This window comes from Salvia splendens, chromosome 7 (genome assembly GCF_004379255.2).
Source record: "Salvia splendens isolate huo1 chromosome 7, SspV2, whole genome shotgun sequence".
NCBI classification, from domain to species: domain Eukaryota; kingdom Viridiplantae; phylum Streptophyta; class Magnoliopsida; order Lamiales; family Lamiaceae; genus Salvia; species Salvia splendens.
The window spans coordinates 8,408,682-8,480,143 of NC_056038.1; the positions used below are offsets into that span (position 1 = coordinate 8,408,682).

The window sequence follows — 71,462 nt, forward strand, 5'->3', positions numbered from 1 at the left end:
ATTGATTTTAAAAAATACTGCAAATTAAAGAACTATACATTAGAAGGGCCGTTGAAAAAAATCAGTTAAAATATATGGAAAACTAAAATAAGATAATTAGCGAAAAGCTTAAAAATGCGTACCAATAATTTATTTTTAAAATATATGGATTTGGATTAATAAGAAAATTACTATAATGCCATTTGCTATGAAACAGATTCGAATACAATGTTTCCCCAATCCATAATACTAATGGGCCTAATGTTATTTTTTGAAAGCCCAGTAAGAATTGCTTTGATTTTTTTGTTGGGTATTTCTATACACTTGTTCTGCTAAAATAGAAAATAAACCATAGTAGTATACATTATGGATTTGTTTTTGGGGTCATGGTATTCTCAATTTTAGAGACTCCAAATTTGTAATCTCAAAACATCTTTAACTAAAAATCTTAGAAAGTTTGAGACAAATGGACTATGGAAGTAAAAGATACTATCACATAAAATTAGGCCTAAACTCTGGGTAATATTTCATTAGTTTTTTCTCTATCTTTGCCTCTCAGAATACTCTATGCAACATATGACCAAATAAACAGTTATGGAACTCGTGATCATAATTGGAATTAGAAGATTGAACATTTTAGATGGTCTCACTCACAAAAGAATATAGATGTAATAAAAAGTGAGATGACAGCTAGTACTATGTTAATTGCACTGAAATAAACATCATTGAGTTCATGTTAATTCATATCTTCAACCAAATACCCCTAAGAAGAAGAGTTCTAATAAAGAAAATACAGAGGTCATCCATCACCTCACAACAATACTCATCAACTCTACCCTTCTTATTTCTGAGGCTTCTTCCATAGCACACCAAACTTCCTCAGCACATTCACATTCTTCTTCTTGAACATTTCATTATCAAGATCATCCGCGTTGGACGAGGGGATGTTCCTCATCTTGTTGTCCATTGACCCCGTCCTCTCCACTGCGTGCCCGTTGTTCCCAACCGCTAGCATGGACGCAGCCACCTCCGCTGCCTTCCTCCACTGATCCGACTGCACCTTCAGCTTCCGCAGCTCTGCCTCCATCTCCGCGTTGGCTGCTTGCGCTGCCTCCAGCTGCTCAGCAACGCGAGCTGCCTTCCTGTTGCTCCTGTCCACCTCCTCCGTCATGGACCCCACCTTCACCAGCGCCTCCCTCTCTGCTACTCTCGCTGCCTCTAGCTCTGACATAGCCTCGCTCCTCGTGCTATTGTAAGCCTCCATTTCTTTCCTCAATGCTCTGTTTTCCTCTGATATGTTATGGTATTGTGCTTTAATAGTCTCATTTTCTGCTCTCAGCTCGTGCTCCCTGTGGCCGGATAACGCGTTCTCCAACTGCATTATGAGGGCGTCGTTCTCCTCAAAGATGCTCTGCAGCTCAGTCTCCTTATCCATGAGGTTTGACCTCAGCTCCTCGATTTCATAGCTGCATTTTCGAAGCTCTGCCTCCAACTGAGCCTCTCTCTGCCCTGATGTGGACTTGATCTGTTCCACAATCTCACAAGCGTGCTTTACTTGCTCTGCGCTCTGAGCTTGATCCTCGTTCCGCCTCATCTCAGCAACAGCTAGAGCAGATCTCAACTGCTCCACTTCAAGCTTCGCAGAGGCGAATTCTGCTTCAATTGATGATACCTTTGCCTTCTCGTCTTCAACTTCACCATTGAGTTTCCCAACAAGCTCTTCTAGAAGCTCTACACGAGCCTTCGACTGTTCCAGCTCACTGGCTGCAGCCTCGTAGACTCCCGTGGCTTTACAACCATCCGACCTGAGCGTCTCCACCATCTTCTTGACTGTTCCATCTTCTTGACTTAGACTCTTATGTTGGTTTTTTCCAATTTAGGTAAGAATGCATTTGAGGGAAACTAGTGTTTCAAACTGAACTTGTTGACTGGAGGAACAATAAAATTAACTCAGGCTTCTACTACGCTCATTCAGATAGCACGCAGCCTACTCCAATCTATCCGAGCAGCCAAGTCTAGGATACGTTATGTGGGGGGAAGGCTACGATACAACCAGTGCTTGGATCCAGAAAGGAACCTGCAGGTCCATTTCTTGGATCGAGATCTCTTCCCATACCGGGGTCTATGGGAGGAGGAGGACACGAAGAAGGCCTAGCCTGCGATAAACGGGAGAGAGAGGAAGCTCGAAAGGCAGGTGTTGTCTGGCCTGTGGGAGTATGAATGACATCAACACTAGAATGTGTTTGCAAAGTTATTTCTAAGCATCATTAGAGCTCATTCCTATGTTAACACTTAGTTCTTGACCTTGGACTTTTAGGATAAAGCTAAAAAGCTTAGGAAAGAAACTAAGAAAAACATACACAGTAAGTTTTAGAGCATTAGATACCTAACCCCACACACACCAAGAGAAAGCAGGAGGCGAGAGAGGAGACGGCGTCTCATTCACAGAGTGTGGAAGGATATACTATCTCATGAGGCAGACCATTGAGATATGTTCATACTCTGGCTGCTGGTTGCTTCCACCTTCCCTTTTTTTGTTACAGTCACAAGTCACAAGAGGTATGCATATTCTGGTGGGAGAAGCAGATTTCGTGCTAAAACTGTCGTTCATCTTCCTTAGTTGCAGGCATTTCTAGTTCAAGATGCTTATTGTTTGGGAAATGTGAAGGGAGTGTATATATATCTAATCAAAGTCCTAGAGAGAAGCTATCTCTGTTTGATGAGGTGAAAGATCGTATAAAGAGAAGGCAGACAAATCAAAAGGAGGAGAGTCGGTTGACGAATCGTTGCAGAAAATGAAACACAGAAACCATGACGAATTCGACTATTCAGCTTCCTCTGACTTGGCTAGCTTAGAGTGGAAGAAAATGAAGATCCCTGATTTCTCTATGAGTAAACAACATACATATTATACATAGTTGAAAATTTCAGTGCACATTTTAACAAAGCAATAGAGCAGTAAGTAGTGGGATAAACAACAGCATATAAAACAGTAACAAACATCCCATAAGCAGCAGATCCAAACAAACATAGCAACAAACAATCCATAAGAAGATCCAAACAAACATAGCAAATATTCAAAAGGGTGGCAATGTTATTGTGATCCAAACCACCAATCTAGTACCTGTTTCTTCTTCATCTACTCCTCCTTGCCGTCCTTCTCATCATCGCTTTCGTCGTGATCGCCGAGATAGGTGTCTTCGTCGTAATCATTCTCCTCCAAGTAGAACTCAATCATTTTCTTTCTTCCCTTCATGAGGAGTTGTTGTTGTTCCAGAGTAAGGTGCTTCTTCATCTCAGCCTTGGTTAAAAATTTTATCCAATATAATTGGTCATGAGCTTCTTTGCGTCTGCTCTTCATCCAGTAGGCCTTCTTTTCATCCTTACCCCGACGCCTGATCACCTCGTCGAGAAGGGCCAGAGGGAACTTACTGAGACTCATCGGACAAGGCTCAAAGCTTCGGCAAGGAAGCCCCTCCTCGATGTAGTTTCCGCAAGCTCGGCAGGTTCTACCCGAAACAACCTTGTGACATTTCCTCCAATGTTCTTGCACGGCTTCATGGCTTCTCATCCCATTTCCCTTGCACCATCTCTGCCCCCTGTTGCATTTGTAGAGATGGATTCTTGCTTTTTCATTTTTGGCTGACATTCTGGCATACATTCTCACAGCCCCAAGCTTAGAGAGCTTAGAGAGAAAGAAAGTGTTGGATTTGAATCAGTCGTTGGTCAAGAATAATGCTCCAAGTCTGTTGGAGTCTGTTGGAGTCAAGAAGTTGTTTGAGATTTTTATGCTATGTTTCCTTATTTTCCTGTTTCAGTTGTACAGACGACTTTGTCTTCCTTGTTAGGCTATTTAAAGCCATTTCCTACTGCTATTAAACTCATCGAAGCTTATTCAGCTTTTGTTAAGTATTGTTTGATCTCAGAACCAACAAATCTGGCATCAGAGCCAGCAATATAAAGTGAGAGAAAGTGTGCAAACACAGCGAGTGAAATGGGAGAATCGAGCAATTTTGCACAACCGAGCATACCAAAATTCGATGGGGATTACGATCATTGGAGTCTTCTCATGGAGAATCTTCTCAGATCAAAGGAGTACTTCGATGTGGTGAAAGATGGAGTTGAAGAACCTGTCAATGAAGAAGTGCTGACCGAAGCACAGAAGAAGACTCTTGCTGATGCAAGATTAAAAGATCTGAAGGCTAAGAATTATTTGTTCAGTGCTATTGACAAATCAATTCTTAAGACAATTACCTTGAAAGAAACCTCAAAGCAGCTGTGGGATTCAATGAAGACTAAGTATCAAGGAAATGCACGAGTAAAGCGTGCACAATTGCAGACATTGAGGAGAACGTTTGAATTGCTAGAGATGAAGAATGGAGAATCCATCTCCGATTACTTCACAAGGGTGATGATGGTGGCCAATGATATGAGAAATAACGGTGATGATATGCAAGATGTCAAGATTGTGGAAAAAATCTTGCGTACCTTAACCGAAAACTTCAATTACATAGTGTGTTCAATTGAAGAATCCAAAGATATTGACAGCCTATCAGTCGATACGTTGCAGAGCTCATTACTAGTACATGAGCAGAAAATGAGAAAGCCGAGCAATGTAGCAGAGGAGCAGGTGCTCAAAGTCTCTCATGAAGATCGAAGAGGCAGAGGAAGAGGGTTTAGCCAAGGAAGAGGAAGAGGAAGAGGAAGGTTTAACAAAGCAACAGTGGAATGCTTCCGATGTCACAGGCTCGGACATTTTCAATATGAATGTCCGATGGAGGGTAAGGCGAATTATGCGGAGATAGATGAAGAAGAAGGTGATGTACTTTTGATGGCGTACACACCAATCCAAGAAGAGAAGGAAGAGGCATGGTTTCTTGATTCAGGTTGTTCCAATCACATGAGCGGAGACAAATCCTGGTTTTCTAAGCTTGATGAAGATTTTCGATGCTCAGTGAAGCTGGGAAACAACTCTCGTCTATCAGTGATTGGGAAAGGTGATGTGAATCTATGCGTTAATGGAAGATCTCTTATAATTTCAGATGTATATCTGATACCGGAATTAACAAGCAATCTGGTGAGTTTGGGACAATTTGTGCAAAAGGGATGCGAGATTCTGATGCATCATGGAGTATGCAAACTCTATCATCCGGATTTGGGACTTATTATGCAGTCAAGGATGACCACAAATAGGTTGTTTAAGATTATGGCGACTAAATATAGCATGGTTGCTACAGAGGAATGCTTGAAAACCACAACGATGGATGATCTACAACTCTGGCATCGAAGGTATGGGCATCTAAACTACAAGGGGTTAAGAAAGTTGAAATACCAGAACATGGTGAGAGGGATACCACACCTTAACACAGAAGGAGCCGAAAAATGTGTCAGCTGCTTGGTAGGCAAGCAACACCGTGAAAGCATTCCAAAGAAGAGCTTGTGGCGTTCATCACGGAGATTGCAACTGGTACACTCAGACATTTGTGGCCCTATTTCTCCAACATCAAACAGTGACAAGAGATACATCCTCACCTTCATCGACGACTTTAGCAGAAAGGTTTGGATATACTTCTTGTCACTAAAATCTGAGGCTTTTGTTTTCTTCACTAGATTCAAAAACCAGGTGGAGAAAGAGATTGGAGAAACGTTGGCATGTTTGAGAACGGATAGAGGTGGTGAATTCACATCGAATGAATTCAATGATTTCTGTGAAGAAGCCGGGGTAAGCAGACAACTCACTACCGCTTTTACTCCACAACAAAACGGAATTGCTGAGCGCAAGAACCGTACAATAATGAACATGGTTCGATGCATTTTGAATGACAAAGGAGTTCCTAGGATATTCTGGGCGGAAGCAGCAAAATGGGCTGTGCATGTATTGAACCGAAGTCCAACCTCGGTGATACAAGAGAAAACACCTGAAGAAATATGGAGTGGAATGAAGCCTACAGTCGACTATTTCAGGGTATTTGGGTGCATAGCACATGTTCATGTTCCAGACCAAAGGAGAACGAAGCTTGACGATAAAAGCACCATATGTGTGCTAATCGGAATGAGCAACGAATCAAAGAGTTATCGTTTATACAATCCGACAACAGAGAAGGTCATAACAAGTAGGGATGTAATTTTCGAAGAAGAGAAAGGATGGGATTGGGGACAGAAAATAAAAGAATCAGAGGCTGAGCAATTGGTCTGGGAGGATAGAGAATCAGAAGTCGAGGAAAACATGGAAGAAGCGGTTCAGGAACGTGAAACAGAACAGAACGAGGAAGGTGTTCAAGATACAGTACCGATTCCTATTCAAACTCCTACGGCTCAGAGAATCAGAAGAAAACCCGCGTATTTGCTGGATTACGAGACCAGAGGGGAAGAAGAAGATGAAGAAATTGCTGGTCTCGTATTGTTTGTCTCAAACAACGATCCTGTAACCTTTGATAAAGCCAGTAAAGAAGAAAAATGGGTAAAAGCCATGAAAACAGAGCTGGAGTCAATAGAAAGGAATGGCACTTGGTTTCTCACAGAGCTTCCAAGTGGAGCAAAGAAGATTGGAGTTAAATGGATTTATAAGACGAAGCTTAACGAGAAAGGAGAGGTTGACAAATACAAAGCTCGGTTAGTAGTCAAGGGTTATGCGCAGGAAGAAGGGGTGGATTACAGCGAAGTCTTTGCTCCTGTGGCACGTTGGGATACTATTCGTATGATCCTAGCAGTGGCAGCTCAGAAAAACTGGTGTGTTTATCAGTTAGACGTAAAGAGTGCCTTCCTTTACGGCGAACTAACGGAAGATGTTTTCGTGGATCAACCAGAAGGATGCATAAAGGAAGGAGAAGAGCACAAGGTATACAAATTGGTGAAGGCACTATACGGCTTAAAACAAGCTCCAAGAGCTTGGTACAGTAAGATTGAAGCCTATTTTGTCAAAGAGGGCTTTCAGAGATGCGAGTACGAGTACACACTTTTTGTTAAGACTGAAGAAGGTGGCAGGTTTCTTATTGTCAGTCTTTACGTAGATGACTTAATCTTCACAGGAAATGATGAAGCGATGCTTAAGGAGTTCAAATCATCCATGAAAAAAGAATTTGAGATGACCGACTTGGGAAAAATGAAGTACTTCTTAGGTGTTGAGGTAACACAAGATGAAGATGGGATCTTTATTCATCAAAAGAAATATGCTGGGGAGATTCTAGAGAGGTTCAAATTGCAGAATGGAAATGAAGTCAAGAATCCTATCGTGCCGGGAGTGAAGTTATCAAAGGAGGGAGATGGAAATAGAGTTGATTGTACGCTGTACAAACAACTCATTGGAAGCTTGATGTACATCACAACGACAAGACCTGATTTGATGTTCGCAGTTTGTTTGCTGAGTAGATACATAGCGGATCCCAGAAATGAACATATGCAAGCTGCAAAACGAGTGCTACGATATATCAAGGGTACTCTAGGATTTGGTGTGTTTTACAAAAGAGGAATGACGGAGGAGTTGACAGTTTACACAGATAGTGATTACGCCGGTGACGTTGACAATAGGCGTAGCACAAGCGGCTATGCATTCTTGCTGAGTGGAGGAGCTGTTGCGTGGGCCTCAAAGAAGCAACCGGTAGTTACTCTATCTACTACGGAAGCTGAGTTCATTGCTGCAGCATACTGCGCTTGTCAGTGTGTGTGGATGAGGAGGATTTTGGAAGAATTTGGGTTAATGCAGTCAGGTTGCACGACAATTCTATGTGATAACAATTCAACAATTAAGTTATCAAGAAATCCAGTTCTTCATGGTCGTAGCAAACATATCGATGTCAGGTTTCATTTTCTGAGAGATCTCACTAAGAATGAAGTTGTGAAATTGGTTCATTGTGGAACTAATGATCAGATTGCAGACATATTGACTAAGCCATTGAAGCTGGAAGCTTTTGTTCGTTTAAGAGAGAAACTTGGAGTTTGCGAGAGAGTAAACTGAAGCTAACGCTTTCAGTTTAGGGGAGGCAATGTTGGATTTGAATCAGTCGTTGGTCAAGAATAATGCTCCAAGTCTGTTGGAGTCTGTTGGAGTCAAGAAGTTGTTTGAGATTTTTATGCTATGTTTCCTTATTTTCCTGTTTCAGTTGTACAGACGACTTTGTCTTCCTTGTTAGGCTATTTAAAGCCATTTCCTACTGCTATTAAACTCATCGAAGCTTATTCAGCTTTTGTTAAGTATTGTTTGATCTCAGAACCAACAGAAAGCCATTGGAAATGAGACAAAGTGCAAATGATGAAACAAATTGAAACAAAGTGAAACATTTTCGTACTATAACCAATCCAAAAACAATGCAAATTAATGAAAATTTGGGTTGAATTTGAAAATATATCAAAATGTGGACAGGGGGTTGAATTTGATAAACTCTGGTTCATTTCGAAAAAGCACGACGGCTATTGAATTAGGATTCTGAATCCAAGTACAAATTGCAGAGCAGAAAAAGTAAAAGAAACTGCTCTTCGTTCCCCTGCAATTGCAAACGCCTAACCACAACAAAATCGCAAAGAACCACAACAAAATCGCAAATCAGAATTGCTAATCTCAACCTTAACCAAAGATAAGAGAGATATATATGAAGAAACAAAATGGATTTGAGAGAAATAACAAAATGGATTTGAGAGAGAAAGAGTTTGAATGGATTTCAGAGAAAAGAAAAGAAAACAAAGTGGAGTGAGAGAGATGCTTCGACAGGGGTGGGTATAGATATAGATATATCAGGAATGTTAGATTCAGGGAGCACTTTTTGTACACTAGGCCTATTTTTGGTAATGGGCTTAATTTGTTAGTGCACTAATATAACTGAGCCCTACTTGTGGCAAGAGCCTGAATTTGTGAATTCATTCATATTATAAAACCATAGTGCTATATTAGTATATAGTACTCCATATCTCCTCAGCATTAATTAATCAATTAACGTTGAGATATTATTTACAGAGCTGCACAACATAATTACATTACATGTGGAGTATATTCTAGTACAATATGTATTAATTCCACCTATATTCTTCTAGTCTTTGCACTATCCATTACATGCTCCTTCATTAATTTTTTTTGTCCATCTAATATACAAAGTTAAATGGAGTAGTAAATTTTTAAATGAGTTAAAATATGGTGGATGGATGTAGTAGTATTTTTTTTTCTTTTTTTTTGCGTTTTGACTACAACAAATTTCATATGTTGACTATACTATACTATACTATACTTCTTCACATTTCTTCCTTGTTTAATTAATTTACGCTATCTAGTGTGTGACATTTACGTAGTACTAGTATTATCATCTTGTTGCTCTCATAATTTATTAGCATATGCATATATTTAGGTGAGATGTAAATTGCACTTTTTTTGTCATTTTTTTACTTTTTATTTAGGAGTTAAACCTGCCCATTAACTATATATGCACTAAATATGTCATTTAGACCATACATGAAATGATATTAAATAATCAATTGGGTAGTTTCTTTGGGATTTGCAGTTTTTGGTTTTTCCTTTCTTTTTCCTTTTTCTTGCGTTTTTCATTTGTTTTTCTTTTATCAAATGGAAATAAAGTGATTAAGACTATCTCAACCAAAATCGCTGATCAATTTAAGCAATTTCCACTAATAAATGAGTAAATCACCAACTAATAACAGTACTCCAATTAAAGTCCATTTTTTTTTCTTATATAATATTCTTATGACTTATTAATGCTAATTCATAATATCTAAGCTCAAAATGAGAGTGATTTCGTAAAAAATAAAGTTATAGGCTCGATTGTTGGTGGAGTTTATGTTTTAAAATTTAAATTTTCTCAGGGCACAAGCTCAAAATGAGAGTGGTTTTGCAAAAAATAAAAATAAAAATATTATAGCTAGACTCGATTATTGGTGGATTATTTAGTTTGAGTTTATTGATAGGAAGAAATTGAAATGGGCTGCTGCCACTCTATGGAGTGGACCGGAAAGTCACCATTGATTAATCTATGCACACTTGTATTTTGACTAGAAAAATTCAATAAAAACATCTCCCAAATTAGTAAATAATGAATTTAAAACCCCAACAAAGCATTTTTTTTTATAAAATGAAAAAAAATGGTCTTAAACTTTTTTTTTATATGTTCATTTCAACTTGAGGGTAATGGTAGAAACAAAGAGAAGTTTTATGAGATGATAAGAGCAAAGAAGAAAGTTCTACTATAAGTACTACTCCATATTGCTAGATTTCAACTTTCAAGACAAGAAAATTATCCCACCACTTTAGTGGGATAGAATTAGCGTGAAATACTAGTTCCATATTCTTTTGTGGGTTAGCCACGTTTCTTCATAGAAAACAATAGATAAAAATCTTATGTCCTATACTAGAGTTCAGATGCTTGATTTCACTTACATTTATTTTGCTTTTTGTATTTTTAAATTTGCGAAGCAATTCCTTTCATGCCTACCCACATGACATGGCTTATTATTTTTTCTTTTTTTTCCTCCATTGTTTAACATATGACTTTTGAGATTATGTCATTAAAGTTTAGTCACCAATTACATGCGGTGAACAATATGTTATTAGTACTCCTATTAAGGTATCAAAATGGCGATCCTACTGTCCTAACCCAAATACTCTATATATGGTCATATGTGGGCAAAGTTATTCTAGACATCAGTACAAATTAGATTAAAATCAAGAAAATTTTGATGAAAGTGGGAAATGATCTCATCTTTAAAATATTAGTAATAATGATTAAATATATTTAACAGTTAAAGATAATATAATTGAAATTGACTAAGTTATTAAACTATCAAAATAACCAAAAAAATAGGTATATTCATTTAAGAGTGACGGAGCATATGCCATGTTAGTATTTCCACCCCTACACTCACCGTCATAGCAATACCCCTACAACTTCCAAAATATCCTATAAAATTATTACTATGTCCTTTCAAACTCTTCTTCCTTAAAAAAGAATACAAAAGCACATGTGCTTGATTATGTTATTAAATACTACTAGTACTTTTTCGAAAATAATATACACAAGACTTTAAGAAATTGTTTGACTTTATATAGTAAACTGGGTATCAAAGTTGAAACTTACTTTTATATATTGGTTTTATACTAATAAAATGTGAGTGGAATGAGTTAGTGAAGTGTATGATCCATTTACCACATAGTAAAAGTGAAATGAGACACTTATTGACGGACAAATGAAAAAAAATGGGACATTTAATAGCGGACGCATGAAGTATTTAGGTAATTTGGGGATCTAATTTCTTTGATCTATTTGCAGTTTTTGGCTATCCTAGTGAATTGTCATAGATGCTTGGAGAAACAAATACATGAATAAGAAGATGAAGAAGAAGATTAAATTTAACTATTTGAAACAAGAAGAATGCAGAACACGGTTTCAACACTAACTCTGTAAGAAAGGGTTGCTTTTTGTAAAACTATGTTATTTTTAGTCCTAATTCTGAAAGTGGGGCGGCGTCGTTTAATATGCCAAACGTTTATTTCAAGTAGTAATGCTTTTTCCGGCTTCCACGCTATGAACAATTTGACCCAAATCTGAATCCATCAACGTTATGGAATATAATTGACCATTCTAACATACTCCAGTAACTAGTACTAGTACATATTATTTTTATTTTCTCACATAGATAATACTTTCAAGGAGTAAAATATTGCGCCCCTCACTCCCTATCATTAACTGTTTAATAGTAGTATCTTACAATATTCCATTATACACACTATGACACTAAATCCAAAGTCTATGAAATTTTGAAATTAAGATGCATTACTCGGAAGGACTAGCTACAACTTCAATAAGCTTCTTCCTCTTTTAGGAAGGAGTACTATATAGTATATAATTATGCTTTTTATAACTTTGCGACCCTTGCTACACAATTTAATCGCAAATTTTCTCTGGGACGCAGCACGCCACCATGATCATCACTTGATTTTTGTTCGTATCATACACTCGCACGATCTCTAACTTATATAGTGCCAAAAATGAATATTTGTGTTAGAAATATGATACGGTATTATTTAGTTAGTATAATTAGGGATTTGATATCTTTTTCCATATATCTTAGTTGTCTTGCTCATTAAGTTAGTATTAGTATTATAAATATGACTATTATTATTCTCTTCAATCAATCAATGAATATATGAATTTACGTCTCATATTAATGAATGTACTATTTTATCTTGACAGAACCAATATTTTTCCAACAATTTTGTTTAGCTGCAGTTCAAATCAACATTAAGTTCAGTAGCCAATCATTTTTCGTCATACACTAGAGTTATATAATGAGTACATTGTTTAGATTTTTTATTGGGCTAGTAATTCACGCTAATAATTAGTACGTCCATTGGGGACTCAGTTAATTTATACTACTACTACTACTACTTACTACTACAAATAATTAATAAGATCACTAGCTGTATTTCCTCATTCTTTAGCGCGCATTTCCTAATCATAACAAAAATTATCAGCACACTTTCGTATTGAGTGCGACATTGTTAGTATCATACTATCAATCGACCAATAAATAGTGCTTCTGTTTTATTGTGTTCATTGTTGTTTTTCATTATTAATAGTAGTTTTGTATAAAGTGCAGTGGCGGAACTACATAGGGCCAGGGGGGCTTGGCCGGTGCCAGACCCCGACCCCCGCCTATACAGCAGCCCTCCGACCGGTCTCCGCCCCAGAGCAGCCCTGCACTCAGCCAGTCACACCCCCTATTTTCCGTAATTGGATCCGTCACAAAATCCGACAAGAAACCCTTCGAAGATTTTCCAATCCTCTGAGACTCCCTAGAATCCACTTTTCCAACAATGTATGAAATCTCCAGCAATAAAAATTAGTTGAATTTCCTAAAACGGTATATCAACAGCTCGTCTGAACCCAGCACGCTGCGTCGTTCTTCTGAATTGAAAATTGAATTAGGATTAGGGAAGGAGAAGACAACTTTGGGCTTATTAGTTTTGGGCCAAATGATTTATTTTTGGGCTGTTTTTACTTTTGCCCTTTTGCCTTTTGGGATATAATAAACTTCCAGTAATTCATTATTTGAAAGAATTGTAAAAATAATTTACTATCTTATTTGCAGCAATAGTGTAGTGCAGTACGTGATTTTTGATATACTTTGTTTGCCTCAATGCATATTAATTTAATTGGTCTTTAGATTTGAACCACTTGATAGTTTTTTAATTAAATTAAAACTGATGTATTGTGCTAGTACTGCAGTAGTTAATGAATTTATTAGCATCCCAATTAATATATACTACTATTTAAAACTAATAAATCTTGTTGTAGTTAGTGAATTTATTAGTATCTGAATTAATATATACTATCTAACGCTAATTAATCTTGTTGTTATTAATTATAGTTATGCATCAGAATTTTTCCAAAATACAAAGGAACGATTCAACTACAAGTGCTCCAGATGATAGTAGTATTTCAATTCCGGATCCGATTATAAATCAAGAAAGAATTAATGTTACAAGCGTCGAATCTATTGCGGAAAACATAAATAGTGACCCGGCAAGACGGAAACAGACATTACAAAACATGGCGACTCGTCGAAAACAGTTATCGTCTAGTGTGTTGTAAAAGTTGAACAGACATTATATGTAAAATTAAATATTTTATTATGGAGTTTTTTTTATATAAAAATTAGCACCGGCTTACTCAATTTTCTGGTTCCGCCACTGATAGAGTGTTTATTTTTGTTTATACATTGATTTGATTGCGTTTTTGTTATGGGTTATGTTCTAAATTGTGCATGTACTGCCATTCCTCGCCAATTTTTTACTCTGAATATTTCTTTTGTATTAAAAAAACTGAAAAGAAATGTTTTTCATAGACTTGTTTTCCATGCAAAGAAGATCATATATGGTAAAACTCAACATTCTCCACTTTAAATGAGAATTCTTCTTGTCACGAGAATGTGAAAACCATTATCAATCATTGAATGGTGAAATTTTTTATATGACCATCTCTTTAATGCATTAGGTCAAACCTTAGCAAAATATTTACACGTGTACATTCTTGGCGGATCTAGAATTCGTATTATATTAATGAGTAAAAACACATTAATTAGGCTCACAATTCGGGTCGAGTCCATTTCCGATTTTGAACGATATGATGTGTGTGTGTTCGTATGTGGAACGATATGATGTGTGTGTGTTCGTATGTGTGAACGATTTGGCCAATTAATTAAATTGTCATGCAATATAGTGTTATTTATTGAGAATAAGGTATTCATTTATTTACATACTACAAAAATTTGATAAGTGGGCTGTGGACGCAGGCGTAAATTATTTGATTTATGATTTATTTATTTTATCCATTGCGATTGCGATTTTTCTTTTATATATTGCATTAAACTTATAATCTAGTCAAACGGAAGCATTAACTAACTGTACATAAAAATAATATTAATGTTTTAAAGAAAAATGAAAAAAAAAAACTCAACTCAAGCTCTCAATATAGAATACAGTCTACAGAAAGCATAAGAGATAAATGATGTAACTTGGCACATTCATGGTTGGCCTTGCCCAAGCGAAAAAGTGGAACGGGCGGAGTTGAAGTCGAAGTATGTCTTCCTGTGCTATCTGAGTCCAAATAATTCAAAATCATCACTCGCGAGGGTAGCGTCATCAGGCATAGGTAGGATTCAGTTCCAAAGCCTCCTTGTAGATCATGTCCTTCATCTGCTCCTCTGTCAGCATTTGGTGCTCCAAATCGAAGGCAAATGGTGTGGAGCAAACCGGTTCATCGGCTATATCATGTAGTTTTGCAAGGTATGGATGTTCCAAGGCTTCTTCCACTGATATAAGATATGATCACATTTTAGTTCTTCATCAACTGAAACAAGGTCTAATGTGGGAATTGAACCACATAGGTCTAATGTGGGATACGAACAACATAGAGGAAATTATTACCTGTGATTCTGTTTGTTGGATTTATTGTCAGCATCTTGTTAACAAGATCAATAGCCAGAGGATTGACATGTGGGAAAACCTTAGCTAAGTCCTGACGGGAGTGGCATGGAAGCTGTCGGATGTACCTTCTTGCATCCTCGTTTCTTGTGAAATTGAGGTCAGAATCAGTAGGTGTGCCTAGAAGCTGCAAAACGGATCATCAAAACAGAGACGTTTAGTGCTAATGAAGCATTAAGAGTAATGGCAAGCAATGAAATCTATGCAGCAATCCCACAAAAAAGGCAATCTTTGAAACAGATAAATTTAGTTCTAGACAAATGAAACAATTTAGGGTAAAAAAACTAGGAAACTAAGCTAGCCCTTTTTAGGCATGGATCAAAATTTGAAATATTAGCTTCAAAACAGAGAAATTTAGTTCTGAGAGGCAAATCAAGCAATTCAAGATTAAGAATTTAGAAAACAAAGCCAAGTTTTGATCAAGAATGAAATTTCATTCACTTTTTGAATGATATGCTGCAATATGGATTTTGTGTAGCAACCGCACAAAAATAAGTAGCTCCAAAAATAACAGGCAACTTAAAATCTAGGAAACAAACACAAAAAGTAGCCCTTTTGCAGCATACATGAAGCTATAATTGGAAAATCCTGATTCTTTTAAGATTGGTAATGTATGTACCTTAATCAACAAGTGCATTTGATGCACATGATCTTTCCCAGCAAACAGCGGCTTTTTGTTGACAAGCTCCATGAAGATGCAACCAACTGACCAAACATCAATTGCAGCAGTGTACTCAGAGGAATTGAGCAACAGCTCGGGCGCCCTGTACCATCGCGTCACAACATACTCTGTCATAAAGTCGTTCTCAGTGCTAGTCCGCGCCAGCCCAAAGTCGCATATCTTGAGGTCACAGTTGGCATTGAGCAACAGATTGCTAGGCTTCAAATCTCTATGTATGACACCAGCAGAATGTATGTATTTCAGGCCTCTCAGAAGCTGATACAAGAAGTACTGCAAATGCAACCATTACCAAGCAAGAGTATTAGCATTAGGCAAAAATTGAATCAATCGAAGATGAGCAAAATTGTTACCTGACAGTGCTCCTCCGATAACCCCTGATTCGATCGGATTATTTGGTGAAGATCGGTATCCATGACCTCCATTGCTATATAAACATCGCTGAATTCCCTCCTTATTGGAGGAGGAATCACATCAGTTATAGCAATAACCTGTCGACATCCCTCAATCAATTTAGAAATTCACAAATTTATAGTCAATAATAAACTCTGCTTTCAGTTGAAAGTAGCAAAAGACACGGAGGGGATCGAATCATCGAAATACGAACATTTTCGTGATCCAAGTGACGAAGAAGCTTGATCTCTCTGAGAGTCCTCTTAGCATCCATATAGTTGTCGAAGGCATTCGCGATCTTCTTCACCGCCACCATCTCGTTCGTCTCCGAGTTCCTCACCGAGCTAATTAATTCACAGGAGAAGAAGAACAAAACTGATTAATTGACCGACGACAGAACTTAAACTACGTCGTATTTGTGTGTGGTGAAATTGTTACCAGACTATGCCGTAAGCTCCGCGGCCAATCGGCATGATCGGAGGGCGATACTTGGCGGTGACCTCGAAAGTGTTGCCGAAGATGTCGTACTGGATAAACTGCCCGCCATGCGTCGCCACCGCCGGAAAATCGGGGTACTGGCCGCCGGCGCCTCCCATGTCAGCCATATGCGATTACGCGGTGGTTGTGAGATGGAATACTACGAGAATCGTGGAAGATGAAGACACGTATGAATATTGGAGATGGATTGCATGTATATATATAATTGATATTTCCAGGAAGAAGAAGAAGGAGTTGAAGTTAAACAGAAGTCAGTGGATAAGTAGAAAGCGAGTAATGGCAATGGTAAGCCGTCAGTGATCGGACGCCTGTTATTTAGTCTTGGCTTTCAGATCTAACGCTCCAGATTTACTGTGGTGTTTCGTCAACGATTTGGGTTGGGTCCATTATTGAAGTACGCGGAACCGGAACTGTATTGCTTTTTGGTTTTTATTTTATAATATTCCTTATAATTTTTGGAATTTGATGATGGGTTGGAATTTGATACGTACTACTGCTATGTGAAAGTGAATTAAAACTGAGTTTCCACGTTTTTCAGAGGTTGGAACATGGAAATATCTTAGAAAAATCATGGAGTGTGAGCAAATCTAGTGCTTTTTCATTGTTGAGTCGTGGGATTTTAATTGGTGCTTGCACACGTGTTTATTTTCATCGTACATCAGTTTCGTATATCCTACATGAACTTATAAGAATCATTCCATTTGTTTTGCATAAATTTTAATTTCTTTGTGAATTGTGATGGTTGTAGAGAAAGCGAACTAAAAGATTACAAAAGATAAAAATGATTTAAAAAACAAGGTGGTTACAAAATGTTATTTATAAATGAATAGTTTGCATATGATGATTGGTATACTCAATTTTTTATTTGATACAAATGATTTTGTTATATTTCATTACTATTGACTATTGTCATGCAATAATGGAGCACTTCATTAATAAAACCTCGTTCAGCAAGTCAAAAAAATAAAATTTAGCTCGAAAGAACTAAATTCAGACACAAATCTAGTGTGTGTGTGTGTGTGTATACTACTGCTAACGGCTAAAATAAACTACTCTAAAAACTACTATATTAATTTGTTGCGAAATATGTGTGAATTAGTTAGGAAATCGTATGAATTCCAAAATCGAAAATTGTAACATTTGGATTATAACTCATGATAATGAAATCATTCAACAAAATGGCGAATAGACTGTATATCTCTTGATTGACTAATAATTCTTTCTAGTTTATGTTGTGCTTGAGGCAATTCAATTTAAATATATACTCTGATACGAGTATTAGGATTAGTATTAATTAGTTTAGATATATTAGGATTTGCATATCTTTTCTTTATATTTGTTTCTTGTTCCCTAAGCTAGTATTCTAGTATTATAAATAGGGCTAGGGTGTTATCACTTTATTCATTCAATCAATATATGAAATTATCATTCTTTTGGCTCAATTGAGTAGCAAACAAGAAACATCTCCTAAGGTTGCCGACGAGGCTGATCTCGCGCTCAACCGCCCCTTTTTGCCGTCCAAGTCACGACCCAACGTTGGGCGCTCGACAACGACGACATCTCGTTTCTTGATTTTGTGTGGAAATCGACGTTAAGGAGGACGGTCCTTAACAACTGGTGCTTTCATTGAGAGCTCAGCATCCTCCGTCTGCGTTCATCCATATCCCCAAATAAATCACCACCATTTCTACCGCAACCACGATTCAGTCCGTCAACATGTCATACGACTACGCCGGCTATCGCCGTCGTCAATACGACTTCCCTCAGGCCACACAGCCATTCCGTCCCTACCAGCAGGCCCAACCTCGCCGTGTAACCAGTTGGGACCCTCCGAGCAGCCGGGTGAAAGTACTCCGCCCGCCGTCGTGGCCTGATCCAGAATTACCCTACGTATCACACCACTTGGATCCACCTGATCATCGCCCACGACCGAGATACCAGGCCATCGGGTGCCGCGATCGCACGCAAGACGCTTGGCCCCGACACCGCGGTGGCTACGTCGAGGGGGGTGGCCGCCTATCTAATCGCGGAGATCATCACACCCAATTAGGGTTTGATCGCTACCCGACAACCGCAACGCAGCGGCACCGCCCAACGTGCTGGGACCCACCAGCGCAACAGCAAGACCACGGCTACCCGACCGTTGACCGGGCCCGACGCTCGGAGACGTGCTGGGACCGACCTCGCCCTCGGGAGGAGGTAAGAGCGCGAGTCCAGCCCGCCTCCCACCAGCCCCGCTACTTCACCGAAAAGCCAACGCGGGACCTGTACATTCAGCCCGCACGTGTGACCAGTCAAACTCCGGAGCAGCCACGCCTACCGCTAATACGGGTCTCCCAGGCGGAGAAGTCAGAACGGTCCAGGTTGGGTCTATGCTGGCACTGTCCCGAGAAATGGGTGATGGGACATGTGTGTAAACAACGCATTCTCTGTTATGCGGATGATGGGGAGGAGTTTGAGGAGAACATTCAAGATGAGAATTTTGCCGAAGAGAAAACTAATAGTACTCCCACGATAGGATTCGGTGATGATGTTCCCAATGACATTACCGATGTTCACAATGATGGCGCTCCTCTTGATGTTCCAAACAACGAGTCCCCTGGAGAGTTCGTCACGAACAAAGGGATTGTCATGAACGACAACAAGTCACTGCAAGTGCTCGTTGGGGTATATGATGAGAAGATTGGTGAAAAGGAGGAGACATTGCTAGAAGATAAAGAGGAGGATGGTTCTATTGGTGATTACACTGTTTTCCACGAAAGTGCTTGTGTCTATAAGGATTTGAATGTTGGTGATGTTACAAGTCTGAATCAACGATCAACATCGCTCGACGCCGATCCAAGGTTGATTCCTTTGCGAAATAACACGCCGTGTTTGAGCATTCATGACTGTGTGGCAGAACTTTCCATTTTAGCGTTGAATTTGGACGACCACATTAGTCTACCTTTGTTGATTTTTTATGGAGGTGAAGAAGGGAGACGTTCAGCTGTTCGATGTGTGTTTGATCCAGGAGGAGTTGCCACGCCGAAGCTTCTGATTTCAACTCTCCTTTTTGCTTCGTGGTTCCCACCTTGAGGACAAGGTGAATTTTAACCGTGGGGGAGTTGATACGAGTATTAGGATTAGTATTAATTAGTTTAGATATATTAGGATTTGCATATCTTTTCTTATATTTGTTTCTTGTTCCCTAAGCTAGTATTCTAGTATTATAAATAGGGCTAGGGTGTTATCACTTTATTCATTCAATCAATATATGAAATTATCATTCTTTTGGCTCAATTGAGTAGCAAACAAGAAACATCTCCTAAGGTTGCCGACGAGGCTGATCTCGCGCTCAACCGCCCCTTTTTGCCGTCCAAGTCACGACCCAACGCTGGGCGCTCGACAACGACGACATCTCGTTTCTTGATTTTGTGTGGAAATCGACGTTAAGGATTTAGGTCCTTAACATACTCCTATAAAGCAAATTAAAAAATTTAATGTCTGAACTGTTAAATACTCCATGTATATGGATTTGGATCCTCTACGGTGCACAGCACTGCTGTGCACCTAATAAAATAATTTTTTAATAATAAAAAAAAAATATTTTTTTAATGTGTTGTGAGGTGCACAGCAGTGCTGTGCACCGTAGAGGATCCAAATCCCCATGTATATATAGTACCATCCCGAGTTGAATTTCCTATATCAAGATTCTGTGGCATAGAAAGTATTTCGCGTGAAGACTTTGAATGATTCTTGCTAAATGATGGTTGTTTAAAATAGGGTTGTCATTGATCTTCTAATTTTTAAAACTGAAGTAACATTTTTATATTTGTTTCAATTATTCCACAGTAATTACAATTAAAACTATTAATTGTTCCACAATAGTTAAACATGTAGTAGTATAAAAAATGATGCTATACTATATTTGATTTATAAATTTAGTGGTGGTGGTTGCGTTTTCAACACAGCTGTGAGCCTGTGAGCAGTTAAGCTGGGTGGGTCAATATGAGCAACTTAGCATGTCAAGGTTGACTTCATGGAACAACTATTTCCTGTAGATATATCATATAATTTGATTTACAAATGCAGCAATCATTAAACATTAAAATATAGTACGTAATAATAATCTTTTAATACCTCACCGGATTGTATCCCGTCAGTTTATTTAATTTATTTGATCAGTTGAATAGTTCAATCGAGATACCTTTCGAATATAATATACTGTAATTTAAAACTATATAAATAGTCCCCCCAAATAAGCATCAACCTAATCATAGATTATTTGACGTCTATGATCCAAATATCTCCTACAAAATCCAAATCATAAAATGGAGTAGTAATTTAAAACTGGATCGATTCGTAACTCCAAGTATCACATTTCTGCAATATTCACGAATTTGAATCCAAATTAGTCATAAAATTTAAGATGAAATGTTTTTAACTTTTAATTTGAATTCTAGCTAGTTACGTGTGTTTGGGTCTTTGATTACCTTCATGGATATGGATGCTACATAGTCAAGCCCCCCCTCTCTTGCTTATTTCAATGGTCATTAAGAAATGGAGTATTTATGAGGAATGATCAGTTGTCAACCATTGAAATAATAATGTCAAAATTGTTATAATAATAATTGAACTTAAACTCTGAAAATCCCATGACCCAGTCTAAGTCTTAGATGTTGTCAAAGACTAGGATCGGATTATGTTTCACGCAGTTCCAGTCAAATTTATATATATGAGAGTACTTGTATACTTACTTTGGTTACCATTTAGAATGATTTTTCCTCTATGTTCATTATTTACCACTCCCTTGTCAAGGCCCAAATGCAAAACTAAACTATTAGGGCCGGTTTGTTAGAGTTGTCCACAATAGGTGAGCCGCGGCGGCCGTCGAGTCCTCGGCGGCGCCGCGGCTCCCTATTGGGGTGGACAAGGGCAACCAGGGCGGGGTGGGGTGGACGTCCAAGAGCTGAGTACTCGGCGAGGACGGGGCGGTGTGGTATGGGCCGCGGCGCTGACCACGGCGGTCTATTGCACGCCGGAGAAAGCCGCGGTGGTGACCGACGCTCGATTTTTTATTTTTTTTAAAAAAAAATTTAAAAAAATTATCTATAAAATATTTATTCCCAAATCATTTTTTTCATTACATTCCATTCTATTAATTTTTGTCCAATTAATTTTGTTCCAATTCAATTAAAATATACCAACAATTAATAAAATAATGTGATTTGTGACTGTGGACACGTCCACTATTAGGCTGGACAAGTTTTTGTGGCTGGTGGAAGAGTTTTTTGTGGTTGTACTTTGGGCGTTGTGGACACTCTTAGGGTCCATAGGACGAAGATAAGTTAAGTACTTAGGGCCCCACGTAATGTTAGTAACGGTAGGTTGTTACACGCTAATCATGATGACAAAATTGACTGTGCTTTGACTCTAGCATGATCCGATTGCAGTTGACTCTGCCTATATATAGGATAGTCACTCAATACATTTCAATGTATACTAATTTACGCACAACATACCCATTCTCTCTACATTATTCCTTATCGATCCCTATGTATTCGCCTCCTCCAGTTCGTCCTAGCCCCTTTTGTCATCGGTGCTGCTACAAACGAGTTGATTCGTCTTTGGAGACAACACGTCTAATTCGTGAGCACTAATATGACGTATCTCGTCTTGGGGGTTAAAGGGCACATCGACTTGGTTTTGCATTACGGTTCCAAAGTTTTTGTTTATGTAATTCAAATGGTCTACTTAAACAACATTGCTTTGAACTAGGTTTTAATCTAATACTAGTATCAACCCTGTGCGTTGCACGACTTGAATTGTCTTCAAACAAAATAAAAAATGACAATTAAGTAAATAAAATGATAAAAGATAAATTATATAGAGTTTGCAAATATAAATAAAATTATATAGAGTTTATAGATCACAATGTAAACCAATTACATTAATTACGAAGTAAATTTGATTTTGTTATTAATAGTTTCTAATAATGTTGGAAAATCAAAATAGCTTTCTGTATTGTCTTATAGATTATTTTTAATAACGTAAACAATTAAATATAATATATATGTTTGAAATGATTACACAACCATCAATCTCTTTAATTGCTAGTCAATTAACATTCAATAATTCTATTAACTAAAAAATCGTTGAGCAATAGCAACCAAGAAAATTGAAAAATAAATAAATACTTGATTAGAATGCAACCAAGAAATTAAAAATTCAAAAAAAATGAAATCCAAAATCGCCTATGCTCATGCACCTTTGCCTCATCGTCCACTGACTGGCCTCCATCTCCATCTATCTTCAATAGCATTCATTTTCCCCGCTCATTGTCTCCAACACTTTTATCGTCCAGTCATCTTCTCCATCAAGCCATTAGTCCTCATCTGTAGGTAAGATTTTCAAACAATTTTTAACTACAGACCTTATATTGCAATTTCAAGATATATCTGTGTTGGTGAACAATGAAATACAAATTTGCATTTACACGCAAAATATCATAACTATAAAAATTCACAAAATACTCACCAATTTCAAAATCAAAATATGGCCAGGGAAATGCTTCCATGATTTCTATAGTTGACTGATGACGCTATGGTAGTTGGAAATCACTAAGGAATGTGAATTCCATTTCACATGGTTTCAATTTTCTTCCTCTGAAAAAAATACAAACAACAAATATTAGTAACATAATAATCATACTAAAAGAGTGCGTAAAAATACAAACAATAAATATTAGTAACATAATAATCACACGAAAAGAGTGCGTAAAGTATATGAATATAAAAAAGTATAGCAAGAATCATACTACTAAAATCAAAATTTTCTTTTAGCATAAAATTCAGTTGAGTAAGTGAATTAGAAGTTAGCAATTGGCATATATTTATAGGCATAGCCATAGATTTGAATTGTATCCATTAATTATCTCTTGTGACGTTGCTAATGTTAAATGGTGTAATGTCAAAAATAAATTTTGCAACGATATAAAGAATTCATTTAAACGCTAAAAGCCTGATTTTGGCGTTGGATTTGTATATGACATTTAATAGTGATGCAAAAGTTATTGCGCTTATTTTCTGTAGTAATTGCCATATTATTTAGTGCAATTAGTCGTTTCCACAATTTTAATTTTGTGGCAGTTATATTTTTTAATGACTCCCTAATTAATTAAAAAAATTTAATTATTGTATAGCCGTTACATTTTTCAATGGCGGCCTGAATTAAATAATTTTAATTAGTGCATAATTGTTCAAAATGTTGATTGGCCATAAAATCTTTCAAAATACACGTAATGATAGCTAATGACAAGTTTGTTAGTACTTAATACAGCCCAATACTTATAAATATTTAAATTCATACCTAAAATTTATGAAAATTCTAAAGCATGTCAAAACTCGTCTTTTATATTAGCATAATTGTTCAAAATGTTGATTGGCCATAAAATCTTTCAAAATACACGTAATGATAGCTAATGACAAGTTTGTTAGTACTTAATACAACCCAATACTTATAAATATTTAAATTCATACCTAAAATTTATGAAAATTCTAAAGCATGTCAAAACTCGTCTTTTATATTAGTATAGACTAGTACTCTCTCCGTCCCATAAAAATATGGACATATGATATGGCACGAGAATTAAGACGAAATTGATAAAATAAGAGGGAGGAGGAGAAATGTAGTTAAAATAGTGTTAGTGGATAGTGAGACTTACATTAATAGGAGTATTAGTGTTTTGATGGTAGTTTAAGTTGTACATAACTTGATATATATGAGTAATAAATTGGAAATGCCTATATTTTAATAAGAATAACGGAAATGAAAAGTGCACATGCTTTTACAGGAACGAGAGGGTATATAATTTATTTTGTCCAACTAATCAAATTTGTAAAATTCACAAACTAATCTGTAAATTCGGAGGCTGTTTGCTGCCGGATGGGCCTCACTGCAAATGGGTTGGTCTAGTAAAGTGGTTTAGTGAAGCGTGGTTCTTACATGCATAAAATTATAAATGACTCAATGGGCTATTTAGCCTATTAGCATATCGAAGCCCAAATTCCCATTTTCAATTTTTTTTGCACATGAAATTCATTTCTTGCTTATCATTCACATTTTACTTTTTATTTATCTAATATTAATTGGAGATTAAATAATTTGTCTATACCGAGTTCATCGATTTTTGATGAAATATTCAAACTATTGGGAATGTCTTAATAACACAAGATGTAAACATTTTATCACTATATGCTAAATCATGTAAATTATAAGATGTGAATCGTATAGCAAGGAAAAAAAGTGTAAATAGTGTAGGTAAGCTAAGTTTCGAAAGTCACATATTTCACTTCAGCTTTTAAAGACGACCAGGTTGGGTCATTTAGGAGCTGCCAAAAATAGTCTAAACTCTAAATAAAGTTGTTCGTATTTTTATTTAAGTTTTTTTATTTGTTTGTTAGCCATTTCCAACAACTTGCATGATTAAGTATTTAATCTTCAGAAAATCCAATGCAAGGAGCAATGAGCCTCGTTTATTTTATTTTAAATTTAATAACTGTATACAAATATAAATATAGTCGTTGAGAAAATGAACTGAATTACGCAATCAGAGAAACGATGATGCAATAAAGTAATCGATATGGAATGCAATTGCATACATTTGCTATAATTTGAAGGTTGGCAACAACTAACTGAAGATTGGATAGATATTATTAAATTTAGGGATAACTGCCTTAAAAGTCATCAACTTTGTCCGAATTCCGATTTTTCTCACGATTTTTAAAATTGGCGTATAAAGTCACCAACTTTGCATTTTGTCGCCGATTTCCCATGATGGTTTTTTGGCGAAAGAGCGAGTTGACGTGTCGTATTTTATTGATGTGGCGTCTCGTGGCGGTGACATGGGCAACAATTACTGACTGTGCAACATAAAAAAAAAAACTTAAAAAACAAAATTAAAAACTCTCAAAATCATCCTCTCCCTCCAAAAAACTCCACCACACCACCCCTCCACCCTCTTCAAAGCCTCCGGCGAGGCCGCCGGCACCTATGGCTACGTCAACATCACCTCCGGCATCTCCGGCTACCCCCGCTGACTCCGATTTTGACCCTCCCATGGCCACATTCCTCAAATCCATCCACGAATCGCCCTACAACATCTCCTTCATCCAGATCAGCAACGTCCTCGCCTCGCCGGAGGCCGAGGCCCCGTCTCCGCCCCCACCGATCTCAACCTCCTCTCTCTCCTCGCCAAGCAAGGCCTCACCGTGTTCTGCCCCTCCGACGCCGCGATCAAGTCGTTCTCGGCGGCGTACAAAAACCTAACTGCCGCCGGGAAAAACTCGGTGCTGGAGCGGCGGATGGGTGTGTGTACCGCCTGCTTTTGAATATATTGATGAAAATCGAGTTCGGCTGAGGCGGTGGAGGAGTCATGTGTTCAGGAGGTGCTGCAACCTCAAATTTATCCACGTGAATTTCCGCCTCCGCCTCAGCCTCAGCCTCGTGTCTCTTTTGCCGGAGCTCATAGTTTTCTACACGAGGAGGCGGAGGAGACGTGTAGAAATTAAATTCAAAATCATCCATGAACCTGTTCCTGTTAGCACCTTCAATCTCCCAAACCGACTCCTGCCGCATATCAGGATAAGAGCTGCTGCTCCGCCGCAACCTACCGCCGCCGAAGTTGCTGTTGTACTCTCTCCGATCTGGAAAATCGATCCACGCCGGAACAGACTGGCTAGGCCTATGATCGCAAACATTAGCCGCGGCTGCAATTGGGCGATCGTCATCGTTGCGTCGGGCAAAGATTCCGCAGAGAACGGCGAACAGAACAAGCAAGATGTTGAGCGAATCCCAGCTCTTTTTAACCGAATTAGGCCTCAGGATTTGATTGGTGTGTGAGATGAATGGATGTATCACAAAAAAGAGAATGAGTAGGGCTATAATTGGAATGGTTAAGATGAGAGCCACCGGATTAAGGAGGGGGCGGCGGCGGGGCTGAAACCAGAAGGAGCCGGCGTTGGGTTCCATTGGAGTTGTGGTTGAAGGGTTGCTTTTCAGTGTCTATAAAAGCCTGGTTTGCTTTGGTAGACTGATGCGGACGCTGGCGACGGAGGGGGAGAAGAGGTTTGATTTCACGGTAGCGAACGACGACGACGAGGTGAGGATGACGGCGTCGCCGGGCTGGAAGGCGGAGGAGGTGAAAGCCCTGGCGGTGTGCCGGAGGAGCTTCGTAAAACGACGTCGTTTTAGGTGTTAGAAACGACTAGGGATGTCAATCGGGCCGGCCCACCGGGTTTCGGGCCAACCCTACTCGGGTTGCGGGTCAATCGGGTGCGGGCTAATCGGGTTGAGATTTTTTCGGGTTATAAAAGTTCAACCCTAACCCTAAACGCTCGGGTTTCGGGCTGGCCCGGCGGGTTAATCGGGTTGCTACCGATAAAATTAACATGCGATTAATCCAATAAATAATGACGAAAATTAGTTATATTTATAAAATATAAATATTTAGTTATGATAAATTTGAGATTTATACTTAAACTCAAACACAAACATGATCAAATACTAATATTTGAGATTTGTGTAAAATAAAACATAAATTTAAATATTTTAAAGCATGTTTTAAAACATGTTTATAAATTTAAATATTTATTAATGAATTAGAAGTTTCTAATTTATTTATTTATTTATTATTATATTAATAAAAATTTAATATATAATTTATATGTTTAATATAAAATTGGATGTTATTTTTTTAGTTATCTATATTATAAAAATAATCAATGAAATTGTCCAATTCGGAGTCAAACAAATAGAACAATAGAAATTTTATCGGGTTTTCGGGCCAGCCCATCGGGTTTTCGGGTCTGACCCTAACGGGTTGCGGGTTAATCGGGTGCGGGCTAATCGGGTTGTAATTTTATCGGGGTAGAAATTTTCAACCCTAACCCTATAAATTTGGCGGGTTATTCGGGTCAGCCCACGGGTTGCGGGCTGCATTGACATCCCTAGAAACGACGTCGTTTTACGATTTTCCGATGCCATCCACGTCAACATTCAGGCATGCCACATAGGACACTCAGTTGCCGGAAAACACAGGGTCGGGTCAATTTAGGAGATACCAGTGACCCGACAAAGTTGGTGACTTTAAATGCCAGTTTTAAAGGTCGTGGGAAAAATCGGAATTTGGGCAAAGTTAGTGACTTTTAAGGCAGTTATCCCTTAAATTTATTATATTTTGAGAGAAATATATTTTTAAGTTTATGGATATTGCGCTAATATCATTTGTGGTTCATATCTTTATTAAATATCATCAGTCATCTTTCACATTTTTTATAATGTTGACTTTTTAAACTTTTCATATTTTTGGACCTAAAAGGCATTTTTATACTTTTACATATTAAGACAACTGTATTTAATTTATAAACTTTGCTATAATATCATTTGCAACTCTATTCTTTAAAAGTATCATTACACAACTTTAAACTTTAATATATATCATTGCAAAAACTTTTGTATTCTTTAGATTTTTAGACAAATATAATTTTCAACATTAAAGGCTATTTTTCAAATTTATTTACTTTATCTTCTCTTTTATTAACTACTAGTGTCACCCCCGTGCGATGCACGGCTCAATATATTTTCTTTCCAATTGTAGTATATAATATCAAATTATTATGCATCATAAATATGAAATGAAAATTCATATATTATTAATAATCTATAAATATTAATTTAAATCTTTTAAATATAAAGACAAAACCGGCAAACATACATAAACAGCAGTATAATTAAGAAAAGAGTAAAGACCAAAATTGATTTTAACGGGCAACGTTTTTTATCCTGATTTTGACCAAATTAAACCGTTAATTATGATTAATTAACTCCTTAATTCATCACCATATTTCTCATCTAAATAATGATCTCTAAGGTAAGTTATCTTATCTTGCTTCACATATTCACCTCATACAATTAGTTCCCTATACGAACTTGGGAAAAAATATCTGATGCTTATATTATGCAATCATTATCGATTTTTAATAATCAAACATACCAAACTTCTCATGTCTGTATAAATTCTTAGATTCAAATAATGATTAGGAATATAACAATGATCTTCCCCTTAACATCGAAAATAAAGACTTAGTCCTCATTTCTTCGTATTTGTGCATTTACTGACATTTCTGTAAAAGTAAAACTAATTTTTCTTAAGTCATACGGATTAATAGCCTCAAATCTCCAAACTCTCACCATATGATTAATGTTTACTTTTCCAAACCAAGAGGTTGTGGATTCCTATTGATGTGTGGAATTATTACTTTATGAAGCTTCCTCAAGGCAAATTTTTTGCATATATGCAATTTTGTTTAAAACAATTATTAAAGATTGTACTGGTGAGACAATTCCTAGTCGAGCTTCATTTCATTGCAATATAGTGACCCTATACAATAAAAAACCTAAACCCTGAAACCTAAATTCTAAACCCTTAACTTTAAAATATACTCATCATGACCAACAAATGAACCAAATATCAATAAAAATCTTCCTCCGTCCTAGTTCAATTTTACTTTGTTGATCACTCATTCTATTTTGGGGGTTTTAGATCTGTATTCAATACCTTAGACTGAGTCGGCCTACTTAATAATCCGTACTGGTAGTAGTGGTTTTTTTTTACCTGAAGCTTGACTGTAAATTGTAATTGAATAATTGTCTTAAATAAATTGACCATTATCAATTTTTAATGTTTACAATCCCCAACTTTGTAGCATATGGAATGTAAAATAATTAAGATATTGTTTATCAAAAACTATAATTTAAGATTGCACTGGTGAGACACTTCCTAGTCGAGCTTCATTTCATTGCAATATAGTGACCCTATACTATAAAAACCTAAACCCTGTACAGTATTAGTATATTAAAATTAAAAATTCTCCATCTTACATGTGTTAAACACCGAATATTTTCTTTAATACTGGAATATTTGCACTTAAAAATTTATGGATTATATGGATTGTGGAATGCAGCAGCTCTAGAATTCACCACAATATATAAAAAAAATGCATTCCGTTTTCTTTTTCTCTAATGGGTTTACTTCATTTATTATTAAATCATAGTATTTATTTGACGCCATAAATAACCATGAAAATTCAAAAAGAAATTGAACAATAAATTGCCAATCAATCAACAATTTACCCATTAAATAGACTTATTTATCTAAATTTCAAACTACAAATTAAATGATAGTTAATCTCATCAATCCCATAAATTAATTAAGATTAATCTCATTAATTGTCAATCAATAAAATATTAACAGCCACCATATCTTAATCATTTATTTATTCAATGGCTCGAAATATAGCACATAGAGATATATGTAAACGACATTGATAGGGCTGTAATAAATAAATAATGAAAAAATCGCTACCAAATCTGAATCGTTTAATATGTACTTTTTAAATAAATACATAAAAATTTAAATATTAAAAAGGAAGAAAAATATGTTAAAAACGTGTACCGTAAATCGTAATTATCAAAATGGCTCATATCAAAGGCCCACTTTAATCTAGTAAAGTTTAAATAAACATAGTGTTACTAATATTTACTATAATGCGCTGATTATTATTCTTCACTCCGCTTTTACACCGCCCCCTTCACTCATTCATGGAAGATGACTGTTGCTTCTCACCATACAATCGCGTGCTTTTTTCGTTGTTGATTTTCAATGGAGATTTTTCGGTTAGTAGGTAGTTATTTGGATGTTGTCAGGGGCGCCTCCATCCTCTTCATGCTTCATCTTCTGGTAAGCACTCCATCTTCTTCAGAGTAGCGTCGATATTCATTGTTCTCTAACGACGCTTTATAGAATATTCACTGTCAACTCGTCAGGAATTTAGGTGCGATAGCGGAGGTGGCTCAGAGAATGAAAAATAAGTATATACATGCCCGTTTATATATGATTGGGTGGTGCTATGAATGAATTTAATTAAAAGACTCTTTGTTTCAAATTCTCAACTCTTTATTTTCATATTTATTGTTATAATTGAAAACGGCTAAATTGAATAAATGATTTTAAATTAATAGACAAGTGTAACTGCTCTCATTTTTTATTTCATATTATTACATTCAATGACTTTGAACATTTTATAATCATGTACACTAAATTCTTCAATATTCATCACATTCAATTGAAATTGTGAAATCACCGATTGAAATGTATAAATAATCATATTGAACACTCAATTTTTAAATACTCATCACATTCAATTAAAGATGTGAAACTGACAGTTGAAATGTACAAATCCATAAACAATAATCAGTTTTAATTAAATTATGTATGATTGAATGGAGGCAAAATATTAGATTTTTCTAAACGGTTGGGAGTTATTTTTTGAATCATTTCACACCTTCCATTGAATACAATATTATAACTATTAGTAACAGTTACCACACGTTCTTGGCTCCATGCACATCTATAAATAATTCAGAAATTATGGTAATAATTATAGTAATATCTGTGTCAATTATAAGGCTGAATGATACATATATGAAGAAATGAACACAATTATTATTAACACAATTCTAGCAGTTACAAATTTTTTAATAGTGTAACTGGCAAGGCTAAAATTATTTTAAAGCTTCATGGCCTGCAGCAACAAAATTTGGAAGGCAACGTCTATATTATAGTAGGTTTTATTCTTAAATGGCAAGATTATGACATCAGAAATTATAGCTTTAAGCTTAAAAGCTTATTCTATAAATACCCCTAAAACTCTAATTGTTATTCCATAAATACCTCCAAAACTCCCATGTCACTATGCGCGACACAAGATAAAATTTGTTTTATTAATTAGACATTGTAATTAATTTAAATAAAATAAAAAATAACATGATTACATAATATTAAAAAATAAAATGTAATATGATATAGTCACAATATGTTAGATAATTATAAATCTAAAATTAAATAAGTTTTAAATTAAGTCAACATGGAAATATTTGTTAATTACAACACTTATCTTGGTCTTTATAACAAAGAAAATTACCATCAATAACACATACACACTTTAATATTAAAATACTACTAAATATTCAATTGATATAAATATTTAATATACAGCTAAAAAATATAATTAGGACAATGACATCGTCATGAAAAGAAAAAAATAATAAACAAAAAAAAAATGCACATGTATAAACATTAGAACAATAAAACAAAAGTTAGTTAGTCAAGAAAAAACTTATTTGTAAACAATCATACCCATACAATAATAAAAATAGCAAAATAGAGAAAAGAGATATAGTAAAACACAAACCACACCTACCGCTGACTCTTCTTGAGCCTTATTTTTCTCCTTAATCTCTGAATTGGTGATTTATGTTGTATGCATATGTGCAAATACAAATGTGATATTTTATGGTTTTGTCTTCTTTGCTTTCTTTTTCGCCATTTCGTTGACTTTAGGTGTTTTTCTTTTCATGAAAAATGCACATGTATAAACATTAGAACAATAAAACAAAAGTTAGTAAGTCAAGAAAAAACTTATTTGTAAACAATCATACCCATACAATAATAAAAATAACAAAATAGAGAAAAGAGATATAGTAAAACACAAACCACATCTACCGCTGACTCTTCTTCAGCCTTATTTTTCTCCTTAATCTCTAAATTGATGGTTTATGTTGTATGCATATGTGCAAATACGAATGTGATATTTTATGATTTTGTCTTCTTTGCTTTCTTTTTTGCCATTTCGTTGACTTTAGGTGATTTTCTTTTCATGAAAATTATGGAAGTGAAGAAGTTGGCGACGAATTTGTGAAGCTGTAGTTTCAAAATATTATAGATAGTCAACAACTTATGTAATTTCTTTATTTGTAAAATACAAAATATTGTAGCCTAGACAGAAAAATAAAACAAATTAACATGAAGAAAATACTTAGATATGAACTAATATCACTAAAATAGAATGATCTTCAAAATAAGATTTAAAAGTGCTATTTTCCTTTTACCATCTTTTGCACAACTCTCTCTCCACTACCTCCGACTCACATCTTTGGCTCTTCGTCTTGCACTCTCTCACATGACGCCTACTCCGCCTCATTTACGATCTCCACAATGATAGACCAAGTATTTATAGACAAAGATCACCAATAATTTCTAAAACTTTTCAATTGCAACTATACATCCCAAAAATGAAAGAACATTTCTATAGTTAATAGTAATTAAACAAATATTAATTTATGACATAAATAAAAAACGTTAGAAATCATCGGTATAATTATATTCAATTCATACTTTTAACTGATTATTATTATTAGCTTAATTTGGGAGTTTAAAAAACGTCGAAGATATGGACTATAGTACAGAGCCATTCACTAAATTGTGAGTCAATAATTGAGATTATTTCTGACTATGTATATGAAAATGATGCATAATTAAATTATTAGATGCAAAATCAAGGTAATTTAATGTCACATCTTAATAGGCGGTTACATCATTTGGTGCATTTGTTAAATGTGACATTTGTTTTGAATATTAAGTAACTGCCGGCTCATATTAGTAATTGAGAATGGCAATTCCAAAAGAACATTGTTTTACTGCCAAATGAAATGAATTAAAAGTAATCAATGGGAATAATGATCGTAACTGCTACATTAAAATTTTCCACAGCTAAAGTTATTTAATTAAAATCTATTTTTATTTTAAAATTAGTAGTTTTTGTTTATTGCATTTACATCCCTTGCACAAAATAGTTATTCAAAACCTCCCAAAACTCAACTTTTATATATGTATAGATAATGACATTGACTTTTAAGGAAAGTTAATCAAACAAATTAGGATTACAAACTATATAAATATAATTTGAGAACTAGAAAAAATTGAAATTTATATGTTAATAATAAATTGAAATTATTTTAGATCATAAAATTTTTTAATCGTTTTACAATGGAGAAAAATACACTCCCGTTTTTTTAGATGGACGGCGTGTTTAGAGCATCAGCAGTGGTGCGGATTTCTCGGCGGAATTCCCTGCGGAATTCCCGAAAACACCTCCTGCCACGTCATACGGACTTCTCACTGCACTGACACGTCATAAGGACTTCCCACTGCACAGTGACGGACATCCCCAAGGACTTCCCGAATGACTTCTCACAATTAAAAAAATCACAAATTCACAAATTAAACAATTTTCGGAATTAAACAAAAAAAAAGAAAAGTACATTTCACCAAATTAAAAAACAAACATTTCAATAATTAAAAACTACATCAACGACGACCCATCCGCTGCCATACTTCTTCGATAATATCATTCTGGAGCCGAACATGGGCTTGTCTTTGGCGCATGTCGGCAAATGCACGGACTCGATCGACATCGTCATGGGGTATCCCTATGTGTACATTGCTAGTGGCCACGCCGTGGCTTGGACCCGCTGCACCAGCATCATCATTGGTCCAATCAGTCAGCGCTGGACCTTCATTTTCGACAATCATGTTGTGCATGATAATACATGCGTACATGATGTCGGCGATGCTGTCAACATATCACAGCCGTGTTGGACCCTTCACTGCCGCTCATCGAGCCTGGAGCACACCAAATGCCCGCTCCACATCTTTGCGCGCTGCCTCCTGGCGACCCGCAAAATATATCTTCTTTTCATCTGCTGGGCATCTGATCGTCTTCACAAAGACGGGCCACATAGGGTATATCACATCCGCCAAATAATAGCTCATATTGTGCTGGTTGCCGTTGGCGACGAAGTTGACGGCCGGACCAACGCCCATGCACTGTTCGTTGAAAAGGGGCGACGACTGGAGGACGTTGATGTCGTTGTTAGACCCATCTACCCCAAAATAGGCATGCCAAATCCACAGCCGGTAGTCAGCTACCGCTTCAAGGATCATCGTGGGATTCTTGGCCTTGAAACCAGTAGTGTACATCCCTTTCCAAGCAGCGGGGCAGTTCTTCCATTCCCAGTGCATACAATCTATGCTGCCTAACATCCCCGGAAACCCGTGCTGATTCCCGTGCATATCCAGCAGAGCCTGACAATCTTTGGGGGTCGGCCTCCGAAGATACCTATCCTCGAATATCTCCCTAACGCCCTTACAAAAATACTTTAGGCAATCGCGGGCAGTCGTCTCGCCGATGTGGAGGTACTCGTCGAACATGTCGGCCGATTGTGGAGGTACCCGTATGCCAGCTGCCTGATTGCGACAGTGTACTTCTGAATCGGCGTGTGGCCGGGTTTACCAGCCGTATCCTCCCGCACCCTGAAATACCCGTATCGACGCTCCAAAGCCCCCACGATACGCAGAAAGAGCGGACGATGCATCCTAAACCGTCGCCGGAACAGGTTCTCCTCAAACCGTGGCTCCAGCGCAAAGTAATCCTCATACAACCGAGCGTGGGCAGCGAGGTGGTCCCGGGGTATTATAGTTTGACGATGGATGGGTCGAGGTACTGCCGGCGCCAAGGCTGCTTGTTCCTCCCTCTCCGCTGATTCCCGCACACGTGCATGAATCAGACTCATCATGTGTTCATAATGCCCACCACTACCACTACTAGCCATTCCGGATATATAAAAGAAATGTAGAGAGAGAAACTTGTTAAAACAAGTGGTGCGAATGAAATGCAGTTCAACGAGCCGTATATATAGAAATTTTTTTAAAAAATTAATGCAATTAACGGGAATTCCGTTCGGACGTCCGTGGGAGTCAACGCAATGGCGGACGTCTGCACGCCCGTCACGACGGAATTCTGCGTAACTCCGCGAAGGCGGAATTCTGTATCCGTGTATACCATGCACAATGGCGGACATCGACCCGAAATTCCGGCACACCGATCGGAATTCCGCCGAGACGGGTGCCATTGTTGATGCTCTTAACATAAAAAAAAATAAGATACATGAATAAACAAATAGCATTACTCGCAATAATAAAAGTTAGGATGGAGATATTCGGGTCCGCATCCGACCCGATTGGTAACAGTCACAGCCTGCATAAATTGATACAGCATCAAATCCAACCTCTCCTCTTTCTCACTCTGACTACAGTATTCTTTGTTGCTCTCTCTCTATATCTCTTCATCGCTGTGCTCGGATCCTTCATTTCGATCCAATCATCCATTGTAAGTCCCCTGTCACCGAATCTCATTTATCTGTCTGGATCGCTCCATTAGCCGCAGATGGTAAAGTCAATTTTTTTAATCAATAAGGTTGAATTTTGTTCATTTTATTGGGTGTATCGAGGTCAATTGCTGCTATCGAGTGCAAAAAGGATCAATTTTTCATTGATTTTTGTTTTATAGGGTTTTGATTTGATTTTACCTTGTTCATGCAGACCATTGTTTTGCGTGTATTTTCGTCCTCTCTCTATTCTGTACTTATTTGATTTTGATTAGAATTGGATCGAATTAGCTTAATTAATGTAAGATTTGTTTTCCCATGGTTGATTTTTAGTTGGGAAAGTATGTGAACTTTTATGGTTATGGGAAAAAGTGACTATGGGTTTGACTTTGTATTGGGTATGTAAAGTGATTTTGGTACTGATTTAATTAAGTATGTCTTCCCAAGATTTGGATTTTGTTTTGTTCAATGTATTGCATGCTTCTACTGAATTGTTGATCTTCATTTAATTGAACATTTGAACTGTTACTTTTTGTGGGACTACATATAATTATTTTGGCAACCTTTTGCTGTTCGTAGTCTTTGAAAGTATTTCTGGTCTAATCAAATTAATAAGTACTTGTATGATCTATAATGCTCTTAAGCCAACCATGAGCGACGAAGGAGAGAAGACTTGCCCCCTCTGTGCTGAGGAGATGGATTTAACTGATCAGCAGTTGAAGCCTTGCAAGTGTGGCTATGAGGTACTACTAAAGTTCCATGTCATTATTTCATTTTGCAAATTAAGTCCATGCTTCTTGCCCCCTGACCCTCATTAATGTATGAGCCATGACTGCCAGTCATGGTCATTGCACTGTGCCTATGTCTCTCTAGATGTAACTTACGGCCTTCATGTATAAGAGTTGGATTGAATTACAAGTTTAAGATCTTGTAAGGTGCTTAAATTTCTATGAGAGTGTCATTCTCTTTCATATTGATAGTGTCAGGTCTGGAAATATGTTGCATACAATTACTTTTGTAGGTGGCTAAGGAATTATATTAGAAGAGGCTGAGATGAAGATGCAGTTACAATTTTTTTGAGGATGTTTAAAATAATTACAAAAATGCTCACATGATTACTTTCTTTAATTAATGAGCAAAATTCCTTCCGAGCCAGTATTGCTCAAAGGTTCTAAATTTTCTAGTTATAATGGGAAAAGAAACAGAAGAAATAGAGGGAAAGAGGTACAGAAAAAATAAAAAAGAACATTACTCTTTGTTGTACACTTGCTTAGGTGATGAAACTTCCTTTCTTACATTATAACTTTTTAATCTTTAATCTGCCTGGGATCCTGGATTTCACATTTTATCTCGTTCCTGTTGCATGTATTTAAAAATCATTACTTTGCATTGCTAATCATACCTTTAGATACTTTAAGGCGTAGGTTAGTTAATCCCATGCTGAAAATGGAGCGACCATAGGAACATTTTCTTTGATCGGGGATATAGTTAATTAATTTATCCTTTTATCATTCTTAATGTTTATATTTGAGTATTTTTACTTGCATATTGATTTCTGAAGAGCCAAACTCGAGTTTATTTAATCGCATTCCTGGATTCAAGGCTACCCTACATTTACTTGTCAATTTGCTGGTGAATGTCATTTCATTTCTCATGTGAGGTGTGTGACTACCTTTTTATGATCATTCTTTTTGTTGGTTGTTACTTGACTCGTGGTTGTTACTTCTTCAGGGCGTCACCATTCTATTCCTTTTGATAGAAATATTTTTCTTAGTAGTGTATCTGTTCAAATGCGAATCCTATACCATCTATGCACTGGACAACAATAGTGTCATTTTTGTTGTTCTTGCTGAATATTTCTGCTAATGTTGGATGTATGAATCTTTTGCAATATTTCTACAGATTTGTGTTTGGTGTTGGCATCATATTATGGATATGGCTGAGAAAGATGAGACTGAAGGGCGCTGTCCAGCATGTCGTACTGCTTATAACAAAGAAAAGATTGTTGGAACAACTGCAAAATGTGAAAGGTAAGTTCTGTTTGTTGTTACGTGAATTCTCTACAATTCTTTTAAGTCTCGAGCCATAAGGGCGTATATTATAGTGCCCTAAATTGAATGTGTGATGATTTGACAGATTGGTGTCAGAGATGAGTGTGGAGAAAAAGGTAAAGTCACAGAAGGGAAAGAGCAAAGGCTTGGAAGGACGGAAGCAACTTGGCAGTGTACGAGTCATTCAGAGGAATCTTGTGTATGTTGTGGGTCTGCCACTGCATTTTGCTGATGATGATGTAATTACTACCCTATTCTTTTGCTCCTATTCTATTCCTCTTCCATATTTTTATATTTTGTGACCATTCTAATTGTTATTCATTTTGGTTGCCAGCTACTTCAGCGCAGAGAATATTTTGGTCAGTATGGGAAGGTGCTGAAGGTGTCAATATCTCGAACAGCGACTGGGACTATACAACAGTTTGCAAATAGTACATGCAGTGTGTAGGTCCCTAAGTTTTAGAGTTTTATTCGATAATTTCCAAATTTTGTTGCAAATTTATATGATTGTTCTTTGGGTGCACATATTGCACAATTTCTTGATGAACTTGTTTACTGTTGGGCGGTTTAGAACCTAAGGTGCAAAATTATCTGGTTCTGTTAAATCACGAGTTCCTCATGATTGTGAAACTCTGATGAAAAGTGGTTTTACTTTGTTATGCATTAAGCTTAACAATATCTTATGGCAAACTTCAGTCTAAAATTTTGTTGCTTAGGTTGCTTATGTGATATTATAGTTCTTGTGTGAAGTGTCATACCATTTAAGATTTTTGATATATCTTTTTGTTTAGGGGTAGGAGGGTGGGTGGAAGGACTGTGTTAAATGGGTTCAATTGAGGGGTTGGAGTGTTACTATAATTATTTGTATTTCAGCAAGAGGGTTGTAGGTGATAGAAATGGAAACTAGTTATTTACTATCACTCCTAGGTCCTATCCCCTTTAGCGAATTAAGGAAAGGAAAGTAGGAGTCCCTTCTGATTCCTTAAAATCTCTAACATCCCAACCCCCCCCCCCCTCCCCAAAAAAAGCCTTGTTTCTCTGGGATCAATGAATTATACATACATATCATTGTTTACTTATTTCTTATTTGGTCCCTCTCTCCTTTTTGTCATAGATATATAACATATTCAAAGGAGGAGGAGGCAGTCCGATGTATTCAGCTGGTACATGGATTTGCTCTGGATGGTAAACCATTGAGGTGGGTGACATCCTTCATTTATGTTGTAGACATTTTAGTAATATTTGACTCTCTAATAACGCTGGCTGCAGGGCATGCTTTGGGACCACAAAATACTGTCATGCATGGCTGAGAAATATGGTACGGCTTCTTAGCATTTTATAAGTTAGATTGTGGCACAATCTCACAGCAGCAATATGTTCGCTCATAGTACACATACCCAGTTATGAACCCAAAGCTTATTGAATCACATGGGCTATCACCTGATCATGGTCTTACGTGTTGGTACAGCCTTGCAGCAACCCAGATTGTCTGTATTTGCATGACATTGGCTCACAAGATGATAGTTTTACGAAGGATGAAGTCATATCTGAACACACAAGGTATTTCTGTGTGTGAATGATGTTAGTTGTATTCTTTGCACCAATTTTCTTTTCTGTAATTTTCCTTATGCTATATTTGCTTCTTTTGATTTGGTGAACGTGTGGGTAACCCACCCCCCTGAAGTTGGAGTTTGTGTATTCTTGGCATTAGTTTTATCATATTGTGGTCTACACATCTGGAAAGTAGTACTATTTGTTTCTGTTGTTATTTTTAAACAAGTAGATCAAGTATTCATTGACCTTCGTTTCTCCATTCATTCATTGACCTTCTTTTCTCCATCGTATATTGTCCTTTATATGGCAGAGTTTCAAGTGATGGTTGAATATCATAATATTGAAGCGTCATTTTCGTGTCCTGAGTACTTTACGGAAGAAAATTCTTGCATTACTGAAATATTACTTCAGGATGTCCTGGATAGCGTGTTGAGTTTTGCCTCTTCTCCTGTACTTTTCTTGTCTTATTTTTGTTCTCAAATATCTGTTCTCTTACATAATGATCTAAAGGAGTAGAATCCAACAAGTCACCAGTTCCTCAATTAGTATCCAACGGCGTTCAGGAAACGTATTACCTCCTCCAGGAGATGATTACTGCAATAATAACAGCTCGACGTCTTCGGTGAAGCCTCTTGCTAAAACTGCTATTAATACAAATGTAAGATTTCATCATTATTTCCTTCACCCCAGCAGATATGCTTATCTGTCTTTCAGTAATGTGATTTCTTCTTCCAGTTTTATCTGATTTCTAGTTTCAATTTTTTGTTCTTTCTTGATTTAGTGTTGTATCTAGCCCCATGAAGTTCATTTGAACCATATTTTTAGGGATTTTCAATTTCTCATGCATCATATTCATGAAAACATGTGAAAATATGAATGAAAAGTTGTTCTAATAATCTTAGATTCTGTACTTCCTTACTTGTGTTTCATTACTCCAACAGAATTCAGTAATGTGTACTAGAAATTCTCCACCAAGTAGTAGCTCAGGGATATCTACTGCTCTACCAGCTGGAGCATCATGGTATGTCATCCTCTTGTGATAGTTGTCTCCTATTCTTTCTTGCTAGCCTTACTGAATATTGTCTTGATCAGGGGTGTACGTCCATCTGGTAATCAACTTTTGCTGACAAGCACATCGAGTTCCAGCAGACCATCTAATCAGAAAAATGACATGTGTAGTGGTCCAGCAGCATTTTCTAAATCAGCCCCAAGTCAAGTTTCTTCACTTCAGAATGACACTGGGAAGAAAAGGGTGCCCAATGAAGGAAGCAGCATTTCTCTCGAGAAAAGTAACACAGAAACTTCTGGGCCAGTAAAGAAAGAAGCAAATAGAGATGGAAGTATTGTTTCTGACACTTCCTCGACACCTGCATACACCACCAGTGTGCCCTTGAGCAGCCAGCTTCATAGCCCACCTAGAACGAGATCAATTCTAAATACTTCTAATATAGTTGATTCTTCTGCTTCATCTAACGGACTTGTATCAGATAAAGATCCTAAGGACTACATAGACAATAACATGGAGAATGTGTACTCTGATGTATTATCATTGAGCATTCAAGAAAATCAACATTCGCAAAATAACAATGTTGAGCAAATTAGAGAATCATCAGTTTGTGAGACTTCTGGAGAAGTTAAGAGTACCACTGATGTGGTACACGTTGCAAGTGTCCAGTCTGATTCTAGATTGGGAAGGCCTGATGAAGAAACTAAAACCGACTTGCCTGAACTGAACAATGATTTGTTATCTTTTCATAGCCAGAGGATTAAGGATCCTGAGATTGCTTCCAGTATAACACCAGAGTTTTTTGATGCACTTAATCTAAAGCGTTCTAATTTTATTTCTCCTGCATTCGACAATGCTAATGGTTTAACCGGCATTGGTTTTGATAGCCAGGCTGTACATAGAAGTGGTAACTTGATGGTATCAAATTCTAATTCTCCAAGTGTGTATCTGGAGAATACATTCAATAATGGTGCTGAAAATTCCAATTTGTCTCTCAGAAAAGAGAAAATGTCTCAGCTTGCGAGATATGAAACTGAAGTAGGCAGTGGTGTGCCTGCTATTGATACAGGGGAGAGCAGCATCATATCAAATATTTTGTCACTGGACTTTGACTCATGGGATGAGTCTGTAAGTTCACCTCAGAACCTGGCTAAGTTGATAGGTGAAACTGATAGACGGCAGGGGTCTTTTGGAGCACCAGGTTCCTGGAAAACTCAGAATAGCAGTCAATCAAGATTTTCATTTGCTAGAGAGGAGGAAGCTATGAGCCATTTTCCTGAACAATCTATTGATTACCATGAACAAGCCTTGAAGCAGCATCTTTTTGGCCATAATTTCTCAGGCAGCAACAGATTCCATGTTGAGAAGTTTGTTAGTACAAATGGTTTACCTGTTTCCAGTGGCACAGAACAAGATTATTTTGCTAACAACGTTTCTCATTATTCTTCCAACAAGCTTCCTAGTAAGTTAATGACTAAATGCTAATTCAAAATTCTCTTAAGGACTATTTCAGTATCATTTTTACTTTTCTTTGGGGTTTCATATTATGCAAAATCTTGAATATCACTGTTTATTTAGTAATGTGGACATGTATAATTTGATTGCTTGTTCATCCCTCTTGGAGTGGCATATGGCTCTTGATCTGTATCACTATAGAATTAGAGACCTATTTCTTATCTGATCCACCCATTTTGCAACTTTATTAGCTTAAACAATCCATGGGCTGTAACCATCACCATTTCTTTTTCTATTACACAAAAAGCATCTTATGACCTTTATCTTCATCTTTTTATTTAGCGTGATTTCTTAAATGGAGATGGCTTATTAGTTTAGGCTAGGTCTATCATAGATGATATTGCTGCACAAACATTTAACCTTGCTAATTGTTTATGCTTTCTCAAATTAAATAACAATTAATTTGTTTGATGTGGTACCCCCTAACTCTTATGCCCTTGAACAGTTTCAAGGCCTCATGTATCTGCACCTCCAGGATTTTCAGCGCCTAGTAGGGCAGCAGCACCTCCAGGCTTTACTTCTCACGCACGGACAGAGCAATTTTTTGAATCACACTCTGGTTAGAAATGTTTTTAATGGGTCAATTTAACGTTGTATGCATAAAGTATTCGGAAGCTATTCGGTTTTGGATAATTACTCGTACTTTGTATTTGCAGGTCATGCAGTTGAGGCTACCTCTTTATTAAGAAATCAGTATCAAACACCCCCAAGTGGTGATACTTATTCTAATGGTGATATAGAATTTATGGATCCTGCAATTTTGGCTGTTGGCAAAGGGACATTTGCAAGTGGCATCAACAATATGGGCCTAGACATAAGATCCAATTTTTCTCCACAGTTCAATGCATATGATGAGGCCAGATTCCAATCAATTTTACAAAGATCTTTTCCTCCACATCACAACCAAAGATTTAGTGACCTGGGCGACAATCTTTCTACCCTTGGTGATACTCATGGAATTCCTTCTAGGGTTGCCGAGCAGACACTAACCAATAATCACTCTCCATTTTCCCAATTCAACCTTCAGCAGTATAGAAATGGAGCAACTTCTAATGGTCAATGGGATGGGTGGAATGAATCCCAGAGTATGAATAATTTGAGTATAGATGAACTGCTCAGAGCCGAGAGGTTGAGACTTAGCAGCAATTTATACGGTGGCTATGAAGAATCCAAGATGAGGATGCCAGGTTCTAGCAATATATACAATGGAGCTTATGGGATTTGATTTGGAGATTATTATATCAGTGATGAAATATATGATCATATCCGACATTGATGCCTGAAGTTCTCCATTTGAATGTGGTGCCTATGAAACTCACAACAGTTTACTCTGACATGATTAGTCTGACTCCGCTACTTTCAGGTTGGTGGAGGATCAAATCTTCTCACATGGAGTCCAGAAGCCAGCAGGTAAACTTTTGACTAATTTTAGTTTCCTGTGATGGATGTTATATAATATCTATCTACAATAAAGTAGCTTCTGTCTCATTTATTATGAGCTATGTGAAGAGGTGGGAAAACTGATTTCTAACGTTCAGGAACAATGTTACACTATTGGGTGGCACAAGATTTTAGGAGCGGTTGTTTAGTAGAGAAAATGTAGCTGAATGTATTCCTAGAGGAAGAAAAAGTTAATTCAGGTGTTAATGAAGAGAGAGAAAATGTAGCTGAATGTATTAGTGATGCTTTACTTTTTACAAAAATGGAAGTGCGATATCTTTGTTGGGACTGACTGAAAAGGAAGATATTTGTTGCGGGATGAAGTAGCTAAAACTCGTCATTTTGAAATATACAATATACAGCAATAATGATAAACGATCGAGTTTGAAGATATTTAACTTTGGCTAAACTCTTGACAGGAATCCTATTTGTTTTGACTTTTATTAATGGCATGGCGATCTTTTCCTAACCTTTGTCAGAAATTTCAGGTGAGAGTTCTCTGAGACTGAAGCTCAGTGCGAGTGCTGCTAGGCCTATGTTATCCATGGGAATCCCAGCGGCGTCCGGGTCTTAAGTTTCATCTCAGCCAGAGAGACTGATTCAGATTGATGCGTTGCTTTACAGTCAGATGGGAGCATAGTCAGAGAGGCGGGAGAGAGTAAGAAGCATGATCGTTCAAGATGGTACCTGAACTTTGTCGCATATTTGTTTAAACATAGAAAGAGGTAGGAGAATGAAAATGAGACGTGGTTTAGGTGACTTATGCGAAACTGGGGATTATGAAATGCATCTCTCAACAACTGCATAAGGTCATCCGCAGTCCAGACTATATTTTTATAGCTACAATAGTATTCCATTCAGTTTTCATAGTGAACAAAGGCTCAAAAGAGGTTAAGATTACAAAGTGTAGTAGTTGGAGTCGTAATCGCGAACAAAACAGTGCACAACGCCTGTGGTCTGCTGGAATTGCTCCGAGAGTCCAGAACGTTGACAATGGAGCACAGGCTTGGTAGAATGCCAACCCAAAATGAAAAAAATAGGACTATTGATTGTGGACGGAAGTAGAATATTAAGTCGAACCTTACATATAGAATACTAAAAGAGTGATGGCCATGTGCCACATATGTACATCAAATAAATTGAATAGTATAGGCTGTAAGTTTGTGTAGCTCCTCGATATTTGTTTTCTACGTCTGCCACTGATCTATGGCTTCCTCTACATTATAAACCTCTTTACCTTGAAATAAAAGAAAAGAGCAAAAAAGACGATGATCCCCTATTACTACATGGCATCCACATTAAGACTAAGGTGGTGGCAGATATGGCTTCAACCAAGAGTAATATGCAAATGTGTTAGCATAATCGTATGGAACTGGAGAAGCAGGACCCAAGGGAGCTGGTGATGAGAATCCTGATGATGCTGCAGCAGCCGTTTGATCGTGCCTATTCATTCTCCAAGCCAAGTTTCCCAGTTCCAGTTGAGCACTTTTTTCCCTTTCCTGCATTCATTCAAGACTACAAGTCAACACCTATATCTTCTTCTGTATTTAAACTCATCGAATGCACAATGCCACGGTCTACCATAAAGAGCACGGCGAATACAGTTTTTCAATCTTGTAATTTTGGATGTACTCAATGAGATGATCAGAGAGCACAGTCTTCGAAATGCTATGACTGATTTGTCGACTAAGCAAAAACAAAAACAACGGCATGTTACCTCATTGTTGGGAACAAACCGAGGATCTACACCACTACACAAAGTAGGATGTTGTGATGTTACTGGTACTCCTTCGAGTGGAAGGTTAGACATAATGTCTGAGGCAGCAGAGTTCCCCCCGTGTAGCTGCAGAAACTTGGATAACACATCTATCAAAATCCTAAAATCACTTTTAATCAAGAATTAGCAAATGAAACTGGAGGAATTAACATAAAATCGGTGTTTCATTGGACAGGTTCTTCACCATAATCATAGCTGAGTCATAAAAGATATAAACCAAAACAAAAAAAACACAGAAACTTGAGTTCTGAACATATGTTCTTTAACTATTGAAGTTCAGAATACCATCAATGTTCTTGTGGTTTGGGCGTCATGATGAAGCTTTAAAGAATCCAGACATCCACTCTTCTTTGGAGAAGATACAGACATCCCCAAATTTAGATTAAGATCATGTTGGCTACCTGTTTTAAGAGAAATGTGAATTTCAAGCAAACAGTCGAGCCACACAAAGGTTGAAACGGGAGTCTAAAGCTAAAAATACCATCAATGAATTCAACAAGAGCGGTGCAAGAAAAACATTTAAAGCACTAGTTACCTCCGTTGTGCAGTTCAGAGACTGCCTCACTGTTGTTTTTGGTTGACTCAAAGCTGGTGACAGTGTCACTTCCATTGCACACGATGGCTGCCTTCTCATACCTGATTTGGTACAACACCAAAAGGGATAAAAATGAGTTTGATGAGGCAAACTCACAGAAACGTGTAATCATTTGCAGCTTCTACTTCACTATGTAAATTCGAATTCACACAATTTGCCTCAGTTCACTCAAGATGCCATGGTATAACTTGGTAATGGTTTCAATTGTAGGTGCAAATTCATTTTACCAAAACTTAGTGTTTCCTTGGATCAAATGTCTCTTACTTCTTCCCAAGAAACTCCCCCGTTCGAGCCTCCCAACGTCCACCTTTTTGGAATGCGACTCCTCTAATTTTAGAACCCCCTCTTGCAACTCCACTGCTCTGGCGACGAAGCATCTGCACAAATTCTTCTTTGGGCAGATTCATCACCTGCAACCCCAACATCATTGCAAATAATACTCCATCAACATCATCTTACGATAAGAAGTCCGAGATTGGAAACGAAAAACAAGAAAAGGCACCTGATTCATATCAGCATAATCAGTGAGATTAAAGTTAATATCAGCTTCAACACCTCGGAACTTAATTGCAGCTCTATCATACGCTCTGATACAATCAGAGAGGTTTACAAACTTGATCAAAATGAGTATGTTTATGAGAGTTATAAGGTCTAACCTAGCAGCAGCAAGAGCTGTATCAAATCCACCTACACATAATAAGATTCAACAAAAATTCCAAAATTAGAAGAGAAAATGACAAACACTTAATAAAATAGTAATAATCTCACCCAAATAAACTTGTTTCCCGCAGTCCCTGAATGACAGAGTAAATGGCAACAAAAAAATCAAGGAGAGGAGAGAATCAAATGAATGAGCTAAAATATGAAGACATGAAAAATGAAAAAGACCATATATGAGACTCCCATCTGCCAGTCCTCCTGTAAAAAGTGACCCCTCTATACTGAGAGCTTCGAGACCTCGGCCCCCGCCGCCCCTTCCTCGCTTGCGCTTGCACCGCACTCAGCGGGAACAGGTCTCGAGTCACGAGGGCAGAGGAGGCGCGTCTGGAGCACGTGTCGTCGTTGCTAGAGCTGGATTCCACCGACCGCCCATCGCAGTTGTTCAGATTGAGATCAAACATCTATAGTTGGTGATCGGAGGAGTAGACTGTAGTTGGTTTTCTAAATTCAACAATCTAAAAAGGTTTTGAAAACCAGTCCTCAATTGTATGCATTTATATGTGAAGTGTGGTCGCTCAACCAAAGTAGTAGTGAGTTTCAATCACGAGGCATGGGAAACTAACAATTACAAATTACTATTACTCTTTGGGACGTTGCAAGATTGTATCCGAGATTAAATTTATAGTATGTTTGGTTAATGAGATTCAACCCTACAATTCAATTCTAAATATATAATCATGGGATAATTAGTCATAAAACCCCATAGGTATTATTTTATCTTGAAAATCGAACACCACCTTTAAAAATTAAGATAATAATCCGGACACAGCGGTTCCCCATGGCTCACTCTATTTGTTTTTTTATTAATTTCTGAAATTACAAATTTTGAAAAAAAATTAGCGTATTTCTTATATTTAGTTTCATTAATTATTTCCTCATTTTCTAAAAATTTGCCACGATTTTCTCTTTGGATCTCCACAAAAATATTACTCTGATTTTCCATTTATATCAATAGGATTTACACAACTCACATCACATATTGCATATTTAAAGCGAGCCCCTTACTGCAATTGCACACTATTACTTTTTCGTGTTAACTAAAATGACATATTTTCTTTTTTTAATTTAATCCAATAAAATTATATTATACAGTTTTGTAAACAATAAATTAAAGTAACTTTTTCTTTTTAATTAATACACCTAATCACTTTTTCTATAATTAAAATATCATTTTCTCTCTTTAATTAAAATATCATAATAAGTAGTACTCCCTCCGCCTCAACTCAAGTGATTGATTTCTTTTTTGCCGTTTTTTGTGAAGATCATAGTATATAGTTAAAGTGAAGATATAGTAAAGTAAGAGAGAGAATAATATAGAAGAGAGTCGTATCTACATTATTCTCTTACTTACTTTACTTTCTCTCCACTTTAACTATTTATTATCATTTTCTTCAAACACGTGCCGAAAAACAGTCAACCACTTGAGATGGGACGGGGGGAGTACTATTTTTCTCTCTTCATTTAATAATATCTATTTTTTCTCTCTTTAAAACACATTAATCAATTCCTAAAATCCCGTGCCGACTAAGAAATATTATAATTATATAAAAATCTCTATTGTAGATAAATATAATTAAAAATTCATAATGTCTAGAACGTAAAATTATTCTTTTGTCATACAAAATAATCCATATGTTCAAAGATTTCTTAGTTTTCTCTGATAGAATTTTGTATGAGAAATTGTGCTTGTATCTTATTGGCAGTGCGTGCACAGGGCACCCATATACTGAAAGTAGTAAATTCGAGTGCAGGATTTGATTAATCGCGAAAAATAAAAGTTCTATAATTGTTGAGTTTAAATATTCAATGTGCAATATCATTTGTGAATCTAGGTCAGTTTCATGTTTGTAATTTTCCGCTGCGTATCATTAAACCGACAAGAATTCCTAACAAATTTATTATAGAAGCATGGAAAATACGTGACTTGTAAACCTTCGTGATTATTTGTTGTTTGTGACGCTACCTAATACTCATTTTTTATGGAGTAATAAATATTTCTATTTTATATTACTCGATATTTTAGCTTTTGAACTTTTAAGTTCTGATAAAGTTGTGTTAAAATGGGGTTCATGCCATGGATAATTTCAAGGAAAAATATATTTAGACAACAAGGTTTTTAGGTTTTGATTGCATATTATTGGATTCAGAAATGGTCATTCATATTTCTTTGTCATTAGATGTATTTACCGTAACCTGTCGAAAAGCTATGTAAAAGTTATCTGCCGACATATATTTACATTCACACGTATCACGATGATCAAACTAAGAGGATCATGTAACATTATCAAAGGACCATTTATGCTTTTCCATTTATAATAAAATAATAATTAAATGTTAAATTAGAGTTTTGCTGTTTTTCATTCTTTTCTTTCCGTCTAGTGCCTTCTTTTCTATTTTTCATTCTTTTCTTTCCGTCTAGTGCCTTCTTTTCTATTGTTGGTTTTACTATTTTGTGGCTTTGCTATTTTTTCTCTTTCTTCTTTTCTTTTGGCGCCTGTTTTTTTGTTATTGGTGTCTTGTTCTTAGTTAAGCTGGTGGTGTGGCTTTTTGTAGAAGAATGGCCCGTGGTTCGGTTGTTGCTGACTTGTAGTGTTTCTTTACTTAGCTTGATAGTTTTCTGATTTAGTAACAGGTTCGGGGGATTTCATAGTATTTGGCCGGTTTGTCTGTTTTGCTTTATTCATTTATATGTTAACGACTTTTTTGCTCGTGGTCGCTTCAGCTTGTGGAGGCGAAAAATTTAGCTATAAATGAATCAAATTATAACCTTGTGGAGGCGAAAAAGCCTTTTTGTTTTCCCTTTTACCTTTGTTTTCCTCGTGGGGTAAGGAGGATGTCGGCAGAGACAGTACGTGTTATGTTTCAATTTGATTACTACTACTAATTAAACAAAATGTGTATTATGATTTCAAACAAAAAACATTGCTTTTTTAAGTATGCTTTTTACAATCATTCTTCATTAGTTGACGGACCAATAGGCACTTAACAACGTTGTTAGTCATTGAATTCAGATTCAATTGAATTCAATTTAGAGCATCCACGGTGGGACGGATTTCCCGAGGGACATCCCAAAAACACCCCCTGCCACGTCATAAGGACATCACACTGCACTGCCACGTCATAAGGACATCCCACTGAACAATGGCGGACATCCCTAAAGACATCCCGACAGGCAACCACCATAATAAAAATTCACAAATTCACCAAATTAAACAATTTACGGAATTAAAATTTCGACACGAATACGGAGAAAATGCAACCACTTTATTAAAAAAAACATACATAATTATTAAAAAAATACATAGTTAAAAAAAACAACCTCAAACTTCGACAAATGCGGCCCCCGTCTCACTCCTCGTCGTCCTCGTCGCCAGTCCCGTCGTGCCCGTGGTCGGTCCCGGTTTCACTCACGGGCAGGGATAGCATCCCCATATCGCGCCGCATACTGTCGATGACATCCTTCAGCATCAACTTGTATAAGGGGACAGTCGCTGCATACCACTTCTCCATGGTATGTATCAGGGTCTCATGCTGCTGTATGCGGGCGAGTGAGGGGAGCTCGGGATCGATCTGGGAATGAGCTGCCGATTGGACCTCGGGGGACCCGCTGGCGCTTCCCCTAGCCATCCGCATCGCGGTCTTTTGCCCAACCGAGCGACGGCGGCGGGAAGACGATTGAGGGGTCGGGAACTCTGCTTCGGCGTCAAGGAGTTCGTGGGAACCGGCACTGCTGTTGTACTCCCTGGAGGCGTTGATCTCCGTCCGCTTCGGCCAGCCAGCTTCAACACCCGAACTAAACTTTGCGGAAGTCTGCAGCACAAGATATACATCTCAATATTTGAATTCCCCGAAACCCAATTCACTGTCGGGGAACTGTTGATGAGACAGAAGCTTCACATCATCGGCGGACATGCCGCTGGTTGACTTGCGGAGGTTGTTTTGGTAGATGCCGGCAAATCGGCTGAGCTGCCTCCTCAGCCGCTCCCACTGTTTCCGGCATTACTATCCATCGTGAGGCTTCTCACCTGACGGTTTGAATTGGAGGTAGCTTTGGCTAATGCGCCACCACATTCTGTCGATATGCTGGTTAGCCCCGACGTAGGGATTCTCGACTACACTGATCCAGGCCATTGCCAGCGCGACGTACTCCTCTATGCTCCAGATGGTCCTCTTTCTCCCGCTGGCTTCCTCCCCTCCTCCTCGGCCCCGCCCCACCCTCGTTCCCCGCACGCAAGGACGAGGTAGTGCCCTTGCCCTTGCCCTTGCCCTTCCTCTCCCCTGCTTCAGCGTCCTCCCTGCCGCCGGTGGCATCTCAGTGGGAGACTCCCTGACCGGAGATAGCCCCAACTCCTCAAAAGAGAAAGTCTCAATGCCGATGAACTGAGTCTCCAGATGAGTACCCTGGGGGGAATCACCAGACAATAAATCCATGTAGGGGCGATGGACATTGTACCCAGGTGATTGGGGGACCCCCTGCCTGCTCCCCCCGCAACGGCAAGCATACATTGAATCATCCCGGGCATTTGGGGCATCATCCCCGTCATCGCAGCACTCATCCCGAGCATATTGTAGTACCCGGGCATTATCCCCGTCATTTGGGGTTGGGGCATCATCGGCGCCATTCCAGGCATCATCTCGGACATCGGTGCACTTCCGCCGGCATTTCCCCCAACTCTAACGGGAAAAGTAGGTCTTTGTGACTCGCTCGTGGCGGGGGAATCACTATCGTAGTGCTCCATTTATCTTCTAAAGAAATGAAAGTAGAGAGAGAGAGAGAGAAACTCGTTAAAACAAGTGGTGTGAATGAAATGAAGTTCAACGAGTCGTATATATAGAGTTTTTTTTAAATTAAAAATCGGGACGTCCGTCGTGGCACCGCACGGAATGCCGCAGAACTCTGGTGTCCGCAACGCACGTCCGCGTCCGCCTCCCTGCTGCCTAATGGCGGACGTCCCGCGCGGACTTTCGGCACGCCGGTCGGACGTCCGCATTTGCGGATGCTCTTACCCACTCATTCATTACTTCTTTAATTGTCCTTTTCCTTGTCGGCCCAATGTGATAAATAAACCAAGTCAATAGTTTCTTAGGCATACAATTGACAATACTATAATTGAATCACTTTTATGAGTGTAACATTTACAAGTTCGTCTAGGTCTCGTTACCATATCATAAGGGTTGGCCTGAGTATGACATTGATTATCTAAGATATTAATATAATGTTCGGTATAATATTAAATTATACTTCTGTAACGCCCGACTTTTCCCTATTCCTTTAAGTTGCTTTTGGATTACTGTCGAATTTTTTTTAGCCAACTATCGTTCCGTTTTATTTTGAGAGCCTATGGAATTTATTTTTTTTAGGAAGCCGAAATTTTAAATAAAGATTCAGTAGAGATCTTCTTCCTCCGTGATAAGATTTCCTTCCTCTGTGATCTGCAATTAAATCACAAATAAATTCAAATTTATTCAAAATAAGGAAAAAAAAGAAAAAGAAAATTCGAATCCTCCTCTCCCCCACGTTGAAACCGCTCCTTTCTCCCAGGAATCTCTCTCCCCACTCCACAAATCTCTCCAACTTCTCAACCAAATCTTCCTCCTCTAAATTCCTACTCCTCTATAATATTGCTGCTTATTTTCGTTCCTCTCCCTGCAGCAAACAGAGGAAGTCTGCAAAATTTCTACTCAAGGTAAGCTAAGTCCTATCGATTCATATCTAAACTTTCTCCTGCTCCAGAGTCTAACATCAAAGTGTTGCTTTTGGCAGTAATCAAATTCTCCAGCTTCAAGAACCAAACTTTTCAGATCCTTGCTGTGTTGATTCCTCAATTCACAGAGGTAATCTCCTACCCAATTCTAAACATGAATTATGACATTCTGCTCCATACACATCATTATCCAATCAAATCACACAATCAAAACCAATCGAATCTTTTAAGAATCAAAATCAAACTAAGAACGGAAGAAACATACCTTGAATAAGAACCAAGCTCCTCAGTTGATTCGGGTCGTTTCGGGGCTGTTCGGAGTTGTTCGGGGTTGGTTCGGTGATGGACGATGGCTGAATTGGCCGACGGCAGCAGCGGGCGCGGCTGAATTGGCTGACGGCAGCAGAGGGCGCGGCTGAATTGGACGCCGGCAGTGACGGCGTGCGACGGAGCAGCGGCGCGACAGCAGCAGCTCTTCCGGCCGGCGGCGTGAGATGAGTTGGAGGAACGACGGAAAATTTTGGAGGTTGAGAGCTCTGTTTTCTTCGACGGGAGAGAGAAATAGAGAGAGTTAGGGGAGAGAGGTAGATAGGCAGTGGAGAGGGAGAGAGAAGAGAGAGAACCGAGATGGAGGAAGCAGGAGAATCACTTGATTTGTGTTTCTTTTGGGGAAAAATTGGAAAGAAGAAGGAGAGGAAAGAGAGAGGCCGACGGGTTGCTGGGGGGAGATGTTTCTTTTTTTTATTTTGGGCCATTTTGCTTTGGGCCTTGATTGAATAAAATTGGGCCTCATTAATTAGAAGTGGGTGGATTTACTAAATTGATGGGCTCCTTTTAATTGTTGGGCTTTAGTTTGTAGTTGGTGATATAAGGTGGGGAAATAATTAAACTTGAGGCTTTTAATTAAATCTTTGGGCCGATAATTAATAGTGGCGAATTATTTAATTAATTCCGGAATATTTCAACGAACGAATAATTATATCCTAAGTCCGAAATAAATATAGTTCGAGGGAAAGTGGTTGCGTTAATTTAATTAATTTTATTAATTTTGGGGATTTTAATTCGATATCAAGAGGGAAGTTACGAGGAGCCATAGGAGCGATTATTTGCGTAAGCGGCCGAATAAGCGAAAAATTGAGAGAACATGATAAAAGACTTCAAGTAGAGTGCATGCATTTTATTGATTTAATTGGAAAGTATGTTGATATATGTATTATTTAAATTCTAAAGGTGAGACTTCGCAAGGGAATCGAGATACCAAAGGGAAGGAAGTGTAGAGAATTAAGCAATTGAGGTGGGCTTTCTTTTTAAATAAGTTGATGCGAAAGTATATTTTAGTTTTGAGTCAAAACTTTTACTTTAAAAGTGAGATGTGGCAATTTTAAGAAAGTGTGAAAGAGTTTGACGAAAGCTTTTGTGCCAAAATTTTATGAATGCAAATGTTAAGTGCGAAAGTGTTTAGCTATGAGATGTGAAAATGTTGTGTGTTTATCTTGTGGTATGAATGACGTTAATTGTGGTAGATGTTGAGATGAGAGATGATGAAGTATGTGGCGAACATAGAGTGCTTATGTTGTAGGCTAGATTGAATACACGCGAACCGTAGTTTTAAGTTGAGATAATCTATCACTTTCCCGAGTGACAAAAATGAACGAGAATCTGAAAGTGTGGGGCGAATCCCTAATTTATCAAAAATACGAGGCAAGGAAAATCGAAGAATGAGAAGAGAAGTCAGTATTATGATGTATGAAAAGATATGAAAGTGGTGAAGTTGGAATATGAGTAATCGTGCTAACTCGTGTGCCTATGAAACAGAATGCCACCGAGACGTGGACGTGGAGATGGACGTGGACGTGGTCCCCGAGTAGGGCGCAATGGGGAGGAACGGTCCGAGGAGAGTGTTGGAAATCAACCCCCGCCACCACCACCACCCCCACCCCCACCTCCACCTCAAGAAAAAGGATACATCAAGACATTTTTGAAGCAAAACCCCCTACAGTTTGATGGACTTGGAGAGCCACCCAAAGGCAGAGGCCTGGATACGCGCCCTCGAGCGTATATTCGAGTTTATGGAGTGCACAGATAGGGAACGTCTCGCTTGTGTGACTTTTCAATTAACTGGGCCTGCCGATTTTTGGTGGGATACTAAGCGAAGAACAATGAACCCCGCACGCCGTGAGGCCCTGACATGGAATGAATTCAAGGAGGAGGTGTACAACAAGTACATTCCCATGAGCTACAGACGGGCAAAGATAGTTGAGTTCCACACCCTAAAACAAGGAAGCATGACGGTGACGGAGTACGACCGTGCTCTTTGTGAAATGACCCGATATGCACCCGAGTTGGTAGACACAGATGAGAAAATGGCCGAAAAATTTCGTTCTGGTCTTAGACACGAAATAAGGGTAGCCGTGGCCAGCCGTAGAGGAGTTACATACTCCGAGATTTTGAGTTGCGCTTTAGATGTGGAAGAGGCACTGCCTAAGGATGAGATGGTAGCGAATCCTACACCACCAACACCACATCAACAACATAACTCTCGAGACAAGAGAAAATGGGATGTGGATAAGGGTCCATATGAAAATAAGAGGCAACAACTTATCCAGACTGCTCCCAATCAGAGGGGTAATTTCCGACCTAGGATTCCTTCATGCACTATATGCTTTAGGAACCACCGTGGAGAGTGTAGACTCAAGTTTGATGGATGCTACAACTGTGGTGGAAATGGTCATTTCTCTAGAGATTGCCCAAGTAAGAATGTTGGAGTAGGTGTAAGGCAAAACGACCAAGGACCACGCCCACAACTTCAAGCAATTCAAGCCGACCCAAGAGGAGACCCAGCTCCACCCCCAAACCAATAGTAACATTGTGGTTGCGAGGAATACGCTTGAGAATTTGAAGATAAGATGGAGAGTACTAGGAAACGTTTAGTTATATTTTTGCAAATTTCGGGACGAAATTTTTGTTAAGATGGGTAGATTGTAACGCCCGACTTTTCCCTATTCCTTTAAGTTGCTTTTGGATTACTGTCGAATTTTTTTTAGCCAACTATCGTTCCGTTTTATTTTGAGAGCCTATAGAATTTATTTTTTTTAAGAAGCCGAATTTTAAATAAAGATTCAGTAGAGATCTTCTTCCTCCGTGATAAGATTTCCTTCCTCCGTGATCTGCAATTAAATCACAAATAAATTCAAATTTATTCAAAATAAGGAAAAAAAAAGAAAAAGAAAATTCGAATCCTCCTCTCCCCCACGTTGAAACCGCTCCTCTCTCCCAGGAATCTCTCTCCCCACTCCACAAATCTCTCCAACTTCTCAACCAAATCTTCCTCCTCTAAATTCCTACTCCTCTATAATATTGCTGCTTATTTTCGTTCCTCTCCCTGCAGCAAACAGAGGAAGTCTGCAAAATTTCTACTCAAGGTAAGCTAAGTCCTATCGATTCATATCTAAACTTTCTCCTGCTCCAGAGTCTAACATCAAAGTGTTGCATTTGGCAGTAATCAAATTCTCCAGCTTCAAGAACCAAACTTTTCAGATCCTTGCTGTGTTGATTCCTCAATTCACAGAGGTAATCTCCTACCCAATTCTAAACATGAATTATCACATTCTACTCCATACACATCATTATCTGATCAAATCACACAATCAAAACCAATCGAATCTTTTAAGAATCAAAATCAAACTAAGAACGGAAGAAACATACCTTGAATAAGAACCAAGCTCCTCAGTTGATTCGGGTCGTTTCGGGGCTGTTCGGAGTTGTTCGGGGTTGGTTCGGTGATGGACGATGGCTGAATTGGTCGACGGCAGCAGCGGGCGCGGCTGAATTGGACGGCGTGCGACGGAGCAGCGGCGCGACAGCAGCAGCTCTTCCGGCCGGCGGCATGAGATGAGTTGGAGGAACGACGGAAAATTTTGGAGGTTGAGAGCTCTGTTTTCTTCGACGGGAGAGAGAAATAGAGAGAGTTAGGGGAGAGAGGTAGATAGGCAGTGGAGAGGGAGAGAGAAGAGAGAGAACCGAGATGGAGGAAGCAGGAGAATCACTTGATTTGTGTTTCTTTTGGGGAAAAATTGGAAAGAAGAAGGAGAGGAAAGAGAGAGGCCGACGGGTTGCTGGGGGGAGATGTTTCTTTTTTTATTTTGGGCCATTTTGCTTTGGGCCTTGATTGAATAAAATTGGGCCTCATTAATTAGAAGTGGGTGGATTTACTAAATTGATGGGCTCCTTTTAATTGTTGGGCTTTAGTTTGTAGTTGGTGATATAAGGTGGGGAAATAATTAAACTTGAGGCTTTTAATTAAATCTTTGGGCCGATAATTAATAGTGGCAAATTATTTAATTAATTCCGGAATATTTCAACGAACGAATAATTATATCCTAAGTCCGAAATAAATATAGTTCGAGGGAAAGTGGTTGCGTTAATTTAATTAATTTTATTAATTTTGGGGATTTTAATTCGATATCAAGAGGGAAGTTACGAGGAGCCATCGGAGCGATTATTGGCGTAAGCAGCCGAATAAGCGAAAAATTGAGAGAACAAGATAAAAGACTTCAAGTAGAGTGCATGCATTTTATTGATTTAATTGGAGAGTATGTTGATATATGTATTATTTAAATTCTAAAGGTGAGACTTCGCAAGGAATCGAGATACCAAAGGGAAGGAAGTGTAGAGAATTAAGCAATTGAGGTGGGCTTTCTTTTTAAATAAGGGCAATGCCCAAAGTATATTTTTATGTGAAAATGATATGAATATTTGTCATGCCGTGTTTTGTTTTATTCTATGGAACCTATCTGATGTGGCTTTTGCCATCAATGGATAATCGAATTCGGGTCTGTCTAGGGAGTGAGTCCCTATTCAGGCTAGTGTACACCTATGGAGATCGTGAGCCGTCTTTTGGGTCGGCCGGTCTAGTGACTTGGAATGTGGCCACATTCATTGTCATCAATGGATCAGATATGGTAGACATCTATGGGAAAATGACTGATCAGTCGAATTTTACAATGGAAATTATTTTAGTGTCTCGGGCATTTTCAAAGTTAAACCCGAGGTCACTCAATGGTGGCATGATAAATACTTTTTATAAAATGATTTCGGCATGAGTCCACTGAGTGCATCAAGTACTCAGCCCTGCTTTTCTTTTAAAAATTACAGGTTGAGCGTGACGGGTGCGGTGGGTGTTGAGCAAGACCGTTGAAGAAATTAAGTGTTTAGAATGTGTCATGTCTTCACACGTGGCATATTCCTTCTCTCAAATGCTTCCGCTAAGTAGTTGTCTTTCTTTTGAGTTCTTGTATCGTTGAGGTAATATTCATTTTTGAGTTGTTGAATGTTGATTGTTGAGATACTCTGATTTTATTCGAGTTATTCCCATTTGTTTCGAGCTATGGTCGAGTTGCGTTGTTTTCCCCTTTCTTTCCCGCTTCTTTAATCCTCCCCTAGTCGCGATCAACCGTGTTTTCTATCCTTAGAAAATGCGGGCGTGACAACTTCTCTAGTATAAAATGCTAAACTATATCCTTTAATTTTAAAATATCACTAATGTGATCAGTTTTATTTAAGTCTAGCAATAAATTAGTAGTATATGTTGTTGTGTCAATGTTTCAGTTATGTATCACACCTAATTGTTGCACACAGTGTAACATAAATTTATTATATAACACATTGTGTCATTGCTTTACAAATGTTTTTGTATTATGAAACAAAAAATATAGTAGTACTAGTATAAAGATATTCCCTCCGTCTCTATGTAGCAGAGGTATTTCTTTTCAGTACGAGATTTAAGAAAAATTGTTTTAAATAAGTTAAGTAAAAGAAGAATAAAGTAGAAAGGAAAATGGTAGAGAGATGAAGAGAGAGTAAAGTAAGAGATGATAAAGTAATTTTTGTCAAAAAAGGAAATGACTCAATTGGGACAACCTAAAAAAGAATATATACATAGGGATAGATGGAGTATTAGGGCACCCGCAACGCTGTGCCGTTGCGGTTCCTATGCCGTTCCGGCAGAACGGTTCCGCGGCGGCACGCGTTGCAGGCTCCGTTCCGTCGCCATTCCGTGCCCATGCCGTTCCTATGCCGTGTCGCGTTCCGTTCCAGAGGAACGCGGAACGAAACGTTCCGCCACGCGCCGAGGCGACGTGGCAGCCTCCCATTCGACGCGTGAAGCCCACTCGCTGCCCCGCGAGTGGGCTTCGTCCCAGTGACGCAATAATTCAATTTTTTTAAAAAAAATCGAATTAAAAAAAAAAAAATTTTTGCAACGGTAATGTGACCGTTTTTTTATATCCGTTTTGTATTTTTTTTTATTTTTTATTTATTTATTTACTCTATAAATACTCCTATTTCATACTCATTTCAATCACAAACACACATCTATTCCTCTCTATTTCCACCCCGATTTTCATCTCAAATCAACTCTGCTTTCCTTCTCCCAAATTTAATCAAACTAATGGATCCTTTTGAAACAGTGCACGGATTCCCCGGGATGCTCGGCAGCGTCGATTGCATGCACTGGCAATGGAAGAATTGCCCGGTGGCGTGGAATGGGTCCTACACGAGCGGCCACAAAGGCACCCACCCAACCGTTATACTTGAGGCCGTTGCCGACTACCGCCTTTGGATCTGGCACGCGTACTTCGGGGTCCCCGGGTCGAACAACGACGTAAACGTGCTCCACCAGTCCGATCTCTTGACCGAAGTTTTGGATGGTAAAGCGCCGGCCATCAACTTCGTCGCCAACAACCGGCTTTATAAAATGGGGTACTATCTCGCCGATGGCATCTACCCGAAGTGGCCTACCTTCGTGAAGACGTGCAGTGGGTCTGCGAACCCAAAGCAGGCTCTTTTTGCGCAGAAGCAGGAGGCTGCTCGCAAGGATGTGGAGAGGGCGTTCGGGGTTCTCCAAGCGCGCTTCAACATCATCAAAGCCCCGGCTCGTACGTGGTTCATGGAAAACATGGTCGACATCATGTATACGTGCATAGTCTTGCACAACATGATTGTCCAAGACAAAGGACCCGAGGCGGGAAATTGGTTCGACGACGAATCCCCCGGAAGCTCAACCGCAAGTAGTCCGCCTCGAAGTGGAGCGCATCCGTCTATACAAGAACGGTTATCTATTCGTGCAAGGACACGCGACTCTAGTGCCCACACCCAACTCCAACAGGATCTAATTGAGCACATTTGGGCAAATTTTGGCGGATGAAATTATTAAAATTGTGTACTTTTATTTTTTTAGGATTTTAATTGTGTGCTTTTTATTTGTTTAGGATTTTAATTGTGTGCTTTTTATTTTTTTAAGTTTAAGTTGCAAGTTTTTTTAATGTTGTGTGTTTTTTAATAAAGTGTGTTTGTTTTTTAATAAAGTGTGTTTGTTTTTTAATAAAGTGTGTTTTTTAATTGAATTTAGTTGGAAATAAAAAAAAATGAAATTGAATGCATAGTAATTTAAGGAATGGTTAAGGAACGGAGGGTTGCAGGTTCTGTTCCTTAGTTAAGGAATGGAGTAAAAAAAGTACAGTGGGGCCCTCAAATAGTGGTTTAAGAAACGGTATAGGAACAACGTTGTGGACGGCCTTATACAAGTGTCTATGTCTTATATATACTCCTTCAGGATTCAGCACTAGAAACAAAGGAGTCGTATGGTATATGCTCATTGGCCATAGAGCATCATGCAATTATGTTACTTACTACTCCATTAAATAACTACTTTTCGAAAGCAATGCCATAACACAACATGATACTTTATTCAACAAATTTAATCCAGCAGGAATCCGACATATTAATCTCATTATTATTTTTATTAAGTAAACAAGAATTTACTAAAGGCTAGAATAACTTTAATAAATTAGAAAATAGCCGTCGAAAAAGTTATAATACTACTAAATATTACTCCCTCCGTCCCCTAATAGGAGTCGTTGTTTGACCGGGCACGAGTTTTAAGAAATGTAAAGAAAAGTTGGTTGAAAAAATTAGTGGAATGTGAGACCCACTTTTTTATATTGGTTTTATAATAAAATGTGAGTGGAGTGAGTTAGTGGAATGTGGGACCTACTACCATTTATGGTAAAAATAAAGAGTGACTCTTAATGGGGGACGGTCCAAAAAGGAAATTAGCGACTCTTATTCGGGGACGGATGGAGTATTTGACATGGGAAAGTGATCAATTTAATTAATTAGCAATCACATATTAAGATCAAATCTTAGCCATTAGATTAGGAGATCTAGTGGTTGAAATAATATCACATGAATTATATTTTAAATTTAAAAAATTCTTAAATAAATTTAAATGGAATTAATGTCAATTCTCTCTCATCAAAATTATCTCAAAACTTTAAATTTACGTAACTCTCTCGATTTAAATTATTTTTTCACAAAAAATATATCAAATTAAAGATAATTTATTAAGGATTCCAACGAGATCTCAATTGCATATGTTCCGATGTTGTTCGGGTGATGAAATTTGATAAATTATATTTCAATTTTTGTACATGTTGATAAGTAGATTTTATCACAAAATACAAAAAAAATCTCAATATAGTGTATGCAACGTCTTAATATAGTGTAAGTAAAATATCAATAAAACTGTGTTGATATTTTCTTGTACTTGTGTTGATATTCTCTTGTCATATTGTTGATATTTGTAATACACTATGTTGATATAAAAAAACACTCACGAAAATTATCATATGATAACATAATGACAATATTACCCTTTTGTTGATATTTTGTCTACTATTTATTGAAATTTGTGAGTTTTAATCTCATTCACTCATTTCAAAATCCAAGTGTGTAGATTTAATCTTAGTTTTGGATTATAGAGTTATAAGGGCATCAGCAGTGGGGCGCCCTAAAGCCCGCCCTATGCACCGCCACGTCAGCATTTTTATCCTCCTACCCTTTCACCTGCAGTGGGGCGTCCTATAGGTTTTACTATTGTTTTGTTAATTAGTTTAAATGTTTTCAAATATATAAATGCAAACTAATTAAAAAACACAACGATTAACTAAAAAACGGCAAATACTAACATTGATTAAAAAAAATTACACGAGTTAGAAATAAAAAAAGTTGACTACTCTACAAAAGCCCCAACTTCCGGCGCAACTCATCGATCAACCCCTGGAGGTATTCGGCTCTGGCCGGGTCCATACACTTCATGAGGGTGTTATGCTTGTCCAACAACATCTGCGCCATCGAGGCCGTTGCCAACTCCGCGTAGGCAAGTGCCGACGGGGTCGGGGTCGGGATCGGCGATGGGGGGCCGGCCGCGGCTTGCGAGGAGGATGTCGCCTTCGCCTTCCCCTTGTTCTTCGCAGCCTTGACGCCTACGGGACGCCGGAAGGACATCGGTGTGCCGGAACTCTCACCGGATATGCGCCGCTTTCACTGCTCGTGTAACCACCAGTGTCGGTGTTCTTCGTCCTCTTTGTAGCACTCGGCGATGCGCTCCCAGTACACAAGCTGCTTTTGGTTGTTCGCGAATAACGGGTCCTCCGAGATATCCACCCAACACCTCGCCAAGACGAGGGTTTTATCCGGTTGGTAGTTCGTCCTCCCGGGGGCGTACCCTTCATTCGTTACCGGAGGTGGCAACTTGTACGCCCGGTACTTGATCCGCTTCTTTCTGGCGGGGGCGGGGGCCGAGGTGGCAACAGCGCGGCGGGAAGGGACGGCGGGGCGAGTTGGAGACGGCTCCATGTTAGACAGACCGTACGAATCCGTACTGCATTCGGGATCGTACTGCGTGTCAGGGTCGAACGACCGATATTCGTCAGGTTGTGTACCCGACCAACGTGCACCACCTCCAAACATCGGACTATTGGGACTTGAGTAATCACCGGAATCCATTTTCTAGTGTAAATTGAGAGTTAAAATGCGAATGAAAATGTTACAAATGAAGGTAGGGTAAGGGGTATTTATATAAATGAATTTTTCAGATTAAAAAAAAAAAACAAAACAAAAACGCGTTGCATCGTCCGCGCCATCGTCTGCGTCGCCCACAGTGGGCGGACGATGGCGCGGACGATGCCCTATCGTCCGCGCTTCCTTCGCGGACTATCTGTCGGGCGAGGACGACGCATCGTCCATCGTCCGCGCACCCACAGTGGCGGACGATGACGCGCCCGAAGCATCGGGCGGCCTATCGTCCGCCCCACTGTGGGTGCCCTAAGCATTAGAAGAGGACCCTATTTGACATATATACATATGTATCGATAGACCTATATTATATATTATGACATATACAAAATGTATACTCTCTCCGTCCATGAAAGAGTCCCAGTTGTGTACCGTACAAATTTTAATGTGCAATAATAAAGTAAGAGATCTAGAAATGTATTATTGTAATTAAATTCTTAAAAAGATAATTTTGATGGAGGGAAGAAAATTGAAAAATGAGAGTATTTGTCTTATGAGCAATCCGGCAATGCTAAGAGCATCCACAATGGCAGCCAACGGACCGGCTAGCCGATTCCCGGCGCTAGCCGGTCTGCTCGCCGAACCATTGCAGCCGGTGAGAAAAACGGCGAGCGCACGCCGATTTCGGGCGCTGGCCGATGCGCTCGCCAATCGGCTGGCCGCCATTGCAGGCTCCCGATCGGCGAGCGATCGGCCAACCGATTTTTTATTTATTTTTATTTAATTTTCGAAACACTATATATACGCGATTTGCACGTCATTTTCATTCACACCACTTGTTTTAACGAGTTTTCTCTCTATATTAATTTATGTACAAGAGCAACAACGCGAAATGGAGCACAACAACGAGTCTACTCCAATGACGAGCGGGTCTCAAACTCCTACGGTACCCGTGGGAAGTGGATGGGGTCTGATGGACGGGTACTACAACATGTACCCTTGGCAGCAGATGATGCCCGGGATGGCATCCGGGGGTAGTATGCCGGGATGGCAGGGGATGCAGGGCGGGCCGACGATGCAGGGCGGGCAGGGGGTACCGGGGATGCAACCCGGGATGCAGATGATGCCGTTGTGGCAGGCGGGGATGCCGGGGACGCCGGGGGGATAACGTCTATCATCCCAGTTTTGATTTTTTGACAGCTTCTTCGCACACATGGACCCCATTGGAGACGCAGTTCACTAGGTGTGATGCTTTCTTCTTAGAGGAGTTGGGGATAGATCTCGGGGATGCGGACACTCCCGTTCAAACGGGGGAGTAGGGCGGGGTTGGGGCGCGCCAAAGCAGAAGAAGGGCAAGGGGAAGGGCAAGAGGGTGGTCGACGAGTCGTCGCAGCCGGCTTATGACGACATCCCGGCACGGTCGGAAGTGGACGGATGCGGAGAGCGTCGCGCTGTCCAATGTGTGGGTGAGTGTTTGCGATGATCCCCTCCATTCGAACAATAAGAGGATCGTCAACTTGTGGGCTAAAATATCAGCAGCCTACAAGGCATTTTGCCCGGAGGGGAGGCCACACAGCGGGGAGGAGTGCCGGAAGGGGTGGGACCGAATCAGGGCTGCGGTCTCCCGATTTTCGGGCTTGTACACCAACGCCCTCCGCATGCAGACTAGTGGCCAAACTGACGAGGACTGCAGGAGGATAGCGGAGAAAGTCTTCCCCGTGACCGGGCTTTATAAGGAGTTCACCTACTGGAACTGCTATAAGGTGCTGATGGACTCCGAGAAATTTTGGGCAGGTGTCAATGCTGGCTGGCCGAAGAAGCAGCGACTGAACTATACCAGTGATTACAGCGGCAGCAGCGGCGATTCCCAAGACCTCCCCGAGGATGTTCAGGAGTTCCCGTCCCCTCCCGCGTTTACTCGCCGCACTCTCCCGGTTGGTCAAAGGCGGGTTCAACGGGCTCGCCAGGGGTCCCAGGAGGTCTAGTCGGCATCCCCCCTGTTGGCAAGTCGACAGCCGAGCTCGCCTTCTTCGCGCGTCAACAAACGCAGGCTCATATGTACAAGATCTTAGCTGACTGGAAGACGGCTACTGACCCGTGGAGAAGAGGTTTCTTCACTCAATGCTCGAGAGTATGCGGGTCGATTTGGATGCCGTCGTGTGATTGGTAATTATTTATTTTTTATAATTTTGTTTATTGTGGCTAGCCTATTGCTTGTCCAGTTGCTTGTCTTGATGATGTGGCATGAGGAGTTGTGGTTAGCCTATGGCTGGCCTATAGCTTGTCCGCTCGCCATGGGAGATGCTCTAACGAAGGACAAGATGTACTATTAATTGTTTGTACAAAAAGATAATATCGTACGAATATTTTATTTGACATGGATAAGGAAAAATAATGTCAAACTCGCTTTAAAAGGGAAAGAAGTCTAAAAAGTCATGAAATTAACATCTCATAGACATTGGTAGCTATCACAAACTTTAAAAATGCCTTCTTACCACAAACGTTAAAGCAATTAAAGTACAAGTAGCTATCACAAACTTAAAAAATGCCTTCTTACCACAAACGTTAAAGCAATTAAAGTACAACATGCCATATATGACCAAAACTATTAAAGCTCCATTTCCTTAACGCTAACCCAATTGCCCAACAAAATGTTTTCCTTCCAAATGGACTTATTTTATGTATCTTTATCTTTTGAGGAAGTATCAACATCGTTTGGTGGCAAATCAAATTCGGATCATATCATAAACAAGCATCATTACTAATAAAAAATTAACTTTTTTTTATCCAAATATTTGACTTATTATTTACACAACTTTTTATCTAATCGTTTACATTGAAATTGAAGTCTACGCACTGATGTATCTCGTTTACTATATATTGTTTCATTTTATTCATAGGTTTACTTACTCAAACAATGTGAATTGAGTACAAAAAGAAAAATTCCACCATAAAATGCCGCAAATATTTGAAGCAATTATAGTACTACTATTATAGAATTGATTTGTTGCACTAAGATAGTCAAAGAAACAATTATTTCCCAGAAAATATATTGTCAAAGAAACAATGTATTGCACGACTAAAGCCTCCTCTGGTGGCCCCCATTTCTAAGTCTGCCATTTTAAAATAAATATCAGTGTATTGCTAAGTAAATTTCAATTTCAATTTCAATTTGATTTGAATATGTATAAAATGAAATAAGAAATAAATAAAAATTAAAGAATGTGATTCATGAATAATTAACACAAGAAATTATGAGTTATACGTGTTGTTTTATAAATAAAGGATGAGGACATGAGGTAGAAAGTGATTTTGAAGCCAATAAGTAGTTAAACACGAAAGGTTTGTGAATGATATTATAACTATTATAAGTATGAGGATCACAAAAATCATGATTTTTTTTACTTACAATACATATTTTTATTTGGTTCAATTCAGATTAGTTATAAAAATTTGGAATTTGGAATTTTCAAATTGTTAGGGATTTATATTCTCTCAAAATTCAAATTTTTAATCGATCCAGATTAAAAATCCTATGTAACGAATAATCAGCACCTAAAATATTTTACTATTTCAAATATTATGAATCTACAGTCCAAATCATATTACAATAAACAGATGATAGGCCGAGCCACTAATCGTATATCCATTTGTTATGCTGCCCACTAGAAGCCCATCAGCTTAAGAAGTCACGGCCCAACATCAAAAGTCAGCCCAGCAACCCGTCATCAGATATCCAAACCCATGGACAAAGCCCGACCCGCGAACAACCCGGATTCAAAAACGCAATAGCTGCCGCCGTGTGTATTTTCTATATTGCCGATTTCCCGTCGAGCTTTGTGAAAGAATTGAACTCGTTATACAAAACTCAGAGCATCCACATCCGTTCGTGCATGCTCTTGCTAAGAGTACGGATATAGGCCCGGACCCACCTTTATTCATTTTTAATTCCCTACTCTTCCGCAAGAGCACAACATCCACGTCTCTTTTGCAAAAGCATGATCAAGGTCCACCATTCTATTATTCAATTTAAATACTTCAATTACTAAAAACATTTCCACAATATTAAAACACATTAAAAATACCCCAAATACTATACAAACTACTAAAAAATTAAAATCTTAAAAATTTAAAATTACGTAATTAAATTCATAATAAAAAAAAATTGAAGCTTGAATGAGAGATAATTTGATGTAAAGAATGGATGATGAATATGAGTATTTATAGATGATTTTGGGATAATTTTGTTAAAAAAATCAAATTTTTTTGAAAAAAACGGTAAAAACAGCTATATTTTTGGGAATCTGAAAAAATATTTTTTTTTCTTTATTCCGGATTATTTTCAATTTTTTATGAATTTTTTAAAAAAATTAACAGAATAAAAACTAGCCCAATCATAAGGCGCCACGTAGGCGTGCTCTTCGGCACGGCGGTGCTCTTGCTAGCGAGCACGGCTGTGCCGTCGGCAAAAGCACAGCAGCGAGCATGGTACTCACCGCGCCGACGGCTGCTCTTCCCTAAGAACACAGTTGCGGATACTCTCAGTACCAAAATCTAAAACTAATCTAGGTATAAGTAGAACAAAATTAAATCTAATTTCAATGTTCAAAACTTAATAACGGAATCTAAAATTAATATATGAATAATTTGAACAAAATTAATTACGAAGCGAACTCTGGACTATGATACCACCACTACTAGATATTCATGTTTTCATGTAATAAAAGTTGGTATTCGCAGCAGAAGTCTCACGAACTTGACAATAAAACGATTCAATTAGAGACTTTATAATTAATTAATTGTGTTTGAAATAGCTAATATATACAAAACGATTTTCCGCACTTAACTTGTTATTATACATTACTAATAGCTAATCTAACTTTTAATATTTTAAATTAAATTAGTTTGAAATTCCCCTATATTATTAAAACATGTATAAATACCGCGCTACAAAAGTAGAAGCTTAAGATCATGAATGATTCTATACATAACTAATTTTACTTACTAAAGCCTCTCGTGAAAATTAAGATAAAAGTGTAAGGAACTATGAATGTGTTTTACCTTTAACTCAACTTATTATTTTTTTTATCACTATTCTTTTTTGTTATCTTATATATTCATGTATGATAATATTTGGTCAAAATATGTGGCATCTATTAGATATCGTGTAATCTTGGTACAATACGTAAATAGTCGAATTAAAAAAATGTAACTTCCAACATCCAACAAAATGAGCTGTAAACACATGACCCTGATTGAGTCAATTATATAATCTACTAAATTTAGTTGAGATATCGGAGCTTACATTACATTTACACATACGCATACTGATATAACATACATGATACATATCATGTAATACTCCTACTACATAAGATGCAGCTGGCGGAGCAAAAAAATTATGTTTTGTTTTGTATTGTCATTTTCATTTGATTTTGGTAATGCTTATTAGGAGTATTTCATTTAGTTGTGTTGCATTTTTTTTTTCTTTTGTTGAATTTCTGCTATATCTTTATTTTGGATTTGAGTATTTTACACTCAGTCAAAAAAGAAAAGAAGCATTTTTTTATGTACGCTTTGTACATTTGAACTTTGATAGGACTCATATGTGTAGGGATGCGTTATATTGCTAAATTTTTAAGTTGCTAACTCTACTAACTCATCAACGCAGTGTATTAAAAATGTCAACATGATGACATTAAAATATCAATACATAATGTCAACACATTATATTAAAATGTCAACAAAATTATATGTTGAAATTATAATGTCATCGTGTTGATATTTTTAATACACTGCGTCAGTGGTAGATCCAAGAATTTTAGATAGGGAGTGCGACAAATAATTAAATCGACTTGGAGACAAAAAATTTAATCGATATTTTTTCTTCTACTATGTCGAGAATGAGTCATTTCATTGTATAAAAAATAGATTATATTTAGTGTTATTGTTTGAAACTTGATTACTGTTTAAAACAGAGGTTCTTAATATGCATAATTGAGAATTTATTTCAGTATAGAAAGAATTTTCACTATTTGAAATAAAACAAAATACATTATACTCCCTCCGTCCAGCAATAGGAGTCTCATTTCTCCAGGGCACGGTTTTAAGAAAATTTTGGAATCTGTAATAAATGGTGTGTGATAGTGGAATTTGGGTCCCACCTAAATTGTTTTAAACCTTTTTCTTTAGCTTGCATACAACAAGAAGCCAAATTTGTTTGTTGGTTTGCATACAACAATGCAGCACGTTTCCATATCATTTCATGGAATGACAAAGTTAATTTTAGGCTGCCAAAATTAAAAATGAGCATAATATATGGAAAACTGAATTTAAAAGAACACTCAATGGGCTCCGCCTCAGCCACCTCTGCCCTCCCCCTTCTTCCTCGCCCCTCGCTTCCTCTCCCCCTCCTCTACTTCTTCCTCGCCCCTCGCTTCCTCTCCCCCTCCTCTACTTCTTCCTCGCCCCTCGCTTCCTCTCCCCCTCGCCAAATCCCCATCCCTCCCGACGACGAGCTCCACGACTTCTCCCTTTTCCACAAGGCCATTGCCATGGCATTCCTCTTCCTCACAAACTCCCCCTCCACTTCGCCCCCCTCTGGGAGCGATTCTTCTCCCCTGCCCCCTCCTCCCTCTACAACATTTACATCCATGCCGACCCCTTCTCCCCCCTCCCTCCCCTCCACGGCGTCTTCCGCGGCCGCCTCATCCCTGCCAAGCGCACTCAGCGCTCCTCCGCCGCCCACCGCCTCTCGCCACCGCCATGATTGACGATCCCGCCAACACCTATTTCGCCCTAATTTCGCAACACTGCATTCCCCTCCGCTCCTTCAATTTCAACTCATCAAATTGAACCCAGAACTTTCGAAAATGACTCATCAAATTTATCTGTAAATTGAACCCAGAACTTCTTCAGTTTCAACTCCAAAACCAACAAACCAAACAAATAGAAACAGAAGAAGAAAACATCTGAAAATAAAAACTCCAAAAGTGGAACCAACAAAATCGAAATCTGTAAATCCCGGCGAGAGTTGAGAGAGAGAAGTGGTGGTCCTCGTAGGCGGCGGACACGTCGCCGCTGGTGTCGTCGGTGGCTGCGGTGAATCGGATCGACAGCGGCGTGTCCTCGATCGAGACGTCGGCGTCGGAGTGGAAGGGGAGCTCTAACACATTGGGGTGGGTGTAATTGAGAGAGTGGCGAGAAAAATTGGGGTTGGGGTGAGTGTAATTGAGAGAGCGGCGATTGGGAGAGGAGGAGGAGGGCGGCGATCGGGAGAGGAGGAGGGGGGCGATTAGGAGAGGAGGAGGAGGAGGGTGACCGAGAGTGAGGGTGAGAGAGTGAAATTAAAGTTGGGTGGGGGGTGTTTTTTTATGGCAATTGTGTAAATTAGTGAGAAGGAGGAGGGTAATTAAATTGTCCAAATATGGTAAGTAGAACCGGGACTCCTATTCCCGGACGTCCCAAAACGGAAAAACGGGACTCCTATTGCTGGACGGAGGGAGTATGTATTAATATAATTTTAAATATGAGCATAATTAGATTTCATAAATAATAAAGATCATATCCAACCACACATGACTTTTATGTGTAAAAAAATCAGAAAATAATTACAAAGAAACATAAATTATTTAGAAACATAAATAAAGAAGATGTTTAAATTAAATCATATTGATACGCACGGATTTTACACTATTTTTAAGGTATTTTTTTGGTCCGTTTTGAGTGTAAAGTTGCATTACATGTCCATTATTTGCATAATTTATCCATTTTTGTATTTTGACGTGTTTTGTGAGAAATGTGCAAAATAGAGCTGAAAAATGGCATAAAAACGTCAAATCTGGAGCTGGAACTGAAGCGCAACTCAGCGGCACGCTGGACCCATGCCAGCGGTCGCTGCAACGAGTTCAGAGAGTTCTGGAGTTGTCCAGCGGCCCGCTGGGCCCGGTTGTGCACGACAACCTGTGTTCGAACTCAATTTTCCGGCGATCATGAAGTCCGATCAGGGCGTTCTACATGTCATTCTCTTCATCTTCGAAAGAGCTTCGCAGTGGTACCTTGATCATCTCATTAGAGTTATGTGGAGAAAGTTATGGTTGTTCTACCAAAGTCGCGCAAAGCTGTCAAGTGCAAAATTTTAGTCAGAAATTCAAATAAGAAAAGAAGACATTACCTTGTGAAGCCAAATCTTTTCCTTAATCTATGAGGCACCAAAATTCCATATTCACTATTGCTTGGAGGAAACTTTTTACCAAATTTAAATCCTTTTCAAACCTATATATACCCCATAATTTAATTCATAATATTCAACAATTCATAGCCTCAAAAGGGGAGCCTTCATGGCTCCTCCTCCAACCCTAAATCCTTCATCTAGATCCTCTTCTTGCCAATTAATTCCATAACATAAATTTGAGAGTTCTTCATAGTGCAAGGGGTTAAAGAAGGAAGCAAGAGATCATCAAAGAGCTTCAATGATTCAACCTTTGGGTTTTATTTGCTTTAGCACTTATGTTCATTTTGTTTTCCCTACAATCTATGTTTTTAGCTTATTCTATCATGTGTAACTAAACTCATAGGATTCTAGGGGTATGTTAGTAACCACTTTGGTTATACAATTCCGTTTTCTATTTAATATCCGTTTTGTTTTTACTTCGTTTCTTGGATAATGGTTCACGTTTGAGTGACACATTTTGTGATGATTTAATATAACTTGCTACATAATCGTGAGAGGAGGTTGGCGAGTTAGGTCCACTTAGTAGACACTACAATTAGCTTCCCTTAAAACAGCACTATTAATTGAGAGTGGGGACTTTTCATGAGTCTTAGGAGCTTTTAGAAGTTACGGATCTATGATTGACAACCCTAGTGTTAGTAATCTCCGCTTGTGCCGCATGGGCAAAACTTTTGTGATTCGTTCTATCGAAGTTATAACTGTGCTAGGGTATTGTAGTAGAAATTTGTATAACCATAACTATGAACGCACATCCCTGGAATTCCCTTATCTCTCATACTTTATCTTTGTGATTTAATTGCAATTAGTTGTTTACTTGCTTTATTTTATTTGTTTTTGCTTAGTTAAATCAAATCTCTTGTTTCTCTAGATAATATATGACGCTTAGTACATGATAGCCAGTTGCAATTATATTCCCCGTGTTCGATATCCCGGTACTGACCGTTAGCTATACTAGATCTACCATGTATACTTGCAGGTATTTTTAGTGCTAATAAAAAGTGCATCAATGGGAGCCTTCATGGCTCCCCCCTCCATTCTCTAACCATAATTCCTCCATCCATCATTCCATCACCATTTTTGGAGATTGGAGCAAGGCAAGAGAAGACTAAAGATTGCACAACAATTCTTCCTTGGGTTTTGTTTGCTTTTTCTTTATGTTTTGTACTTTAATTTGTAGTTTTTGCTATTTGTCTATAAGTAGTTAAACTATAAGATTTCTTTGGATGTGTTAGTAACTTTTATTGGTTTATACAATTCCGTTTTGCTATTTAATATTCGTTTTGTTCTTACTTCGTTTCTTCCCTAAGTTGTTCTATAATACTTCACGTTTGAGTGTCACATTCTGTGATGATTTAATATAACTTGTTACATAATCGTG

At 38.2% G+C, this 71,462-nt stretch overlaps 6 protein-coding genes across 9 annotated transcripts; 1 reads left to right on the forward strand and 5 right to left on the reverse strand.

The window, feature by feature from the left end:
• Positions 1-820: 820 nt before the first annotated feature.
• LOC121810351 (interactor of constitutive active ROPs 3-like) lies at positions 821-2,590 on the reverse strand. Its single transcript, XM_042211142.1, has 2 exons — positions 2,462-2,590; positions 821-1,834 (listed from the first exon to the last, which is right to left on the reverse strand). Exons 1-2 carry the CDS (start codon positions 2,588-2,590, stop codon positions 821-823), a joined length of 1,143 nt encoding a protein of 380 aa, XP_042067076.1.
• A 257-nt stretch (positions 2,591-2,847) lies between these two features.
• On the reverse strand, positions 2,848-8,142 carry LOC121740902. Its single transcript, XM_042133555.1, has 2 exons — positions 7,964-8,142; positions 2,848-3,682 (listed from the first exon to the last, which is right to left on the reverse strand). The coding sequence occupies exon 2, from the start codon at positions 3,638-3,640 to the stop codon at positions 3,119-3,121; it is 522 nt and encodes a 173-aa protein (XP_041989489.1). The 5' UTR covers positions 3,641-3,682; positions 7,964-8,142; the 3' UTR covers positions 2,848-3,118.
• Positions 8,143-14,365: 6,223 nt separating this feature from the next.
• LOC121811031 (mitogen-activated protein kinase 3-like) lies at positions 14,366-16,758 on the reverse strand. The gene is made up of 6 exons (XM_042211784.1): positions 16,470-16,758; positions 16,246-16,375; positions 15,992-16,129; positions 15,579-15,911; positions 14,903-15,086; positions 14,366-14,787 (listed from the first exon to the last, which is right to left on the reverse strand). The coding sequence occupies exons 1-6, from the start codon at positions 16,634-16,636 to the stop codon at positions 14,618-14,620; spliced, it is 1,122 nt and encodes a 373-aa protein (XP_042067718.1). The 5' UTR covers positions 16,637-16,758; the 3' UTR covers positions 14,366-14,617.
• A 9,044-nt stretch (positions 16,759-25,802) lies between these two features.
• On the reverse strand, positions 25,803-26,537 carry LOC121810352. Its single transcript, XM_042211144.1, has one exon. The coding sequence runs from the start codon at positions 26,535-26,537 to the stop codon at positions 25,803-25,805; it is 735 nt and encodes a 244-aa protein (XP_042067078.1).
• An 8,964-nt stretch (positions 26,538-35,501) lies between these two features.
• Positions 35,502-44,073, forward strand: LOC121811048. 2 transcript variants are annotated; one of them, XM_042211815.1, is made up of 14 exons: positions 35,502-35,635; positions 36,278-36,376; positions 37,536-37,663; positions 37,770-37,923; positions 38,019-38,128; positions 38,799-38,882; positions 38,954-39,002; positions 39,153-39,244; positions 39,749-39,896; positions 40,180-40,259; positions 40,331-41,706; positions 42,205-42,318; positions 42,416-43,169; positions 43,688-44,073. In XM_042211815.1, exons 2-13 carry the CDS (start codon positions 36,284-36,286, stop codon positions 42,982-42,984), a joined length of 2,997 nt encoding a protein of 998 aa, XP_042067749.1. In that variant the 5' UTR covers positions 35,502-35,635; positions 36,278-36,283; the 3' UTR covers positions 42,985-43,169; positions 43,688-44,073. The 2 variants fall into 2 exon arrangements, with proteins under 2 accessions (XP_042067749.1, XP_042067748.1); XM_042211814.1 differs by having other exon boundaries at positions 35,565-35,695.
• Positions 44,074-44,261: 188 nt separating this feature from the next.
• LOC121811049 (ethylene-responsive transcription factor RAP2-7-like) lies at positions 44,262-46,800 on the reverse strand. 3 transcript variants are annotated; one of them, XM_042211818.1, is made up of 9 exons: positions 46,460-46,796; positions 46,340-46,365; positions 46,228-46,258; positions 46,074-46,158; positions 45,836-45,981; positions 45,512-45,612; positions 45,262-45,377; positions 44,917-45,051; positions 44,262-44,698 (listed from the first exon to the last, which is right to left on the reverse strand). In XM_042211818.1, exons 1-9 carry the CDS (start codon positions 46,690-46,692, stop codon positions 44,504-44,506), a joined length of 1,068 nt encoding a protein of 355 aa, XP_042067752.1. In that variant the 5' UTR covers positions 46,693-46,796; the 3' UTR covers positions 44,262-44,503. The 3 variants fall into 3 exon arrangements, with proteins under 3 accessions (XP_042067752.1, XP_042067751.1, XP_042067750.1); XM_042211817.1 differs by having other exon boundaries at positions 44,917-45,042; positions 46,074-46,258; positions 46,460-46,800; XM_042211816.1 differs by having other exon boundaries at positions 46,074-46,258; positions 46,460-46,800.
• Positions 46,801-71,462: the final 24,662 nt, after the last annotated feature.

Bases quoted from the DNA above. Each gene is read 5' to 3' on its own strand.
- LOC121810351 (XM_042211142.1), bottom strand. From the start codon at position 2,590: ATGAACGACAGTTTTAGCACGAAATCTGCTTCTCCCACCAGAATATGC. The intron at 1,835-2,461 runs GTCTGCCTCATG...AACCAACATAAG, and splicing joins AGTATGAACATATCTCAATG to AGTCTAAGTCAAGAAGATGG.
- LOC121740902 (XM_042133555.1), bottom strand. From the start codon at position 3,640: ATGTATGCCAGAATGTCAGCCAAAAATGAAAAAGCAAGAATCCATCTC.
- LOC121811031 (XM_042211784.1), bottom strand. From the start codon at position 16,636: ATGGCTGACATGGGAGGCGCCGGCGGCCAGTACCCCGATTTTCCGGCG. The intron at 16,130-16,245 runs GTTCGTATTTCG...GGATGTCGACAG, and splicing joins GTCACTTGGATCACGAAAAT to GTTATTGCTATAACTGATGT. The intron at 15,912-15,991 runs GTAACAATTTTG...TTGCATTTGCAG, and splicing joins TATCGGAGGAGCACTGTCAG to TACTTCTTGTATCAGCTTCT.
- LOC121810352 (XM_042211144.1), bottom strand. From the start codon at position 26,537: ATGGAACCCAACGCCGGCTCCTTCTGGTTTCAGCCCCGCCGCCGCCCC.
- LOC121811048 (XM_042211814.1), top strand. The intron at 38,129-38,798 runs GTAGGTCCCTAA...TTTTTGTCATAG, and splicing joins GCAAATAGTACATGCAGTGT to ATATATAACATATTCAAAGG. The intron at 41,707-42,204 runs GTAAGTTAATGA...GCCCTTGAACAG, and splicing joins TTCTTCCAACAAGCTTCCTA to TTTCAAGGCCTCATGTATCT.
- LOC121811049 (XM_042211816.1), bottom strand. From the start codon at position 46,692: ATGTTTGATCTCAATCTGAACAACTGCGATGGGCGGTCGGTGGAATCC. The intron at 45,052-45,261 runs GTATTCTGAACT...GTGTTATCCAAG, and splicing joins AAACCACAAGAACATTGATG to TTTCTGCAGCTACACGGGGG. The intron at 44,699-44,916 runs GTAACATGCCGT...GAATGAATGCAG, and splicing joins GGTTTGTTCCCAACAATGAG to GAAAGGGAAAAAAGTGCTCA.